Here is a 71,623-nt window from a genome sequence, read left to right as displayed (position 1 = left end):
CTCACCTCTCCCCGGAAAACTTTTTCGTCAGACTGGCAGCAAGAAAAGAGAAACATGAATATGCTAGAAGAGCAAAAGCGACAAAATAATGAGAAAAACCCCTGTTCAGTCAGAAAACTGTACAAAAACAGACCCTGCAAAGGCAGAATTTGTGAACTGAGGGGGATTTGGAGAGATAGAGTTCGAATCTGAGTTCACCCAGTGTTGACTCCGGGCTTGGCACTGTTTTGATTGTGGCTTTTCCAAAACTGATTTTGATAAAGCAAAAAAGTTATCTTTAATTATTATTTGGCTATATCGTTTATAACAGATCGTAGACAGAACCTACGATTTTAGCAAGCTTTCTGGTATGTTTCAAAAATACGTGTAACAGGAGACCTCAAAGGAATACCAAAGATTGTTATCGGCAAGGAAAAAAAACAAAAGAAATTGAAACCAAAAAAATCCAAACCCTGCCTCAGTTTACTGCCAAAACATAGCAAATTTACACCGAGTTCATGAACACAGCACACCTTTTTTTTAAAAAAAAAGTGCAAATATACTCACGAAAAGACATTCCCAATGTAGGCATAATATGAACAGCAGTAGGGAGTAGTCCCAACACAGCAGTAAGCTTTGCAGTCATTATCACATGGAGCCAAACAATCTTCTGCTGAATAAAAATAAAACTCATGAGGTCAAACATCAAAATCTTGTTCAGCACTGCTTGGAAGAAAATGCAGACTAACAGTTTCACACAATCACAAGACTGCCCTTGATGTGTGACCTGACTCTGTAATCCTGATGGCATTCCCACTCGTTCTGCATTTCAGACTTAGGTGCTTTCTGTATGGGTATTCTATAGCTGGCCATATCAGTTCCTCCTTATACTTAATCCTTTAAAGTGAAAAACAACATTTTGAAATGTCCAGACACCACAGACCAACTTCTTCCATACCAGCACGGAGTCCAGAAGAAACCTGAGTCTTGTTGATCTGGAGGGTGAAACTGTGAAACAGCACTGAGAAAGCCCTTCACAACTAAGAAACATGGAAGAGCATATATCTTTTTATTCCTGTGAGAAGCTATTTTAACAGTATCAACCTCTTGTGCTGTCATGATATACAGTGTTTTTAAAGTCTTAAGTCAGGTTCCCCCAAGAAGATAACACTGTATGGTAAAAACATTCCTGGGGATCACTGTCTCCACAGTCAAGACTTCAGCTACAGCTTGGATAAATCCAGAGACTCTGTGTCCCACACACCATCACCCTTGGTGACCTATTTGGTCACATCCTGCAGTGGCAGAGACTTGAAACCAAAGATGGCAAACCATGCTTCTGCACTCCTGACACACTGCTCGTTTCCTGGGCTGCAACTCACCTGAGAGGTTCTGTTCTAATCCTCTCACTAGACCTTTCATCTGTGCTGACCCTTTGGTTGGTGTGCTGGCATCTAGGCAACCCCACCTCATATCGGTTTTTGCCAGGCTCCCATTCCTGCCTCAGGTGGGGGAAAGTCCTCACCTCGCACTGAGACTCCTTTGCTCACTGACTTACCTGCTGACTCATCTCACAGCCTCATTGTTCACAGATTTTAGCTCCCTGAACCTGCTTACACGTGGTCTCGACTTGAAAACAAGCATCAGGTGAGGGCTGGAGAGGGCTGTGCAAGGCAGCACATGGGTCAGCCCAGGCAGAGGCACCTTAACCCTGTGAGATGACTCCTGGTTTAAAAAAAACACATGAGAAAACAGAACAATCAACCCATCATTCTGCCAACAAGTGAATCAGGGCAGCCAGCTGGACACCCATCTCCAGAAGGAGCATGGCAGCCCATGAGCAGTGCAAGCACTTCTACAGGGAGCAGCAATGCAGGATGACTGCCACACAGGACATCCCACACCAAGGCTTTGGTGGGCTGCCATCCCAGGACATCCCACACCAGGGCTTTGGTGGGCTGCCATCCCAGGACATCCCACACCAAGGCTTTGGTGGGCTGCCATCCCAGGACATCCCACACCAAGGCTTTGGTGGGCTGCCATCCCAGGACATCCCACACCAAGGCTTTGGCACAGCCCTGTGCCAGCAGCTCCAGGCTTTTGCAATGTCACCTCTTTGCTGCCACGAGTGCTCATGGCTCCAGCTGTGCCTGGCCTGTACACCTCCCAACTCTGCCCTTGAGAGCACCAAGGTGCCTTCACCCTGCACATCACAGGTCTGTCCCCCGTGGGTGGGTTCACAGAATCACAGAACAGGTCAGGTGGGATGGACCACAGGGAATCATCTGGATCAACCTAACTGCCTAAGCTGAATCCTAGAGCACATGTGAAATCATTTTGTCCAGATGGTTCCTCAGTATCTCTATTCAGGGAGAGTCCACGATCACTCTGGGCCATCTATTCCAGTGTGTGGATATCCTCATAGTAAAGTTCTTCCTCACGATCAGGTGTAATTCCCTGTGCATCAATTTCTGCAATTGACCCCTGCTCCACTGCTCACCACCATCGAGTCTCTGCTCCACCCTCTCGGCACACCCCCTTCAGATATTTACACACGTTAAGGAGGTCCTCTCTCAGCCCTGTCTTCTCGATTTACTCTTATTGAAGAGTAATTCATTTATAATTTACTCTTATTACTGTTATTAAACATTTACTCTCCCTGCAGCCTGCGAGGGGCTCCCTCACAGCTCACCCCAGCCGGGAGCGCTCTGCTGGGACACCCCGAGGAACGCTTTTCCAATTCCTTATGCCAATTCAGACGAGGAAAAAGCTCCCGAGTGTGAGGCAAAAAGGAAAATCTCCCGTGTGTGAGGCGAAAAGGAAAATCTCCGGCGTGTGAGGCAAAAAGGAAAATCTCCCGTGTGTGAGGCAAAAAGGAAAATCTCCCGAGTGTGAGGCAAAAAGGAAAATCTCCTGTGTGTGAGGCAAAAAGGAAAATCTCCCGAGTGTGAGGCAAAAAGGAAAATCTCCCGCGTGTGAGGCAAAAAGGAAAATCTCCCGAGTGTGAGGCAAAAAGGAAAAGCTCCCGAGTGTGAGGCAAAAAGGAAAATCTCCCGTGTGTGAGGCGAAAAGGAAAATCTCCCGTGTGTGAGGCGAAAAGGAAAATCTCCCGAGTGTGAGGCAAAAAGGAAAAGCTCCCGTGTGTGAGGCAAAAAGGAAAATCTCCCGAGTGTGAGGCAAAAAGGAAAATCTCCCGAGTGTGAGGCAAAAAGGAAAATCTCCCGTGTGTGAGGCAAAAGGAAAATCTCCCGAGTGTGAGGCAAAAAGGAAAATCTCCCGAGTGTGAGGCAAAAAGGAAAAGCTCCCGTGTGTGAGGCAAAAAGGAAAATCTCCCGTGTGTGAGGCGAAAAGGAAAATCTCCCGTGTGTGAGGCGAAAAGGAAAATCTCCCGAGTGTGAGGCAAAAAGGAAAATCTCCCGAGTGTGAGGCAAAAAGGAAAATCTCCCGTGTGTGAGGCAAAAAGGAAAATCTCCCGAGTGTGAGGCAAAAAGGAAAAGCTCCCGTGTGTGAGGCAAAAAGGAAAAGCTCCCGAGTGTGAGGCAAAAAGGAAAATCTCCCGTGTGTGAGGCAAAAAGGAAAAGCTCCCGTGTGTGAGGCGAAAAGGAAAATCTCCCGTGAGTTAGGCAAAAAGGAAAAGCTCCCGAGTGTGAGGAAAAAAAGGAAAAGCTCCTGCGTGTGAAGCAAAAAGAAAAATCTCCGGCGTGTGAGGCAAAAAGGAAAATCTCGTGTGTGAGGCAAAAAGGAAAAACTCCCGCGTGTGAGGCGAAAAGGAAAATCTCCCGTGTGTGAGGCGAAAAGGAAAATCTCCGGCGTGTGAGGCAAAAAGGAAAATCTCCCGTGAGTTAGGCAAAAAGGAAAATCTCCCGTGTGTGAGGCAAAAAGGAAAATCTCCCGTGAGTTAGGCAAAAAGGAAAAGCTCCCGCGTGTGAGGCAAAAAAGGAAAAGCTCCCGCGTGTGAAGCAAAAAGAAAAATCTCCGGCGTGTGAGGCAAGAAGGAAAATCTCCCGTGTGTGAGGCAAAAAGGAAAATCTCCCGTGTGTGAGGCAAACCCGGCGGCCCCGCTGACCTGCCAGGAGGAGGAGGAGGATGAGGATGAGGATGAGGATGAGGATGAGGAGGATGAGGAGGAGGATGAGGATGAGGAGGATGAGGATGAGGAGGAGGATGAGGATGAGGATGAGGAGGAGGAGGAGGAGGATGAGGATGAGGATGAGGATGAGGAGGATGAGGATGATGAGGATGAGGATGAGGATGAGGAGGATGAGGATGATGAGGAGGGGAGCAGCGATCCCCCAGGCTGGGTACGCCGCCGGCTCCGTGCCGGCTGCAGGCGGAGACACCCTCAGGCTGAGGCGGAGGGGAACCCCGCTGTCCCCAGGGCCAGCCCCTCTCTGCTCCCGCCTTTGTCCTGCCCTGAGGAGAGCCCAGGGCCGTGAGAGGGTCCTTTGTCTTCGACGGGGCTCCTACCGTGGTTAAACGCGAGATTGTCTTTAAAGTGAGATTGAAACTGAGGTAGTTTGTAAAGTGAGATGGGAGCCGTGGTCTGTCTGTAAAAGCAGTTGTTGGTGAGGGGCTGGGAGCGCTCGGCCGCTGTGGGGCCGTGTTCCCAAACCTCACACGGCCTTGTAATAAACATGGTCCGTGACCAGGCCGGAACAAGGCTCCAAAGTGTTCTGCAAGAGCGATTTTTGGTAACTGTGAAAAACCAGATTAATTTTTTGGTAGATTTTATGAAATAGGTTTTAATAAAAAGATAAGACAGTTAGGAGATAAAGAAAAAAAAGCAAAGTGCGGTCGGTCGGGTGACTTGGCATTTAGCCAAGTCCACAAATTGCTATTTCACAGACTTTCTTTAGATACCCTTTCTGTTGTATCAGTCTGTGGAATATTCATATTTTTCCATAAACTATTTCCATATTCCAGGGACTGTTTTGCATGGCCCCTCCTTGGGTCAGCCTTTTTAGAGCTGTGTGTTTCTTGGCTTCATTATCACCTCCAGCTTGGGCCTTGGTCCGTGCTTTCTTCAGATGGGAGATGCTGATAGTTGGTGTATCAATAGCAGAGTCTTCTTTACGTGTTCACTGGATGTTATCCCAGCCAGACAAACAGTTTAAGCAATTACTATATCACTACTATCACTGTGCCTAATTTTCTTTACTAACAGCAGAAATAAAAACTTACATCCTTACCACAAAGCTATTAATCATATAGCACACATCTTGTGAAAAGCCAACTTTATAATAGGCATTTATAACAATAACTATTTAAATGCTGCTATAACTCACCCCAGTGTAAAAATTTCCAGAGATGGGGCCCAGAGGCCAAATGACTTGCCTTGTGGTCTCACGAAGCAGAAGGGTTAGCTCTGACTTGCAGGAAGAGCTGCAGGTCGAAGAATGTGCTTTGTAAGGCTGAAATACACACACAAGAAATGATGTTTCTGCTCATAAAAGGTTTCCTGCTGTTTGGCAGCTCCGAGGGGAAGGCTGACACAGAAACATAGAATGAATTACTTTTTTCAGGATTCAGCTATTCTACAACGATGACAACAAAACCAAACCAGCACATGAAATCACTTGAAAGCTGGTGTTTATATTTATCAACACACAATTGGTTTTTCTTCAAATGTATGCCAGATCCTGTCAACAAAGAATGAACAACTTGACATGTTTTTAACTACCCTGCAGCATGTATCTCTTAGTTTATACAACAGCCCAAATGAAACCTATAAAAGGAAATTTCAGTTGTATGTAGCTGCTCAGAATAAAACTTACACCAGGTAGGTAACTTAATTTCAAAGGATTTGCATCTGCTTTCTCTGTCTTACTCCAGTCACAGGCCACAGCTGTGTCTAAAAAAAGGCTTGAGAAAATAATAGTTTTACCAATAGGTAGTATTGGTAGTAAAGGAACAAAAAGTAGCAGATAAAGGAGACCAAGATCTAGAGACAACTCCCAGAAATTCACAAATCTCCAGCCTTTTGATTTTAATCATGTTTGATCACCATGCCAACCTGTCTCTAGAAAAGCCTTTTGTTGATATATGTGTTCTCCAGGTTTGGTTGTTGATTCCTTCCCTTGCAATCCCCTCTCCTTCCCATATGCCTTGACAAGTCACATTTCAGTATTTCCCAAAAATCTGAGTAAAATTTCCCCAGAGTTTTAAGCCAGCATGCTTGAATTCCATACTGATTTGTACTTAACAACTTTATAGGCCTTCTGTAGGTGTTTTGTGGGTGGTTTTTTGAGGTTTTTTTTTGTTTGTTTTGGGTTTTTGTTGTTGTTGTTGTTTGGTTTTGGTTTTTGGGAGTGGGGTGTGGTTTTTTTGGGGTTTTTTTGGGTTTTTGTTGTTGTTGTTTTTGGGTTTTTTTTCCCTGTTTGCAGGGAACAAGTTGATTGAAGCTTTCTAACACTCCTCAATCACTGAATTTATCCTCTGGCATTCGGTTATCAGCCTTTAACTCGCTCCCGTGGGTAAGCAGCAGTAAGAGAACCTGTTTCAGGCTGCTCACAGGCTTCTCTTACCCCGTGCCCGGTAAAAGGACATGCAGAAGCTTGAACAGAGAGGAAGATGAGTGATGAAGACCATTTGCCCCCAGGGAGAGAAGAAGACCTCTGTTCCCATAGAATCACAACGTTGGAAGAGACCTCCAAGATCATTGAGTCCAAGCCAAAAATGGGATTGGCAGGGGTCTCCTGTTTGAATCTAACCTATTCTTGCCTCACCCAGACTTGTTCACCTCTATTCTTTAACAAACTAGGCTAGCTGAACTGAATTTCTTGTTATGGCCAAATTTATCTGTCCAGCTTCAGTCCAGCTGTAGCTGTGACAGCAGAGGAGGCTGAGAAGGAAAACACAGAGTGCAGAAGCGTGTTTGGTGTGGCTGACATGCTGCAGACCTGAGCTGGCTTTTTTTTCTTGGGCTTTTTTTAAGGCAGCAGTGGCTGGATGCCTGCAGGGGAGCTGAGAGTGAGACCTGTGAGGGCACATATCTGTGAGAAGGAAGGCACAGAGCTGCCGTGTGCTAGGTGCAGTTTAACAGCTGCCAAGGGAAATGGGTAGTTTAGAGATGCCTTCTGTTTTGACACTTGCTTCTCTGCAGAGATAGAGCTGCTTGTGCTCTGCAACACTGCTGGTGTGCAAAAGTGCACATCCCCAGTTTGTGTGAGGGAGTTCAACAGCTGCAAGTTCCATGGCACACCGGGAGGAGCATTCTGAGGTGATACTGCTTGCAAAAGAACTTTCATCTGGACTTTGCAATTCCATCCCTGGGCTTCAAATTCAAATTCCATCCCTGAGATGTACTAAGAGCTGAGAAGGAATGAGCGTAGACTGATGCTGAGGCATGTAGCTGAAAAGCTGCAAGGAGAAGGGCTTATCCAGCAACTCTTGCTTTTTTCCTGGCATGGGAATTCTTCTGGCACCGGGACTGTGGTGCTAATTAAGGTTTTGAAATGGAAAGGGGAAATGTCTTGTGAATGGTGTGTTGAATCTCACTTGCCCAAAGATCCTCAGGATCCACTGCCTTAAACAAAATGTTTTAGAAGAAAAAAATGCAGTGATAGTCAATCACTTTTCTTATGCTGCTTTGCTGCACAACCCACGTTTGTATTATGCTTCTTGATTTCAGCTGCATGTGCTGTTAAGTTTTTGCTCCCTCCCTGACTCCAACTCCGATTTTAATCTGGAAACAATAGACCATGTCCCACAGGTTTTTTTTTCAGCCTAGCAGCTGCACAGCCAACAATGAAACAGTTCGTCTTCCTTCCCAGCGCTGTGTGTGGTCAAGTTCGTTTGGTCTCGAAGAGCCGGGATCCACAAAGGACATCTTACCCTTAACTGCTACACAGTGCCAGGATGGAAAAGCGCTTGGCTTTCTCCTGGGCGCCGCGAACGCTCATAAAAACAACCACACGATGACGCTGTCGACTAGGGGGAAAAAAAAAAAAAGGAAAGGAAAAAAAAAAAAAGAAAAAAAAAAAAAAGAGAGAGAGAAAGGAAAGAAAAAAGAAAAAAAGAAAGATAAAAGAAAAAAGGAAAACCAAACCAAACCAAAAACCACAACAACAACAACAAAAAAACAAACAACTAAGACGTGCACCTCTCCAAGCTCTAATCCACGCCAAATGCACATCCAACTTGAAAATGTCACTGCTCTTGTGAGGACAGAAAAAGTTTCGCTGATCTTCCCCTTCTAAGCGCAGATTCGTATTTGCACCGCACACAAATGGCAACACAAACTTGTTTGTGCTAATAAATTTCTTTACTCTGCCAGAGTCCGCTACAAACTTGAACACATCACACAAACACAGCTCACAAAAGTGGCAGCTGAGAAAGCTCTTGCCACCTACAACTTCAACCAAACCCATCCAACTGTACCCATTAAAGAGAGGAACTTCTCAAAGCCTTTCTCAAAAGAAACGGTATCCCCTCCTCCTGAACAGTCAAATTCCAGGGACTAATCCCTTACAAAGGTGCCAGAACAGTTTCCCACCGTTCCCTGCCCTTGAACCTGTATCAGCTGCACACCAAGACTGAGCATGGAGAGTGCTTACCTTGTCCAAAGTAAAGGCCCTACCTGAATTTCAGAAGACCGCCTCTGAGGAGTAGAATGCACATTCCAAATTCAATCTTTCAAGAGATCTTCCCCCATCTCGACCTTCCCAGCCCTTTCTTCCCTGGCTTTGCCTTGCCTGAGCCTCCTTAGGTTTATCTAGATTTGTTTACCCCAGCCCTGCATTCCCTTACTAAACCTCAGTGTCTTTCCTGTACTCTTCATTGCACTCCACTGGTTTGCTCACCCATGCCCCACCTTGGCTGGCCCACCACTTTTTTCCTCCCCTCCATGTGCATTGCTTCTTCTTCTTAGGACGCTCACTGACATGCCTATCTAGCACTTCCCTCACCTTGCACTGCCTATCATTCCCTCAACTGGCTTCCTCACCCGTCCCCCACCTTGACTTCCCTACCTCTTTTTGCCTGGCTCTGCCTTTCCTTGTTTGCTCCTCCTTTGACCTTACTGATTCAAATTCAAATTTTGAGCCCCAATTTTGAATTGCCTTACTGACATTCAGGCATCCTTTCCTCACCTCTCCTACCACTCCTCTGCCTTGCACTGCCTTGCTCACTTATGCCCTACCTGTACTTTCTTGCTCTTTTTATTCTCTCCTTGCTTTGCCCTGCAGACTTCTCATTTGATTTGCTTTCCTTGACTTCTTCAGCCTTGTCTTACCTCACACACACTTTTCCTTGCCTTCCATTCCTTTCCCTTTGTCAAAGTAGAATGCTAAACTTCTCTTTTGTCAAATAAACCTGGGTTTTTTTGGGGGTAAAAATCTATGTTATTGGAAATTGCCTGCCTGGCTGGGTTAGGAGCACACAAATAGCTTCCTCAGGGCACAGGTGAAATCTGGCTGTGCAGATCAAAGATTGGTCCCATCTCTCACTTGGAGGAGGTCAGGAATTTCTCTGTGAGAAGGAAAAAGTGGGGAAAAGAATTTGACTTCAGCTCATCACAATACAACTCAGATGGGATACTGAGGCACAAAGCCTCAGAATGAAAACATTTTCTTTAGTTCTCCAAAATCTTAAAGAGCTCCAAGATCCACTTACCTGAGCATCTTAATATGCCACACAAAAGCTGACAGCCTCTACTTGGTCCTAGATATGTTTGTGCACTGGACAGGGAGTTGTGGAATCTAGCTGGCTCCTAAGAACACCTCATGAAAACCCCAGACAGACTCCAAAGTGTAACCTTATGGATTTAACCTCTGCTTGGGTCACCCTGAGCCTCAGTCCAGTTTGTTCCCTGATCTGGAAAATCACCTTTGAATGCTGACATTGCCATGCATGTAAAATTCAACCCTGGACTTACATATTACGGCTGCTCCTGCTGGAAGTATTATAGTCACTTAGTGATTTTGTTTAAAAGGGACCTAAAGACCTTGTTCCACCCCCCTGCCATGGGCAGGGACACCTTCCACTGGACCAGGTTTGCCCAAATATTGTTCCTCTTGATGTTTTTTAATGGTTCTTTCTTTTTTTTTTTTTTTTTTTATTTTTTTTTTTTATTCCTAAATTATGCACCATCAGTTACTTGTTCTCTCCTTGCTTATAGCCTTTCTGAAGCAAGAATCCACATTTTGTGCTGGAGGGTGACCCTCTACCCCCTTTGGACAGTATAAAGACCATTGTCCATGCCTAGGTCTTTTAAAATGTTCTGTTGATAATACAATAATCACTACAAAACCACCACGGACATCTCTAAAGGTGGGAGGGAGGGATAGGCAATCCCAGACCAGCCATAGGCTGAAGTTACACCTGCATTCACTTTTTTTTTTATATATATATTTTAATGATCCATTTAAATTTTAATGATCCAGTTAAATCCAGTTAAATATTTTAATGATCCAATTAAATCCAGTTAAAATGGCAATTTGCACACTTAAGATTATTCCTGGTCTGGTGGCCAGAACACCTCGGGTACAGTCTTGCTCACACTTGAGAGACCAATTGCACTTCATCTAAATTCAGTTGGCTAGGCCAGAGAGGAAAAGGGAGATTTTCCTGAGCTAGATTTACTCCCCTGAGAGACCTCTCTCCCCTATCCTCACCCCCCTTTGCCATCTGCTCATGACAAGTGCTCCCAGCTCTCCTCTCATCCACCCTCGCCCAGCTCCATCAGCACAGCTGAGCACAACACATGAGATCTTTTGTGCTCTGTAGCCCACATAATTCTGATTTCCTAACCGTGGAAAAAAACAAAGATAAAGGGCTGGAGGGTAGGGATTGGGAAGGTAAATTTTCCTGATATCTGTTTCTGTCTGTAGGGCTTGCTACAGAGCAGGCTGGGAATCAGGAGAAAACTGGAGTGCTTTTTTTTTTTTTTTTAATTTGCTTCACTTCCATGACTTTTGAGGCTTTGGGAGAGGATTTGTTTGAATTAGACTCTTGCACCCCAAATGAGATTCCTGGTGCAAATATATGATCCAAATTAGGGTTTGTACATTGGTTGAAGGGTGGGGTGATGTGGGGTCACAAGTGAGCTGAATCCCACTGGAGTGAAGAGTAAGTGATGACAAGGGGTATGCAGGGATTTTGGATAGAGGGCAGTAGTAGTTGCTACCAGAGACTGAAAATGCCTCAAACACTGATATAGTTTCGTTCATTATAGCAAAAACTGTATAAAAAAGATAAAACCACAGAAATGTCCTCGGAGAACTATGGACTGTAAGTCAAACTGCTGAGATTAGATAAAGAGAAACCCATTCTTCAGTCACCTCAAGCCCGGGAAGAAACAAACAAGTAAACTTGGAAAAGAATGTGAGCCAAACCCAGCTTTTCCCTTGAGGTGGGAATGAGGTGGAGGGAGGAAGTTTCAGAGTGTCTCAGGGGCAGTGAATCCATCCTCCCTTACACAAACTGGTTATGGGACCCCCAACACCACAGGCTACATCCACGGGACAGTCACATGAGAGGCACCTGGGGTGGGAGGGGCAGTGCCTTAATCCACCAAAGACACCCCCAAAGAGCCCTCTCCTCAGTTAATTCCTGGAGCCTTGCACCACAGAACTGCATGTGATGCAAAAAGCCCAGAGTCTGCTGTAAGCCAGTTATGGGCTGGGGGATGACAAAATGCCTGTCCATTTCCCATCTGACACTCGTCTCCCCTCTGACACACGCACTGAATTACAAATTCACCATGCAATCTCGTCCAGAAGAGCCATGACAAATGAGGACAATTCCATAGTTAAGTCAGCAGAAATGACCAAATGCTTAAGTGGCTGAGACAATCTGAATAGATTTGTATTAGGGGACAGGGATGGAAAGGCCACATGGTCCACAACCAAACCAGAGGGCTTGTTACATGAATTTCCACTCTGAATAAACAGGGTTAGTCATGGCTGTCTCTGTAAAATGACAAATCTTGTAAATACAGGCTCTTTGGGGAAATGTTTAGACAGCACAATCCAGTTTTACCCTGACTTTCCAACCACTAGGCATGTGTTGGCATTCCCTTCCCATTTGCTCACGGTCTGATATTGACAAGATGTTGGATGCACAGGTCACCAGCAGCTCCCAGTCTGGGGTCAGGTTCACTTTTGGGAAAATTCTGCCCTGCTTTGTCAGGTAATAAATATGTTTCCTCTGGGAAAATTTAGGTTTTCAATCACTGGTTTTCCCTAAGCTTCTGCTGGATCAATGCTTCCCCTCTGCCTTCTCTTGTGATAGAAGCAACTCAGACTCTCCTTCAAAGGGAGGGGGAAACTCTATAAAACCAATGATCATTTCAGTCATTAAAGCTGTGAGTGATCAACTTGGAAAAGCATTGTAAAGGTGTCAGTTGTGCTTAATAGTATTTGGATGGCTTTATCACTCTGTTCTCACACCCCATCAATGAAATTACCCTCGAAATAAGCAGATGTGAGCAGAATTGTCTCATGTGGTAAAGCACAGATTCTGCTGCACTGATCCAGTGTTAACCTGTGGTTAGGAGACCACTAATGAGCTCTAAAACCATGAGAAGATGTTTCACAGAAACTGCATGTGTTGTGTATTAATACATTGCTGAAGTCTGGAGACATCATCAAGGGCTGGTGCTGACTATCATCAGTATCCCAAAGCTAATGTAGAATTGTACCAATTATCCTTATTTAATTAATTTTTTGTAGTCATCACTGTATAATTGCGCTTCTCTAGAACAATAAACTTATTTTTCACCAAGGGAGAATATTCTGTTTATTCTCCCCAAATTCATCCAGACTATCTCTTTGACTGCCAAACAGCAGATACTAAATACAGTGAATCTGTAAATTGATTAGATGCTCTTAAGGTTGAAAAGCATCTGGGAAATCTTTAATGCTCTTACAGGACATTTTGAATGAAGCACCTTCTTCCACCCAGCCTGAGTGTCATGGTCAGGACTTAAAAGAGGGATCAATAGGTAGAGAAGTCTGTGGCATGAAGTCCCCAAGCAATTTAGTTCCAGAGGAAATGAGCCATGCATGTGGGATTCACATTGAGAGCAGGACATGCCCATGGCACATACCCCATCTCTGGAAGTGTTCAAGACAGGGCCTGGAGCAACCTGATCTAATGGAAGGTGTTCCTGTCCATGGCAGGGATTGGAATGAGATGAACTGTCATGTCCCTTCTCATGCAAACATTCTATGATTCCATGGTTCCTTCTAAGATGGCATCTTGGAATGATTTAGGAGCCAGCTTTCCCCACTGAGTGATGCAGTATCTGATAAAAATCTCATGGGTTTGCCCCAAGAATTTGCCAGTGTCATGCAAATTCAGATAGCTTTTCCCTGTGAAGACCAGTGATTGTAGTTGCAAGATTTTAGTACTGAAATTAGAGCTGCACATTGAAATATTGGTGTGCAAGGAAGAGAGAGGAAACCAGCTCAGGAGACAGTGGTTGAGGTGGAAGGCAATAAAACAAGGTGTTTTCCTTACCTCTTCGTGGGGAATAGGTTAAACATTGGGTTGAAACTCACAGCAAAAATAAAGACAATTAAAGGTCCTGGAAATCTCAGCTAGGGATTTAAATGTAATAAATAAATAGTGCCTTTGGAGTGGAGTAACAGAAAGTCCTTGCTGCACAGGATTTGGCTGGGTGCACGAGAACCCTGAGGAGTCAGGGAGGGCCAAATTTTGTGTATGTAAAGTTCTAAACAGCCCAGAGTTTTCATTCAAGGTTCTCCCTAAGCAAAGAAGAAGAAAAATCTCATAGTTGCAGAGAGTCTTGCTAATAGAAATAGTCAATAACCATAATTTGAGCTTGGCTTTCTCATAAATTCAAAGCAATTTCCCCATAATATCAGGGAAATTTATGGCCTTCCTTAAGGCAGCAGAAGCACCAAATAAATCAAATTTTTAATTGACTGGAAAACATGCCAGCATTTCAGATTTAATTTGTCTGATGAGATGGAGTCATATTGAAAACAGTGATGCAAGGAAGCAAGAAGAAAATCATAAGACAAAACCAAGCAGATATTAGACCATGAATACACATTAGTGAATCATAAAAACAAAAAGGAAAAGAGTCACAACCCTAATGCCCTACCCAGAACACAGCTTTACCAGAATCTTCAAGGACCAAATCTTTGACTTTGGTGATTTTTCCCCAAAAATGTACATTTTAATAAATGGGTAGAATATGACTACCTCTGAGCTTGTTGTTGTAAATGGGTTGAGAAATGCACAGAAGGCAGGTTTGTGGTCACACAACATCCTTTCCATCTCAGGGCTGGGCCAAAGCACTTCTTGAGAGTCCTGGGAAAGGGTTTTTCCTGACTGTGCCAGTTGGGAATGTTTCTGAGAGAGAGTGCTCTTCAAAAACCCCTTTTCATACATGGGGAAACCAAGGCAGGCACTAAGATAACTTCCCCAAAATCACATTACAAACTAAATCAACCCCTTTGCAGACTTATAAAATTGCAGTTGAATGATGCTGGCAGTCTCAGTATTTGCTGATGATCGCCAGTAGCACCACTGGAGTAGAAAGTGCTTTTTTTTTTTTTTTTTTTTTTTAATGGAAGCCACAAAGATCAAGCCAAAACTGAGCACCCAGCAATCAGCAGATCTATGACAGCTTGTGCTGAACACCTTAAGCCATAGAATCACTGGTTTGGGTTGGAAGGGACCTTAAAAAACATCATCTTCCACCCCTCTGTCATGAGCAGGGAGACCTTTCACTATCGTAGATTACTTCAAGCCCCATCCAGTTTGGCCTGGAACACCACCAAAGATGGGCAGTCACAGCTTCTGTGGGAAATCTGTGCCAGGGCCTCACCACCACCATAGCCAGGAATTTCTTCCCAATATCCCATCTAACCCTGCCTTCTGTCAGTGTGGAGCCATTACCCCTTGACTTGTCACTCCACACCCTTGTCCAAAGTGCTCCTCCAGGTCTCTTGGAGCCCCTTTAGGCACTGGAAGGGGCTCTAAGGTGTCCCCAGAGCCTTCTCTTCTCCAGGCTGAACAATTCCAGTTCTCTCAGCCCATCTCCGGAGCAGAGAGGCTCCAGTCCTCTTCATACTGTGCATTAGGATGGCTCCTCTTCACACCCTATAGCAAACCCTTCAGCATAAGCAGTTTTGGGAATCTCCATGGGACTGTGGCACTGCTAGAGCTGGGATTTGGCCTCAGCACCTTCCCTCCCCACCCCACTGGCATCCCACAGGACAGTGCATTCATTAGGAGAGGCACTGACCAAGCAATTCAGCCCAGGAAGGTTAAGGCTGATGGTTCCTGAGTGGCAGCTCATGCTGGGAGACACATGATGCTGTCAGATCCACTGGTGGAGAGACTGAAAAAATGGGAATAAATTACTCTTCCCAGAGCCTGTTTTTATTCCCTGCTGCTTCCTGTTGCTGGACAACTTGCTGTTGCTGCATTTCAATTTAAAAGCCTTTTTTAAAAAATAACTGAAAGGGGCTAAGTTGACTGGCTTTGCTTTGCTTTCAACAGAAGAGCTGAGATTTATTTTTAATTGACCTGTGTCTCTGCAATTATTGCTCTCCAGCTCTGTTGCTAATGAGTAGCAGGATCATCATTTTACTAATGGAGAAACTGAGGCATGGGCAGTGGCTCTGACATTCCCCAGGACAAGGGTAGGGATTATTCCTGGGGTCTGAAATCTCTTTATCTGGTTCCTGTGCTGCAGCCCCAAGCCAGTCACATGGAAATTGCACTTCATAGATACAGTCTTAGTGACTGCTTTTGCACATTTCTCTGTATATGATTTTTCTTACAGGTAATTATAATGAAAAAAAAAACAATTGCAGAAGCAGGGAAGAGAGGTAATGGTCCCATGTGGCAAATGAGCATGAGCAGCAGACCTCCAGATTAACTGGTAAAGCAGAAAACCAGCATGTTTTAGATTGGTTCAGTAAGGACCCAGGCTAAAAAATCCAACCAACATTTATGTATGAGGAAAGAGGAGGGTTTTCAGAAAAAATAATTATAAAATCCATTTCCACATGTTAGAAACTGGAATCAGGGCTGGAATCAGACAAACACAGTCCCGGGGTGGAATGAGTAGGAGTCAGGCAGTTTTCTCCAAAACAAACTCCACACTGCTTCTTTTTCCCCCTTTGCTCTCAGGACTAGTCTTACAGGTACAGAGCCCAACACACAGCACAAACAGAACAGACAACTGGGGATACAATCACCAAAGAGTCACCCCAGGACATTGGGCTAGGAAGATAAGGTCAGGCTGGGAAGGTCTTCTCCACACAGCCACCCCATCCTTGGAGGATCCTAGGAATCAGGGAGCACAAGCACATGTGAGGAGAATTGTTTCACTTCTTGAGTGAAATTTGTTAGAGTAGGTGATGCTCAGGGTAAGGTGGGTGGATGTGTGAACATGCCAAAGAGAAGCGAGGTTTTTCTCTTTCAATAAAGAAAAGGAATCTGGAAATTACAGAGCAACACGTTTCTTTTAAGAGATACTGCTTTAGGTTGCAAATGCCTTTGCCTGAAATCTAGAAAAATGCTAAGTTGAGATTTAAGAGCTTATGCAACTATGGTTCTGCCAGTGTTGTGTGTTTGTCCAGCCCCACACTTCAGTCACATCACATTCCCCACAATGCTTCTTTCTCATTTAATGACCAGAAATTATTGGGGGGACAACCCAAACCCCAGGATAATCCCACAGGCTGATCATCCCAGCATCTCCATGCTTGGCTGCAATGTAAGAATGTTGACTTGGCACCAAGCTTTCACTAACAAAACCAGAGAGCCAGCCAGTGACAGCAAGAGGCAGCAGCACATGGTGCAAGGTGCTGCAGTGGTCCATTATCATTGTCCACAGGCAGCAATGCTCTGAACAACACTGATATATTTAAACATAATGTTGAGTAGAAAAACACAACCAGATGTTGCTGGCTATTGGGTGACAGGATACCTGATAGCCATTCCCAGTGCTCCAAGGACTGACATTTACCTTGTGACACCACCACATCTCCACCCCTGGGGCTTTTCAGAACAGACCATGCTCTCCACAGCATGTTTATTAACCACCTCTGCACTTTCTGCTCCAGCTGCCCCAGGGATGATGCTGCCTCTTGGAAATTGGACCCACACTGGCAGGCATGGCAAACACAGGGTCTGGGGGAGGCATGGCAAACACAGGGTCTGGGGGAGGCATGGCAAACAAAGGGTATGGGGAAGACAAATCACCACTTGACCAAAAGAAACAGACTCTGAACTCCCAACAAAAGTTCAAACCAGAGTGGTTTGGGGTAATCAGTGACTTATGAGGAGTAAAAGGCCTTTAAGAGCCCCCTGCAGTTGCCCATCTGAGGCTCTGTTTCATTTTGCTCAAAAGAGAGTGTAGGTATGCTGTGGCATTTCCTCTTCAAGGCCAGGTTGCACTGGGCTTGGGGCAACCTGGTCTAGTGGAAGGTGTGCCATGAGAGGGGCTTGGAACAAGATGAACTTTCAGGTCCCTTCCAACCCAAACCATCCCAAGATTCTATGATTCTGTTCCTCATCTTCTCTTCCCTATCTCTTCTACATCCTTTCCACAGCAGCCCTCTGCTTAATCTGTTTAGGAGCAGGAAGATATTCATAATCAGATCTTCTCACAGACTGAGAATGAGAGAAACCTCCCAGAGCTCTGGCAGTTGGATTTGCAGTGGGCAGGCTGGAACCCAAACAAGCTCCTAGGCATGACAGCTCTTTGTTGCACTCACAGCAAACCAGCTCAGCAATACTATTTGCCGAATATTTTATATTTTGGTAGAAATTTAAAGAAATAAGATTCATCTGCCAGCTCTATCCCCACCAAGAATAAAGGGGAAAACATCACAGAATTGTTTAGGTTGGAAAAGCCCTCTGAGATCACAGAGTCAAACAAACTGTTTACCCAGCACTGTCAAGCCCACCATTAACCTTGGTCTCCAAGTACCACAGCAACAAAGCTTCTCAATCCCTCCAGGAATGGGGACTCCACCACTGTCCAGGGCAGCCAGTGTCAGGGTTGTGTGACCCTTCTGAGGAAGCCATTTTCCCTTATATCCAACTTAAACCTCCCCTGGCACAACTTGCCATTTGCTTTAGGTCAGAAATCTCACCAACTGGTCAGTCAGGCCTGTGAACTGTGAGCCAAGGCTGCAGAGCTAGACAGGAAAAACAGGTGGGCAAAGCAAATTCCACCATATAAAAAGCACTGATGTGACTTGGAATGGGTATTCCAAAGATCAGGAAACTTCTATTTGCAATAAATTGCAGGATATGGTGAAATCATGGAGCACTGCTTTTACCCTTGAGGCAAACAACCTTCCCAACTTGTACATTCGTGTATAAATGACTACAATGAGGCAGCATTACTGTGAACACCTGTGCATTTATGCACAGAGAAGATGCAGAGCTGTTGTGATCATGGACACACAGATCCATTTTAAACAGACACCCTGCTATATAAAGGGTGGTCCAATAGTTCCCTTTGCCAGATGAAAGGAGGAAATATTCACTGTCAAGCAACACCTGAGCAACTCACGAGGCAGAAATGGCTCCAGGTACTTTTTATTACAGTTTTAAAGGATTTGTCAGTGCTGCCATGTGTCTAGGGTGAGAGGAGATGATGATATGGGGTGGTATGTGGTGGGATACACACAGTCTGTGATGGCCCTAACTTAAAGTATGACAATTTATAAGCAAATGAAAAAGAATTCCTTTCCCTGCAATGTGACTTGAATTCATTAATTAATCTTTAGCCTAAACAGGCCAAGTCCTACAGGCTCCAGGGCATTTCTCCTCCAAGGGGTATTTGTCTGAGATTAAATCTGTGGTCTTTGCAGCAGATAGACACCAGTGGGAGTCAGATGTCACAGGGTGAAAACATTTAGGGTTGACAAAGATCACCAAATTCTGTGGTCATATCCCAGAGAGCAAGTCAGAGCACAGGTAATGTCACCATCTCTCACCTCAGCAAGGCAGACAGCCAGCATCACAGCAGCAGTACAGCACAGACCATGGCTGCAGTGAGGGGCTCCTCACCTGGCACTCATTGTCCCCTGCTTCCTCATGTCACCAGAGTGCACCATGCTCTTTTCACATAGGAAAGGAATTATGAGAGAAGGAGTGTATCAGGGAAAATCATTGGGACACTAGTTTTCATGGAACAATCATGTCTCCACCCAGGAAGACACTGCTGGTAATATTAGGAGAAGCACAAGCTCTTGGTGGGAGCAGGTCTTGGTGAAAGGGTTTCAAAGAATTTTGCAGATGGTTGAGTTTACTCTTGGTGCCAAAAGGCACCAAGGAAGATGAGCCTTCAGCCAGCATGGACAGAGGAGACTGGGAATTCATTCCCAGGTGCCACTCCCTCCTCAATCCAGGTTCCTGAGGACTGCTGTAACACCTTCCCCTGTGCTTTGCTGCAGGGTCATTGTTCTCTCCTCTCGCCATCGCTGTGATCACTCTGGGACTGCAGTGGCCACAAGAAGCTGCCACCTTCCCGGCCATTCCCCTTTCCAGCCTGTTTGCCAACGCTGTGCTGAGGGCTCAGCACCTTCACCTCCTGGCTGCTGAGACGTACAAGGAGTTTGTAAGTGGTGTGGCCTCTGGTCATCTCCTCCATTTTAGCTTGATGGCTTCAAGACTGTGTAACAGACACCTTTCAGCTAATTGTGTGTCTTCTGTCCTCTTTAGATGAGGAGAGAGGGTGTTAATAGGATAGTACAGGTTATGTCCCATCAGACTAGACCCTGTTTCCTCCTCTCAGCCCTCTGTCCCCCTCCTTGGATCCTGCACATCCCTCTGCTCAGGATTATGGCTGCACAGGATCAGCCGGGACATGGCACAGATATGTGACAAGACTTTCCTCTATGGGTCACCTCTGGCCCTGGGAGAGTCTGAGTGCTTAAAGCTATCTAGTTTCTTCTGCTGACAAGAGCTGGCATGAGCTGTCACTTTGGCAACAGCTGTCCTTTGGGGTCCTTTACTCCTTGGGAGAACCTTGCTGAGATGTGGTTTGTGTTCACCTCAGCACCTTGGCTTAGGAAGACCTTTAGGCTCAGTAGCCATTGTGCCAACATGATATTCCTGCTCCCTACCTGCCAACCTTGTCCAAAGCCACCTCACGTCTCACACTTATTTCTTACAAAGAGTAAGAGCAGCTTGGGAAGTGTCTGAGGTCTTCTCCAGAATGTGGTCAGTAGGTCTGAGTGTGTTTGGGATGTCTCCACAGGAACGCACCTATATTCCAGAGGACCAAAGACACACAAACAAGAACACTCAGGTGGCGTTTTGTTACTCGGAAACCATCCCTGCTCCCATGAAGAAGGATGATGCCCAGCAGAAATCAGTAAGTTTAAGTTTTTTTCACCCTTAGGGCAAGCACACACCTGCCTGAAGAGCCCAGCTGTGCTTCAGGAACAGAGGGTTTTCACCTGTGAACACTTGGGTGCTTTATCCCTCTCCTTCCCTTTTTGATTAATTAAACCCTGCATAAGGAAAGAAATATGCTATAAATCACATTCCTACCCCAGGCACAATAAAAACTATTGTCTGCATAGGCTGCAGGTCTGGGAGGTGCTCCCCAGCCTGAAAACTTTGTTCCTGCTGAAGCTGCAGGAGTGGTGGCACATCTCCAGGCGTTCCAGAGGGAGCAGGACATGCTATCAAATACCCTGCTCAGCTTTGACCCTTTCTTGTCTTAATTTCAGGACATTGAGCTGCTTCAGTTTTCCCTGGTTCTCATCCAGTCCTGGCTGACCCCGGTGCAGTACCTAAGCAAGATGTTCACAAACAATCTGGTTTTTGGCACTTCAGACAGAGTCTATGAAAAGCTAAAGGACCTGGAAGAAGGGATCCAAGCTCTGATGAGGGTAAGTTACAGCATGTAGCATGATGTAGAATTGCAGAGATCTCCCACACAGAGGACACTCAGCCCTCAGAGATCCAAAGACCATGAGAAATCTCACCACCTTCCTCTCTGAAGACCAGTGGCATCCTTAGGACTTTGCTTACCTTTAGATAATGAGATCATGATACTGTACATTGGATTTCATCACTAGGGAGGATAAGAAAACACAGAACAGATGTTAATACCCATCACAAAGCACTATTGATCAGGAATCACAACAATTCCTAAAACACCCAAAGTCTTCCCAAACCCACTGACAAAAAAATATTCAGTTGTACTAAGAGCAAAATAATGTTTGCTATGTTTCCATGGAAAATACTTTGAAATGTGGCAAATTTTGTGATGATTCACATTTTATAAAACCACCTGTGTACAGACAGAAACCTGTACTCTGGTGTTTCCCTCAAACATTTATACAGCATCCAGAGAGGTGAGGGGTGATCCCCTTCAAGAAAGAACTAATCACAGATTCACACAATGGTCTGGGTTGGAAGGGACCTTAATGCTTATCTCATTCCAGCCCCATGCCATGGGCAGGGACACCTTCCACTACACCAAGTTGCTCCAAGCCCTGTCCAACCTGGCTTTGAACACTTCCAGGGATGGAGGAGCCACAGGTTCTCTGGTTCTCTAGGGCCTCACTATCCTCATAGGGAAGAATTTCTTCCTAACACCTAATCTAAATCTATCCTCTTTTAGTAAAAACCATTCCCCCTTGTGCTGTCTTTATCTCTCCATGTAAAAAGTCACTCTCTTTCTTTGCTCCAAGTCCTCTTTATAATTTGCTTTATTTTTGTTTTGTTGTTTTAAATGAAGTTGTGTATTATCTGCCAGGACACCTTTTCAGTTATGTTCGTTCTGTAATTAAGTTTATCTGCCAGTTCACCCTGTAGCTAGAGCTCTGAGACCTGGAGCTGTGAGAAATGACTCTGGAATATTGTTTACATCTTCCAGCATTAAAATGACTGTGAAAGTCAGGCTCAGAGAGTCAACAGAGACCTTCTGTCCTGGCACTTCAGCAGGAGAAAGTAGGGATAGGTATCAGTACCACTTCCAGATTTTTGTGTGGGTGAGAAATTCTCTACCATGAGGGTGGTGTGAGACCCTTCTCTGTGGCTGCCCATCCCTGAAAATGTTCAAGGCCAGGTTAGATGAAGATTGGAGCAACCTGGTCTAGTGAAAGGTGTCCTGTCCCATGGCAGGGGGACTTCAAACGAGATGGTCTTTAAGGGTCCCTTCCAACCAGTCTGTGACTTCACAATTCTGATTTTGGTCCCTGTTTGGTATGTGCTTGGGAATTAGGAAATGATACACAAACCAGCCAAACAATCCTATTTCACCCATTTGTGGCCCCTTTCCCTTAACCAAAACTTTCCTGTTTGTGGCAGCAGGTGACCACAGCAGGGCAGGAGGAGTGCAGTTCTCAGCTCCAGATGTGCATGGCTTGGGTCTGGGTTAGGGCTTTGTTTGCCAGCAAAGTGGGAGAAAAGAGATAATTACTTGCCAGGTTCCCTGTCTCCTTGGCTGGAGGAGGTACAGAGAGACCCTACAATTTTCCCTTTATTTTAAGACCCCAAAGACACTCCTCTGCCTGCAGCCTTGTGCCCAGTTCCCTTCTCACTGTAGCATCACCCCTGCATGACTGCTCTTCCTGCAAACACACACACTCAAAAATATGTCTGAAATATGCTTTAAGACTGGAGAGAGAAACCCCTGACCTCATTTAAAATTCAGTGGGAACTGTGACACTGGGCCTGTGGAATATCATAGCATCATGGAGGTTGGAAAAGACCTCCAAGATCACCAAAACTGACCACTGCTTTGTCAACCAGACCAGAGGACTGAGTGCTGTGTCCAGCCATTCCCTGAACACCTCCAGGGACAATGACTTAACCACCTCCCTGGGTAGTCCCTTCCAATGTTTAACAATCCTTTATGTGAAAAAATTCTTCCTGATGTCCAACCTGAATCACCTCTGGCACAGCTTGAGGTTGTGTCCTGTTTTCCTGTCACTTGCTCCCTGGGAATAGACCCTCACCCCCACCTGGCTCCTATCAGGGAGGGAGAAGATACACCCAGAGCCTTCTTTTCTCTAATCTGAGCCCCTCCAGTGACTTCAGCTGCTCCTGGTACTCCAGACCCTTCCCCAGCTCCATTCCCTTCTCTGGACATGCTCAAGCACCTCAATGTCTCTCTCTTGCCAGGAGGGGCCCATCCCGGTCCCCAGGGCTGGAGGTACTCCAGCAGTGCCCAGGACAGGAGAGCTGTCACTGCCCTAGTCTTGCTGCAAACCCCATGGCTAATTCCAGCCAGGTGCCATTGGCTTGTTGCCCTCCTGGGCACACAGAGGCTGATGTTCAGCCACTGTCAGCAGTATTCTCTGGGTCATTCACAGCCATTCTGCCCCAGCCTGGAGCACTGCATGATGTTATTGTGACCCTTCCCAGGCCCCCAGCACCTCTCAATCCTTTTGCAGCACCTGCAGGACCAAAGCCCATGGGGTCCCCAGATCCTCAAAGCCACTTACGAGAAATTTGACATCCACCTGCGCAGCGAGGATGCGCTACTGCAGAACTATGGGCTGCTCTCCTGCTTCAAGAAGGACCTGCACAAGGTGGAGACCTACCTGAAGGTGATGAAGTGCCGGCGCTACGGAGAGGGGAACTGCACCATTTGACACCAGGGATAGCTCCGTTCCCACTCCAGCCTCTTACTGACCATGTCTGCCCTACTCTGAAAGAAAACTGGACAATAAACCTGCTACTGCCAGCGTGTCTGCTTTTTGGGGTGGGACAAGCTGCTGGGAAGGGCTGGGAGGGAGAAGCAGCCAATGGGACAGGGAGGATTTGGGGCTTGGGATGTGGATTTGGGATTAAGGAAGCATATTTTGGGGGGACAGGGGAAGCAGATTTAGGGCTAGATTTGTACTGGGGAGTAGTTTGGGACTGTGGGTAGATTTGGAGCTGGGGAGCAATTTGGGAGTAGATTTGGAGCTGAAGTGTGGGTTTGAGTCTGAGAAGGGTGGATTTGGAACCAGGGGGTGCAGATTTTGAGCTGGGGTGTGAACTTGGTGCTGAGGGTAGATTTGAGACTAGGGCTTGGATTTTAGGTTGCAAGGGATAAAGTTAGACCAAAACATGTGGAGCTGGGACTGATGGTTAGATTTAAGGAACATGGTGCAATAAAGTGCAAGAGAAGGTAGATTGGGCTTGTATCCCCAAAGGAGACTTTCCAGAGACATCTCTTTGGAAAAGGTTCTGGGAAAAGGTCCTGCTGTGGTTTTTATTTTTCAATATGAAGCTGGTAAAGACCTGGTAAAAGCACTCAGAGAAGCTGTGATTACCCCATCCCTGGAAGTGTCCACAGCTGGGTTGGACAGGGCTTGGAGCTACCTGGAATGGAATGTGTTCCTTCCCAAGGCAGGGGGGTGGAACTGGGCAATTCTTCTAAGCCAATCCATTGTAGGATTCTATGCTGTGGTTCTGTGAGTGTGACATAGTGTCTTGGTGATGGACATTCCAACCCCAGAGCCCTGGTCCTGCTCCAAGCTGTGACATGAGCACTGCCACAGCAATGCCCCAGCTCTGCCTCCTCTGTTCCCAGGTAACTCCAGGCAGTCATGGTTCATGTTAGCCAGGAAGACACATAATCAGGGAGATTATGTGGGTGCTTTATTGATAAGAGCTCTGGGAGCCGGGGTACAAACCCAAATCCAACTCCCACGAGGGCCCAAGAGGGCCTCAATATTATACCCCTCCATTACACAACTCTATGTTAATCATTAACCTCCATTGTTCTTTCTATTGTATATACCCAAGCATGATTTTTGGTAAATATCTTCCCTTGTGAGTCTCACGATTCTGGTTTAAGGTAATAATCACGTTCAGCTACCAACAATCATTACAATTATATAATCTATCTTATGATGATTAGTACAGTTTCACCTGATCTAGTAGAGGATAGCTTTATTTCTAAAATACATAGCAAATCCTTCCTCCCCACCTCGATTCCCCAGGCAAAGTCATACTTGATTTGGTTGGAACAATGAAAGCAACATCCTGGTTGCAGTGAAGCTGAGGTTCTATTCCCCAGCTTTGTGGCCACAGAAATTCCTAACCCTATCTTAACATTCAGACCTGCTCACACAGCCCAGGTGTCTTCTGCTCCTGCTGGCCTTGCTACTGGCAGTGGCCTGAGGCACTGAGGGAAGCCCTTCTGGCACCCTGCATCTCCCCACAGCACCAGCTCCTGGGCTGCTCTCATGCTGACCTGGCCACTGTGCCCCCAGACACCAGTGGATGAGATCTCACCAACCTGTCAGCACCTGCTGACCCACAGAGCCCCTTCAAATTCCTCTCCTCAGCCTGTTCTTGGTGGTAACCCCTCCTGGGACAGCTGGGAGAACTTGGCAGAAGACTTGGTAGCTCTGGGAGGTTTGTGCTGTACCACAAGGGTGAAACCATGCCGTGGCATTTCCAGACAAAGCCTGCTCCTACCTCAGCAGCAGAATTTGCAGGGAAAACAGTTTTCCTGAGGAGTGACAGCATCAATCATTCCTTGTAGAGATTTCACTGATGGCAGAGACTGAAACGGTTCATGCCTCAAACTTCAGCACGCATCAGCAGGGGCCCTGAAATGCAAATGTTGTAGAATAACAAATGCTCCCTGTTCTTCCTCCCTCCCTTAGCTTTTGTATCTGAACTGACAGCATATGGCGTGGAATATCCCTTCAGTTAATTTGATCAGCTGACCTGGTTCTGTCCCCTTCCAGGATCCTGCCCACTCCCAGCCCCTTGATGGGGAAGGGGAATGTTAGAGAGACAGCACTACTCAGAAGCAGCCCAAACACTTGTGTGTTATCAACACCTTTCTAGCTACCAATGTAAAACACAGCACTGTGAAGGCTGCTATTGGAAAATCAACTCTATCACAGACACATCAAACACACCCTTCCAATAAACGATAAAACAGCTACCAACCTTGCTTCACAGGTATCCCTAGATGGCCAGGACTGCAGCAGCTCTCCCATCAGTATGAATTCGTGAGGGTCATAAGCCTCATTTACGTCTTGTGATCCATTTTGGACCAGCTTGGGGAAATATGCAGCTCAGGAAAGGTGATGGAATTCCGAGTGGTTTTGAAATCCTGAGATGTGTGAATAAGATTTTATGGCAAAGATGTTTTGGGTCTTTCTCTTTAAAGTAGTTCATCTCTGTGCTGCTTGGCTCTGAGACAAAAGCAATCAGTGAAAGTATTTCAGTGGTTCACATCTGTCCTGGTTTTGGCTGGGATAGGGATAATTTTGCTCTTAGGCTTTTGATGTTCTCCACTATGATGTTCTTTGCCTTAGCAAAGTTAAGGTGGGTCCATTCCTTTCTCTTCTAATCCAAACCCCAAACATTAGCATCTTCTCAGCTCTTCCAGCCTTCTCTTTCCCCTGAATCTTGTGGCTTATTTTGCATCAAACTACTATCTGGGGGTAATACCTTCCAGCCCATCTCTGCTTCATTACCTCAACACGGAAAAGCCATTTCAGGATGGTGATTTCATTATACATCTTTGATGTGGGATAAATTATTAAAGCAGATTCATACAAAATTAAAGACATTTTGCACAGGCAAGAAGTCCTGACCGTGACCTAGATATGCCACAAAAACTGACTCCACCTGCAGGAAAACCTGCCCCTTGCCAGAGCAAAGTGGGTTAAATTATGAAAGACGTGTAAGGGTAGAAGAAGAAATGAAGTGATTGGAATGACAAAGCAGAAAATAAACACATCAAGGTAAAGGAAACAAAAGATAAGTCAGTGGAGGAAAGGGGGAGTGAACAGGGGTAAAATAATTCAGATTAGGATTCATAAGAGTCTTGAGGAAATAAGGGAGAATAAGTCATCTAGGAGTCACTGGTGGAGGGGAGGGAACCAACATAAATATTCATGGCATTAAAAAAGAGTTGTTGGCTATTTTGTGCCATTGAAATTGAATTGCCCCAAACCAGACCAAGAGACATTTCTGGGACCAAGCCCAAGAAGTGGGTATTTGCTTTATTCAGCTCACCAGGTGCACAGGGGATATCTCCTCCTAACACCCACACACTGGTATACAGCAGATTGTAATAGATGGTTGCATTTCAGGCATATTCCTTGTTTTCCTTAGAAAAGGTGTGGTTATGCAAACTATTTCTTAGTCCTCATTACTGTGATTAGCATATCAGAGGCACCCTGAGGGTCACACTGAGGAAGGCTCTGCATCTTCCTCCGTGGTCCTTCGATGAAGGCTGGACATCTCCTTTCCACCTTTCTCCTCAAGGCAGTCACTTGTTAGCTGTTTCAGTGATTTCCTCACTGGTTTTAGCAATCTTTGTCCTTCTTTTTTTTTTTCAAGTTTTGTTCCCTATTTCTGGCCAAATTTCATCTAGCTTCAATATTGGTTATGATGTATCTTATTCTTGCCCAAGAATGCCTAGGCACAATAGTTTTAACCCTTTCAAAATAAGGAATTTTGTTTTATATAAGTAAAATAAAAAATAAATATGTAAGTAATGTGCTTTTGCAGACAATCCATTCTTCTGTCAATTCTTCTGAATCACCAAGGAGTTAATCTTGTTCTGGGTATTTATACCTTTAATTTCTATTTTGGCCTCACCATTTTCTGGATTTTACGTTATAAAAATAACATTAAAATTCATTAGGTTTTTATACTAAATAAAATGGGCTGACATTTTATTTATTATAAAATAAATTTTCTGGCACTGGGTGGAAAATTCCTACATGGGCTGGGCCCTAACATGTGGCACGTGTAGAAGGTCTTTGTTACAACACATTTTATCTCCTTTTGTGTTGAATATTCTGATTTACATGGACCAACCAGTGCGAGGTACAAAACCTACAGACTTTGCATGCAGCCTGTGAGAACTGCTCTATTACCATATAATTCTGCATTCTAAACTCTAAAGACCACTGTTCTTATCTACCTTTTCTCAGATACCTTTGGGGGCTACTCCTTCGAGCTCCTTTGTTTAATACCACCCAATCCCATCACCAGCTGTCTTCCTGCCATGCCTACCCATAAATCAGAACAGATTGAACAATCTCAAGTTTTGGTCACTTTACACCACAGATGCTGTTGGCCTCAAATCCTAATTGAATCTTCCCTCACTTGTGCCCTGGTCTTTGATGGATCTGTCTGGGAGCTCTCCTTAGCCACCCAACAACTTCAGTCACTGCCTCATCAAACAGAAATAGCCCATAAATAAGGAGCTTTGCAACATTAATCCCTGCTCATGCTGCCAGTGCTGCTGGTAAGTGAAGCATCTCCAGTGTGAACTTTACACATCTCCTTATCCCTGGGCAGTGCAGTTCCCTGAAAAATCAGCAAATGCCCTCAAAGCTGTGAGGCCTGGAGCCTAAAAAGGGTGAAATCCAGTCCAAAATACTCTCCCAAGTGCTTTCTTCTCCTTCGTTTTTCAGCACTGCTGCTTCTCTAGTGGATAAGTAGTCTCTGGACCACTATTACTACCAAGCTCCTGGATGAACAGAGAACTTTGCCCCCTTGCTTCTGTCTGCCTCCATTGCAATAATGTCTGAGTTTGAAAAACTACTTTTCTTTCATTGCTCTAATTTCTGGTCTCCTGTGTTGCTCTTCTTTCAGCCTTGGCTTTTTTTTTTTTTTTTCTTGGGGGATTTCCTCTTCAGCCTTACACATTCACACCACAAACCACAGCCAGGGTGGGAAGAATGTGCCACATACACCACAGATAAAAGCAGCCATGCCAAATTCAGAGGCATTGAATGGAGCTTGCTGGTGGGAGGGTAATTCCTACTATCACATGTATTACAGGTATACCTCAGGATAAGATCAAGGGAACAGGTCACAAAATTATGAGAACTCCCATCTGCAAGGACTTTGCAATCTAAAAGGAAAACCAAGGCAGGGAATAATCTATAATACATGGGATGAGCAGTGCACTTAGTAACTTGACTATTTTTGAGAGTAGGATGAACCTGAGGAAAAAATAATACATAGGGAAAGAAAAGATAATGGAACAAAAAGTGGAAGGAAGCAGGTGTCTGAGGATAGCAGCTGACACCAAGAGGGAGGGGCAAGAAATACTAGGAATGGAGAAATTAGTAATTTTTTCTTAATAACCTGTAAATATTCCAGCTTGTGGCTAAATGAAAATTTTAATGTGATAAGGAGGTGATGCTGGCCTGTATCAGCACAGAGGAGGGGGAAGACTTTGCCCCATTCAAGAGCTCCCCACCTGCAGTGCTACCTCCAGCTCTGGGGTCTAACATTAGAAGGACATGGAGCTGCTGGAGAGAGTCCAGAGGAGGCCGTGGAAATGCTCCAAGGAAGAGAGCACCTCTGCTATGGAGACAGGCCGAGAGAACTGGGGGCATTCAGAAGGTTCTAGGGAGACCTTAGAGCCCCTCCCAGTGTCTAAAGGGACAGAGAGAGCCAGAGAGGAACGTTGGACAAAGGACTGGAGTGACAGGACGAAGGTGAATGGCTTCCCACTGCCACAGGGCAGGGTTAGAAGGAATATTGGGAAGAAATTCTTGGCTGTGAGGGTGGTGAGACCCTGGCACACATTGCGCAGAGAAGCTGTGGCTGCCTCATTCCTGTAATTCTTCAAGGCCAGGTTGGATGGGGCTTGGAGCAACCCAGTCTAGCTGAATATGTCCCTCCCCATGGCAGGGCAGTAGAACTGGATGGTCTGTGTTCCCTTCCAACCCAAACCACTCTATTATTTGCCATAAGTGATACCCAAATTGTCAAACAGTTGAATATTAGCAGCCTCAGAAGAAGGTCTGAAATATTTGTGGCTGTAGCACAGCGGCAAGAGAATCTGCTGGATGTTGCACAAGGTGTGCCTCACCTGGCAACATCCAAACACAAGTTCCTGACAGTGGTTAAGAATTTATAGTGCATTAAACCTTCCAAGGATCTTTGAAGAGAGTTGTTGTTTCTATCAACTAGCATTCTGGCATAATTTCTGAAATCCAGTGTGACACTTCCACAAGTTATGGATACGAATCTATCTCTATTGTCCATGTAAAACAGAAAGACCTTTAAAACCAGTGCTGCTTCCCACCTCTGAATAAAGGGAGAATTGGAGCCACTTTTTTCCCTGTAACTTTACTATACATAAATCAAGGCACAGACATGCTAACTGCACCACACAATAACTTTAAAGTGCTTGAGAGACAACAGAAGTAGTCATTCAGCTCTCATAATCAGCTTTATTTTATGTCAGCCAGACAATACACATTTCATGCAGACTATACATTGTCTCCAGCTGCTGCTCAGATGAAAGTTCCTGACTTCATTTGAGCTCCTCCTGCACTAAGGTACTTGGTTCCTGGTCTGTAGCACCAGTGTTTTTTTCAGGGGTCCTGGAAGCAGAGAAAGATCATCATTGCAAAGCTATCAGAGCAAATCAGCTGGCCCATGACAACAAAATGCCACCCCTGAGCTGGACTTTGCCCCGTGACCAATGGTTCTGCAGAGTGTTCCCCAAGCAACCACACATTTGGTATGTCTTCAGGGGAGTGGTCCTGCTCCCTGCAAGAAACTGGTCCAAAACCCATGGATGTCCACAAAATCTGTGAGGGCTTGGCCTGGACTTTTTGACCAGCCTTTGGTTTAGCTGTGACCAGGATCATGTCCACCATCACCAGCTATAAAAAATGCTTTCCAACTGATTACAACCTGCATCGAACCAACACCTTGCTGTAAAATTGTCTCACAAAGAAGCAGTTTGTTTCCCTCATGATGGGTGGTAAAAGCCCTGTCACAGTGGAGCTGAGCTCTTGTGCCTCTCAGGAAGCAACTGGAACCTGGAAAGTAAGCCCAGCTAACATACACTAGCCCAAATCTGAGAGCACCCTTTTTCTCCTGGATACCCCCAGGAGACACCAGGAGGTGATGATGGCACCAATGGATGGTGGTTCTGGATCCTGGCAGGGTCACCTTGTACCTGGATATTCTTGGATGGCAGCACTAAAGAACAAGGGCACCCTGGAGTTAGGGTAGGTGCTGCCAGTAGAAGCTCTGGACACGTGTTGGAAGGAAGGCTGGGTCTTGAGAAAGCACAGAGGGAGGGATGGGAAAGGAAAGACCTGTAGGGAACAAGGGAATCAGTGCTCATTAGGAAAGAGGAGGAGGATCTCTGGGGATGAGGAGAGACATGGATGGATGGGAGAGGGTCTGTGAGAGCGCAGAAAGGCAGAAAGCAGTTGATGATGCATGAGAAACCAGCTAAGATTTAAAATGGACAGCTTTACATGGTGGTTCTATCAAGGGACTGTGGAGATCCCCATTTATTCCCCAGTCCTGCATCATTTTTGTGCAGGGAATAGTTCCTGGTGAGAGGAGGGAAGGAGGGCCTAACACCATGGAGAGGCTGGTTACCATTTTCTTGGTCTGTGAAATCAGCCCAACACACAAAAGAAAAAACATTTCTGTGTAAGAGGCTCATGGGGCAGGGCCGTGTGAAGAGCCCTGGCAGGACAGCTTTCTCTCTTATACTCACCCTCCTCACCTTGCCCTTTTTGCTTACTACCAAGAGACATTTGCTGCCAGAAGCTGTTGGCAGAGGTCAGTAGGAAATCTGCTGAGTTCTTTCAGCCCAGTAGTTCCCATGGGAATGAGGTGATTCCCAACCCCATAAATCAAAGGATTAGGGGGGAAATGCAGAGCAACTTCTCTCTGGAAAGATGTCCCACTGTCAGTGTAGACCAGCTCCACATTGCTGATGCACAGGCATCTGCCAGGACAGGACCCATTGCCTGGTCTCTGGAGAAGGCTGGAGATGCCTGCACATCTTTGACAGTGGAAATAGTGCCCAAGGACATGTACACGTGCAGTTTGAAGGCCATCAGCAGCTACTCCAGATACCAAGCACATCTTCACACCTCATCTAGTGAGGGAGGATGCAGGAACTATGGGGCATGATCCCAGGTTGTCCTGTGCCAGTGTGTACATGATGATCCAGGTGGGTCAACACTAGAGCCATCCCACTTCTTACTTGGGATCCAATCCTGCTCTTGCTGCTACCCTGCATTTCAGCAGAGAGCTTTGAAAGCAAAAAAATCTATCTCTCCCTGAAGCACATGAACTGTTTTCAATCCACCATCATTCTCCTGAGCCCTTGCTAGAATTGCCAGGGGAATTCCTCCATCTCAGAATCACCAGGGGAATTCTTGCACCTCAACAGGGTGGTGCCTCCCTGTTGAGGCAGTCAAAAAGCTGGTGCCTGCAGTGTATGCTCTTCCTTTTAATCTATGGCTCTTTTCCCACCACTGTGTGCATCCTTCAGCCATGGATTTCAGGCCTGAGGAGGAGAAAGACTGTATCCCATCTCATCCCCTGGCTTCCTCTTTGTTGTGTGATTGTTCATCCAAACCTGTTTTAAACTGGAAGGAATACGAGCGGTAGGTAATGACATTATTTCCCCCTGGAGTTGGTGTTCAGAAACAAGAGAGAACAACCACGGCTGTTCTCTGCAGGGCTGCACAGCGAGGTCTAGCCCTAGGTACCAGACTTGGGAAGAGTGAGCTGGCAGTGTGCAAACTGGAGACATGAAAGGAAAGCCTGACCCTGAAACATAACAAGCCCCAACCATATAAATGATCTTTGTTTCAGCCGAGCGAGGAAAGAGTTTGGAGATCTTTGTCCTCATGAGGGCTGCTGATGGCAGATTGTAGGGTTAATTTTGTGAGAAGGTGAGAATGTAGAAGACATGAATTGGAGGTGATAGATTTCTCTTCCTGTTATGTCTGAGAGAGGTGCAGAAAGAGTATGAAATTCATCAGAGGTTCGTTTCCCAGAGGCAGCACAAGGTGTCTGGAAATAACCAGGGGTGTTCATGAACACACAGAGCACCATCTTCTCTTTGCTGGTTCTGGTACAATCACATGGAGCTGAGATTTTGTGACTTGGGGTCTAAACTTGCCTGACAGCTCCAGCAATATTATCCTGTTCCTCAGAGGTGTGAAGGACCTGCTCACATTTCATCCCTGTTCCTCTAGGAATTCACATCTTGATGTTTTGGTGGCCTCATATCAAAATGAGCTAATGACTCGTATTCTCTTCTGCAAAATTACTTTAATTTAAAGCAGTTTAGCTATTTGGGAGCTGTTATGAGTCTGTGTAGGCACACAGAAAATTAAAAGTTGCCTTTAGGAGAACTAGAAGCAGCAGGAATCCTCTACCAGTGGCTCAGAAGCAGCAAGCAGCCTCAGGCACAGAACTTTGGTGCTGAAGGAACATTTTAAAGAAAAAAAACATGAGAAGTCTGTCCTTTCTCTTCCAGAGAATTCAGGTGAGGAGACAGCTCTTGCCTGTGGATGAACCACCTTCAGGTTAGTGCCCTTATCCAGGAGGACATTGGCAGGTTCATGTTCCTCAGAAGACAGAAACTCATTGATTTTTGGGCAAATGCAATTCCCAGTTAGATTATGAGCAGGTTATGACAAGTTACTTCTGTCTTCTGAATGCTATGTTGCCCTTTGTGCACTGAAGCTTGTTTTCTTTACAAAACAGCAACAAAAATACAATCAATTTTTGTCCTGAAAATGGTCTTAACGTGGTACTTTATAATCAGTCTCAGTTGCATTCTTTGGAAAAGGCACATCAGCAGTAGAGAGATAACTGTGAATTGTATCAGGGAAGTGCAGAATCTCAGCCTTGCTCTATACCTCAGCAAGCAGAGGGGTTGTCCTTGAAAAGGTGTGAGATCTGGAAACGTGCACCAGCTTGGGGCCAGCAAGGTCTGAAGAAGAAAGTGCCTGGTTGTGATATCTGGCCTGATGTAGGTATGGGATAAGCAACAGGGAACTCAGCCCTTTGGAGTTCAAACCAAAACAGCAGATAGGCAGCTCTTACAGAGCTCTGTTAGCACAAATCTAGATGTTAGAAGACATCTTTAAGTCAGATGAGGACCTGAGCAGCATGGAAGAATCATGTCTTAAATACTAACCAGCCCATAAAACTGCAGCTGAGATTTTTTTTCAGGGCTTTTTCAGTGCTTGGAGGAGGAGGCTGCAGCACTGTGGAAGTAAGTCATGGTGGCACACAGGAAAGGATGCAGGATATCACCTACATCAAAGGATTGATCCTCTTTCCCAATCCCTCTTTTCAACACCTACAACAAAATTCCTGCAGCCTAGAGATGTCAGCTGCAGTCTTGCTTGTCCTAGATGGCATTTCCAGGCTCCTCATTGAGGATTTGAGCTCTCCATCCATTTCTTCTCTTCTGTCTACTCTTACAGGCAGGACAGGACAGGAAGAGGCACTGAAGGAAACCCAGGGGACTGAGCACTGCTTGATCCCTCTCCCATCCATGTCCACCAAACTGGTTCAGTTTTGCCTCTTGTTAGGTCCTCAGATCTAACTCTTGCAGATGGACCATGAAACCAGACTGGTGGCCATGCTCTGAGCTCACTCAGCATGACCAGGAGTCTCCTTTGCTTTCTGCGTCACACCACAGGCAGCGAGGGTCACTGTAAGGGTAGAGGAACTGAGCTGCTCCTGCAACTTTCCACATTTGTAAAGAGCACCTGGGAAGAAGCATCATCTCCATATGCACCAACAGCTCCAGCCAGCACTGACCAAACCAGCATTTTGAGGCAATAAATTAGGACAAGGAGGCAGCAAGGAGCCATCTGAGACTTGAGTCACCACTGGGTCCTTGATGTACTCCCACGTTGAAGGGACCAGGGAGAGGTCTAGTCCTTGCCTGGGATGAAGGAAGCAGATGTCCAGGACACCTCCTGAGCCACAAGAAGCCTCCTGGGCATCCATCTCTGAAACATGCTAAGCCAGCTTTTGCTGATTCCACTGAGAGATATATCTGCATGGATTTCCACTGACACATCTCTGCCCACTCCTTCCTGTTACAGGGGAATGTTGTTCCTTGACCATCAGCTGCTTCTGCTCTGGGCTACGAGATTTCTCCTTCATTCTCCCTGGCTGCTGCCTTTGTTGAGCCACCTGGCAGCACAGGACATCTCTGCAGGAAGCTGGAGAAAGGCCAACCTCTTTATCAGATACACCAGAAAGGCAAGGGACAGAAGATCCTGTAGCTTTGAATGTGCCAGGCTCCTACACTTGACAACAAAGCTTGTCCCTGTGGCTGTAAAAAAAAAAAAAAAAAAAGAAACAAAGGTACCGGAGGACAAAAGCATGAGCAGTATCATCCTAAAAGACAGATCTGTAAAAGCAAGACCAACTGCTTGACTGACCATCAAGACAGACACACAAGGCACTTGCAGACACATCTAGTGAAGTCACACCAAGAAATGAGAGAGAGAGAAGGGGCAGTTGGTGGGTGTGGTATCATTTATTCAAGCAGTGAGTGATATCACACAGTACAGGCGAAGAAAAAGACTTACAGTCCAAGAGAGACAGGACAAGAGACAGTAACTAAGGGAGGATGGGAAGGAGAAGGTCCTTGGTGGAGCTTGGAATTTGGGGTGATTTGGAGAGGGAGAGGAGGGAGAAAGCAAAGGATTGGAGAAGCAGCTGTGGGACAGACACAGAAAAGCTGGCAGAGAGGATAGAGGGAAAATTATTCTGAAGGCAAGAAGGAATGGTGGTGTGGTGTGGCAGGCAAATGGGGTCAGATGGGGAGGTGAGGGCATTGCAGACTGCAAGGGAGGAGCCAGTGGGGAATGATCTCTGCGGAGAGGGGACAGAGCAGGGGCAAGGGAAGCAAAGACATTCACTGGGCTGCAGCTCCAAAGCACTGTTTCACTAAATTCAGGGTACACTGCAGGGTTGTATCCCTGCTGATAAACCACAGGACCACAGAATTATTTTGGGGGGGAAGATTTCCAAGATCCTCTTGTTCCAACCCCTCTGCCATGGACAGGGACACCTTCCACTGGACCAGCTCCAGCTCCACAACAACCTTGCCTTGAACACATGCAGGGATGAGGCAGCCACAGCTTCTCTGGGCAAATCTCTTGGGTCCAAGTAAGGTGGCCACAACTGAACTTGTCTTCAGTTGGGAACTAAATCCTGAACCAGGCCAAGGATCAGTCCAATGCCCAGGGGCTACTCTCAGGATTTCCTGACCTTGACCATCTGGTACTGGAACTATCAAGTGAGAAGAACAGAGAACAGACCCATCTGCCACCCATCATGTGGTGAGATTCCCTCCACCATGTGCCATGCAGGGTGCTCCTCACTCTGCTGTTACCCAGTTCTCCAGACCTCTTTCAGGGCTAAACAGGACACTGATCTCTCCAAGAAGATACGGGAACATCCAGCTTTGTTTGGGGGCTTGGGGTTGCTGCATGCCACAGACTAGGTTGGGGAGGGCAGAGGACAAGAAGGAGGGTTCAGAAATGCTTTCCCCTTCCCATCTCTCACACCACTGAACACACTGAAAGCAGTCAGGGCTCTCACATATCACTAAGAATCTGCCACTACCATCCATCATTTTTCTGGTGGCTGGTCCTTATCCTTGGCTTCCATGGAGTAGACTGCCTGAAGGGCAAGCTGACATTTTAGAAAGCATTAAGATGCCTTCAATCCATTAGTAGGATTTTCTTTTATTCTTGCCTCACATGTTCTCCGCATGACAGTCGGGATTCAGGAGTTGTTCCCAAAGCACCCTGCAACAGAAATTAAGAGTGTTTAAATCAATTCAGAGTTCATGACAGACCACCAGTCCTGAAGTACTCAGAGCTATGTTACCCCTCATCACACACCCCTGAGCTTGGAAGAAGACCCAATGGCATTAGTGGAATTGCTCCTGACCCAGAAAAGTGAATAAGGGCAAATGGAAGTGAGGTGCCAATTTCCCAACTGAATCAAACTTACCATGACACTGCTGGAACAAGGCAGAGCAGAAGCCTGTGTCTGAACATCACAATATTTTCCAGATGTGGAAAAGATACTGTTCTTAGAGCTGAGCACATTGGTATCATCAAGTTTATACTAGAGAATTTCTCCTTCCTGTATGGCTCTACTTCTTGATCTGATGTCACTGTTGGGGATGGTTGGTATTCCTTGGATGTTAGGAGGCACAAGCTATGTCAGAAGCATCTTCTTTACAAGTCTCTCTCTCTCTCCTGCATTGGCACATTTCTAAATGAACCATAAATCAAAAGACTACAATAACACAAGAGGTTGCATTTATATAATGGCTGATAAGTCAGCTGATGAAACATCCTTTTACCAGTCGAGGATGTAAAAATTGTAACTGAAGTTTCAAAGGTAGCTCAGCTCTGTGTCCAAGTTGGAGTGGAAGGATGGAGTGTGTCAAGGAGAAACTTCTTCATCCACTCGTGCACAAGTATCCTAAATGAGTGGACACAATGTATTTAAAAGCAGATCAGTAAAACTGGAAGCAGGGAGGCAACTCCTCAGGAGACTGCTCATGGCAGTCAAAGCGACATCTGTGCAAGGCCACTCTCAGATCACAGGATTTTTTAGGGTGGAGAAGACCTCTAAGATGCTCTGTTATTAAGTATTTGAGAAGGAGACTCGACTTACAAAATTCCATTAATTGTCTCCTCTCCTCGTTCACCCAGACACCAACAAGGACAAATAAAGATTATTTCTCCTCCAGCCAGTGCCTCCACACCTCCACAATAAATGCTCTTGTAGGACAAAGCACTTCATTTTCAGTGAAGCTCTCCAGCACAGCCCTTGGAACGAGGTGAAGCATGATTCAGTCACTAGTGCTTTGGTGAAGATTAAGGAGTCAGTCAGCACCAGTGGGTTCAGATAGTGATGGTTAAAGACCAGGGAGTCCAATGAGTCCAATTGGTTCTACTGTTCCCTTGAAAGGCATCCTGCCCCTTTCTACGCTTGGGCTTTGCAAGGCTGAGTGAATTCAGAGATCAACCAGGCAGTGAAAGCATGTTTTCCAGCATCCCCTTTGGGCAGCTGCATTTTCCAGCATTCACTTTGGGAGCAGATGTATTACCTATCCACATAGCAGCATGGAAAAAACCTGTACCTTTGTGCCATGGGAGAAGCACTTTGTGGCCCATCATGGATTGTCACAGACAAGCTCCAATAATAAACAATCTTTTAGAAATGAGCATTTTCTCCACTACCAGCTGTAGAGAGTGAAATGATAAATCCTGCAACCTACAACCCAGCTGAAACACTCCAAAGATCACGTAGGTAGTTGTGATTGATGAATGGATGGAACTGGTGGGGAAGGGAGAGGGAAGGCAGGGTGATACAGAGGACATCAGGAAGCAGCACTGTCACTAGCATGTGATCACAAATGGAATAAATTCAGAAAGTGATTTGTAAACCAGGCAGAGATGAGAAATAGCACCCTTGGCAACAGGAAGGCAGAAAAGGTTTGGTGGCCCATGGATGTCAAGGGAGAGAAGGACGAGGTGGAGAAGAAGTTTCAAAATCATAGAATCATGGAATGGTTTGGATTGGAAGGGACCTTAAAGATTATCTAGTTCCAAATCCCCTACCACGGAAAGAGATACCTCCCACTAAACAAAGTTGCCCGAAACTACAGTAATTTTCTTCAGGTTGATAGGGATATCCATTAAAGGAGAAAAGATTATTAAAAATTGGAACTGCAGGCTAATGAAAAGAAAAAAGAGATTAAGCTAAGATTAAGGTTCACAATTTAAAAAAAAATATTGCCCTCAGTCCTGCTTTCTTCTCAAGTGCCATTTTCTCCAGATAGCCAATGCTTTCATTAATATAAAGTCACTGCTTTACAATTCTACAGACTCTGCCAAGCACTTGCTCAACAGTGGCTGGGTTTGCAATGCACTGAAAGTGCTCAACCCAAGAACTTGCCACTTCCTTTCAAAGAGGATTTATAGCCCCTTCAACCCTCTCATTCAGGTGTTTTTCACAAAACAATATAAAGGTTTGGGCTGCAAGGGACATTAAAGCTCAATTAGTTCCAATTCCCTGCCATGGGCAGGGACACCTTCCAGCAGATCAGGTTTTTCAGGTTTGATTTATGGAGAAAACAAAAGCTATAGGCAGTTGAAAAAAAGTGTAATTAACATTGGTAAATACATATCATCTACCCTTCCTCCAACTCTTGATGGGATCTGGTCTCTGCTCCCTGAGCCAGGACAACGTGGACATGAGCAAGGCACTGCATGGACCCTCTACTCAAAGATATTTTATAGAGAAAATAAAAGAAAACTTGTGCCATCCACATGATTTTACTGTCCATCTTTGCATTTGAAAACACTTATAGCTCATGTCAGACTGGTCAGACTGGGAGTCAGACTGTGCCAGTGCCAGCCCAGCAGTTTCTACAGCAGGCATTAAAGTGGGAACTCTCAGCAACACAAGCCTCATTTCAGTTGTTTCTGAACATTTTCTTTCAGAAAGAAAGGTGTTTCTTTCATTTAACCGTGCTTCTGATTGAGAAAACAAGATCAAGGAGGTGGTATTCGTCTTCCAGCATTTATTTATCATTGGAAAAAGAACCCTCTGAGCAAGCAAAGATCACAAACACGTCACAATCAATTGGCAGTACATTAATATGTGTGTGTGTGTGTGTGTGTGTGTGAGAGAGACTTTCATCAGAATATCAACAGTGAAAAAGCACCACGAGGAGGTGTGCTTAACATGTTCACAAGAGACAATTCGTGATATGCAACCAAACCCAGGCCACAAAATATTAATTAGACACTTCCTATCTGCCTCCAAGAGGCAAGAATTTGTGGAATGCATGGGTGTCAGGTTTTGGCACCGGCTGTGCTGCAAATGAAGAAGCAGGTGATTGGTGTGCAAAGCAGTCAGAAAACAGGAGCTCAGTCAGCAATTAGCACCATTTTGCAGAAAGGAGTAACAGTACAGTGAAAATGCAAAAGCAAGCAATAGCACAGGAACTCTCACAGGGTAAAAAGCAAAACATTTCTTTTTTTTTTTTTTTTTTTTTCCTTTTTACAAGAAAAGTGAAACATATTACAGATCAGCAGTGGAACATAACCAGCATGGTGGCAGCTGGAAACACAGAAATGCAGAGCACTGTTTCCCAGTGGGATTGGCAAATTCAGAGCCCAAAGAGAATTTGAAATGGCAGAGATTTGGTGTCCTTTCTGATAAACCTGAGTGGGTTGGCTGGGCAATGATCCTGTGGAAGGTAGAGCAATGCAGGATTTCACCCTGAGGCTTGCCTCTGCTGTAGTTCCTGGTATTCAATGCAGGGCCAGCCTGTGCTTGGGTATGTGTGTGTGCTTGAATGCATGCTGCAGATGTGGTGCACATGGAGCACAAGCCAGGATTTCTATCCCTATTTAGCTGATGTGAGAGGAAGGTATCCAGGCCTTACCAGTCTCCCAGGCTCTTTCTGCAAAGAAAACCTTTCAAGGACCATTGACCCCACCCAAAGACAAGTGTCAAAAACAGGCAGCTCAATGGCCTTTGGAAAGCTCCTTCACTAAGAGAGGGAATTAAAACTACTGGCTAACACTTCATACCTAGCTTTGGAGGGAGCTCATGGAATGGCCTCAGTTTGAAGGGACCTTAATGATCTTCTAGTTCCAAGCCCCCTGCCACCAAAAAACTTCATGTATTTTGGAAATGTAAAGCTATATTCTGACCACTCACTGTGTATGTTTTAAACACTGTGATGGATGTTCTTCATTAAGAAGAAACCATCCCAAGCTGGATAATGAGCAGTTCATCCAGAGCCATGGAGATGCTTGGATTAGGTGGTCTGAGCATCTTAATGATGTTCCTTGGACAAAATTTATTTCACCTTGAAGTCAGGCTAAATTCTCATCGTATTCCAGGTGAAATGGTGGCAAGTGTGGTGGTGTGTCTTCACATACGAAACTTAGGGCTGAAAAATAATAAGGAAGAATTGTTTTGCATGGTCTGTCCTTATGTAAGATTGGTGTGTGGAGCTATTTGAACTGTCTAGTGCCTTCCTGATGTGTTCTGCCTGCTGTGACATACCATCCTCAAAGCTTATGCTGCATCCTGTAGGAGAGGATGTTACTGGGCAGTGTGAAGATGTATGAAGCATCTTAAAAGCCAAGGAATCACACCAAGCCGTGGGAGCTCATCTTCTCTGGCCAGTTGTCCCTTATGTGACAGGTAGGAAGAGCTGTGAGCAGCACGCCTCTCTGCCAGCTCAACACAAGCCTTTTGCTGAGCTGCTCTGGAGACAGAGCTGAGCAGGGCTTCTGAGCACTCAGAAAAGCAATGATCAATATGAACAGGTCAGCATCTCCATGAGGCATGCACATTAAAAAAAAAAAAGAAAACAAAACCAAAAACTAAAAACAAAACAAAAAAAAAAGTGCCCCAAAACACTACATTCACAAAGATTTCCACAGTTTTACTTCCTGGAGGATTTTCCCTGGTTTCCTCCTAAACAGCGGAGGTTTAAATATATATATATTTCTATATATGAATATATATTTTCCACATACACAACCTGACTAGCACACAGTTCTAACACAGCTAAGCTTGGAATTACACCACTGAATTCAGAACACTACATTTACTGATACTCAAAGGTTTAGGCTGTTAGCGCAAGGCAAACAGGACACGTCACATGATACACTGAACTTGGCATTTACTCATTACTAAGGCCAACAAATGTCACTATCTGTATATCACAGAGCTTTCCCCCTCACTGGAAACTTTCACTCAACCTTGTAGCCCACAACTCAATTCATGTTTCCAAAAGACCTGATTCTAATGGGATGAAACCCCAAAAGCAGGACTGCTCATCCTCCCAACCCACCCGTTTTTCTGCTAGATAGCTTCACATCTCTAAAATACCCCTAGTAATAAGACTTTCCTTATTCCACCACCTCTACAGCAACACTCCACCTCCCTACTCTACTTCCCATCTCTGTCTTTATGCTTCCCAATTGTCCAGTGGAAGTTTCAAGCTGGACTTCACATTAAGAGAGAAAATTTGAAACTTCAAAAATAAGTAACAAGAACCCTGCATCTTAAACCTGAAGCTACTCTGCTGTGGGAGAGTTTAACAGCTCACTTTGGTGGAATAAAGGTTAATCCTCATGTATTTAGGACCCAAGCCAGAAGTTAGGCACGTAAATTTGGATTGGGACCACAACTCTCCCACTGATCCAGTGACCCAGATTCTGTGGCATTTAATGTCAGTCTGTTGGGCCAGTTCATACTTGATGACAAATGGTCCTGCTGTGTTTAGGGCTTCCAAACTGGTCGTGGGGATTCCTAGAGTAAGAGCACAGTAAATACAATTGAAACCCTGAGATCTTGTCTGGAGGGAGTCTAGGGATCCCAGCAACTTTTTTTATGGCCCTCTTGAGATGCTCATGGGCCAACGTGAACATAAACAGCTGGAAGAATAAACACAATGGGGGCTGACAGTTCTAGCCAACCTTGGTGACACATTTCTTTCTACCCCTTGGAAGGTCACGCCTGCAAAATAAACCCCTTTTTGAAGCCTAGCTCTGCATATTGGCATCCCAGAAGAGAAAAAAGCAGACCAAGATTCAAAACAAAACAGGAATAATTAACAAGATCCATAACTCAGGGGAAAACGACAGGGAAGAACAACCTGCTGATCACCTAGTCTTAACCTGCCATGTGCTTGGAAAGTGCTCACTGCACCTTCCCTCACCAATTTCTTTTTTTAAAATCAAGGACTTCAAGTGGGGTTGATGAGTGAAGTGGCCTTGATGCAGCTAGATGTACTCCCAGCTACCCTTGGGGAGGATTTGGCCCTTTATTTCCTTGGGATCTCCTTTCCTGTTGCTTCTTAGAGCAGAATTCCCATCAGTGTCACCAGGGGACATCGTTCTTGACCACCCCATTGATTTTGGTGGATTTGCAGCATATCCATGGCACCATGAATGAACCTGCTCCTCTTTGCCTCCAAGCCCCTTTACCTGCTGACACCAGTGGGAGATGACACAACCAATGGCCAACCCAAAAGGGCCTCATGGGATGAGAGCACAACCCCTTCATGGCTCAAGGGGCACTTCCATGCTGTCAAAGCACTGAAGAACCAAGCCCGAGGAAAGGGACAAGCTGTTAGATGTAATCACTTGTGGATCCATCACCTTCATCTCTCAGAACCCTGCTTCTGCATTCTCACATCCTTCACTCTGTGCAGAGCCATGTTGTGCAAAGCAGAACAACCTGACCTCAGAAACAAGGATTTCCTAATCCTCCTTGGAATTAAAACAGAAAAGCTTCTAATACAATCAGAACAAAAAGCAGATTAGAAGCCTCTAATTAATTCTGTGGCCTTTATTTAATCAAAGGAGAGGAAAAAAAAAAAAAGGAAGGAAGGAATTAAGAAAGAAAAGGGAAAAAATGAGAAAGAAAGGAAAGTGCAGTGACATTTACTCTTTTGCCTCAGCCAGTTTATTGTTCATCTCTTTACTTTTCTCCTTATCCTCTGGCTTTGCAGTGTTGGAGGTCTCAGCGCTCTTTTTCTTGGCAGCCCGGCCAGATGCAATCTGCTTGTCTTTGGCCTTTTTCAGGGGTTTATGGCTTGTTGTGGTCTTTTTTGGTTTGGAAGGCTTTATGCTAGGCTTTTCCACCTGCATGGAGGGTGACAGGCAAAACAACAACACAGAGATAGAGAAAGAGAAAGAGAAAGAGAGAGAGGGAGAGAAGGAGAGACACAAGGACAAGTAGAAAACAGCATTTAGATCTGAAAGAGCACAAATGTTACTTATCTGCTCATTTCTGCCCTGCCACAAAGGCAGGGGAGCAGCTGAGTTTATGCTGAGTTGCAAATAGCCAGCTCCTTTCAGGTAGCCCTGAAGTCAATGTCCCTGGAACCAGCAGAGCCCATTGTATCCAGATCAGGATAGAGCAGGGTGAATAGGACAGGGAATATTATCAGTCACTTTATCAATTTCTACATATTTCTCTGACTTCAGGAGGGTTTTTGCAAACCCACAGAGGATTATCTCTCTGGATTGGGAGCAGAGAAATGATGCTCATGACAAAAAGTCTCCACCTTTCTTGCAGGAGGAGAACTCCTCTGTTTATCTTTAACAGATTCCCAAAATGGAGGAAAATTACTTTGGGATACCTGAGGTGAGGAACACTAATTGGCACATGAGAAAATTCCACAACTATGTCTTGTTTCTACACCCCCAAAATAGGAAGGTTACAAAAATTAAGGGAGAACAGAAGCTTCCATCTCCTACATGCTCACCCTGCAATCCCTCTCAGTCATCACAGATCTAAGCACTCATCAACTTAGGGAACAACTTATGGTCCTCCATTTAAAACTTCACAGACTGACTCCTTTTATATGCAGATCCTCTGCTGGTCCTAAAAAACAAGGCTGGAAGACATTTCAGCTCAGGTCCTCCTCAACACATGTTCTTGATCTGATCAAAGCCAGAAGTGCATACTGTCAAAATCCGTGGAATGCTCTGAATTAACAGCAGATATCTGGCTTCTGGTATAAAATGTAATGTAGGGCTCCTAAAGTTTTGGAGAAAGGAAAAAAAAGCTGCCTGAACAATCACACGGGAAATGACAACAGAAAAACCTCTTCATCTCTGCCCTACCCTCATTTCTTTACAATTTGATGTAGGGCACTATTGTCTCTGAAGTGCTTCAAGCTGTCCTAGAGCTCATAGAATTGTAGAACAGTTTGGGCTGGAAGAGTCCTTAAAGAACATCTCATTCCCTACCCCCTGCATGGGCTGGGACATCTTCTACTAGATGTGGTTGCTCCAAGCTCCCTCACACCCAGCACTGGACATTCCAGGCATGGGCAGCCACAGGGCCTCGCCACCCTCACAGCCAAGAATTTTTCCCAGTATCTCCTCTAACCTTGCCCTCTGGCAATGTAAAGCCATTCTGCATTGTCTTGTCCCTCCAGGCTCTTCTCCAAAGTCCCTCTCCAGCTCTCCTGGAACTCTGTTAGACACTGACAGGGGCTCTGAAGTCTCACCAGAGCTTTCTCCAGGCTAAATATCCTCAGCCCTCCCAGCCTGTCTCTATAGCAGAGGTGCTCTGTCTCTTGGAGCATCTACATGGCCTCTTCTGGACTCAGTTCAACAGATCCATGTCTTTCCTATGCTGAGGACCCCAGAGCTGGAGGTAGCACTGCAAATGGGGGTCTTACAGAGCAGAGGGGCAGAATGGAACAGGGGAGTAGAATCCCCTCCCTGACTTCCCTGTCCACACTGTGGGATCAACCCAGGAGCTTGTTGGCTTTCTGGGCTGGCAGCACACGTGGCCAGGACATGTTTAATTTTTTAATCATCCCCATCTCCAAGGTGGATCCCTGTTGGTTGGAATGAGGATACCACACAAGGGGAGTGACAGCAAGCAGTGTTCAGCCCAGCCCTGACTGTGTTGGATGTGTCCCACCAGGAGCAGTGATGGCCCTGGGTCCCTCCTGCTGTGTTTCTCACCTTTGGTGGTTCTTTGTAGGGTTCACTGTAGAGAGTGCGTATCCTTCTGCGTTCCAGGTATTTGTTATCAGCTGGAGAAGGTTTACTGGTTTCCCCCTTGAACTGAGCACTGTAACTGGTTTCATGGGTCATTTTCTCCTCCGGCGGCTTGTACTGGGGCTTTGCTTTTATCGCTTTCACGGGCTTGACATCTATCCAGGGTCTGAACTCGTTTCTGGAGATCAAAAAGGAAAAGGGTTCAGGAATTAAACCAACAGGACAGCAGTGATAAAACCTGAATGGAGTTCTGCATTGCTTAACCAAGTCTGTGTGGAAAGGATTTTGCCTCCATCCAATCAGGTTTACATAGAAACTATCTCCCAAGAATTCATTTTTTACCTCATCCAAAACCTATTGACACATGATGAGACATTCAAATGAAACGTGGTCTGTTAAAATCAGCCAGTCCTGGACACCTCTTAGCCATGCCTGTAAGTGGAGATGGGTATGATTCCACCCATAGTGCACCTATTAGAACAGTTTTATTAATTTCATACTAACAGATAAATAATTAGGACTAACAGATAACTAATTAACACAATACCAAATAAGATGTAAACACAAGCAGAGCAGGGAATGCATTTTATCAGGTATATCCTGAGCTATGGCTTCCCTTTATTAACTGATAGTGGATTCCTGAATTACAGGGAAAAAATAATACCATCTTTCATTTCTTTTGGGGGTTGATGTTCAGACATAGACCAAGACAGTGTTTAGATCCCTAAAACTCCAATGCAAGCCAGGATCTATCCTACCATTGCTGATACAAATCCTCTGCAAAAGGGTAAACTTTCCTTGGAAATCACAGAATTGAAGAATGGTTTGAGTTGGCCAGGACCTTAAAGCTCATCTCATTCCAACCCCTTTCCATGGGCAGAGATACCTTCTACTAGAGAAGGTTGCTCCAAGCTCTTGTCCTAATTTCAGGACTTCCAAGGCATTAACCCTCAAGTTACAGACCCTGCCTCTCCTCCCTGTTCCACTTAACCACTTTAGGGTTGTATTATTCATTTTCAACCTGGATTATTAGGTGTCTTGGTTTAAAAGTGTCTGCCAAAAAGGTGGGAACCTTCCTGGAATGGAAAATATGATCCCCTCCTTACTATAATAACTTTGGAATTAAAGGGCTTTCAGGCAAAAAAAGGGGAAAATGAATAATAGTTCTTCCCTAAAGATCAGGGAATAGGCACATGGGTGTGAAAAAAACCAGAAATAAAGCTTCAAAATTTTTAAAAAGTTTAAAAGGTGAAATAAATGATCAGCCAATTTTATCGATAGAAAAATTTATTGAAAAAATTGGATATGAAATCTGAAAAAGCCACAGAGAAAGATCAGCACTGAGCCTGAGGTCGGTGCTGGGTGAACTTGCACCAAATCCTCCTCCAACAACAAGGAACCCAGTGCTGACCTGAAATGGAACTTGAAATAAAACTCAGTGAAAAAGAGCGTATCAGGCATCAGGTGACCTTTTGCAAGCCATGTTCAACAGGAAAATTTCCCAGTGAAGTTAAAGAGAATTTATTTATCTACAAACCTGACGAGAACATAAAGCTGCTTTTTTGTAAGGGCAGATGCCTTACAGATGCATAGGCAGCAGATGTTATCAGGTGACAGTCACCTGGTTAGGTGGTGGCTTGATCCATATAAATTAAAGCCAAACCTGGTCTCCACATGGATCAGTGAACACCACACTGCTCTGGCGTGAGGCTTTGTCCACCCTGGTTGTTTTAATTGCATTTTCCCTTCGGCTGAGGGTTGCTGAAGGTGGTGGCAAGATGAAGGTGACCTGAATGCCCTCTTTCAGCCCAGCCAGGGCACACTGGGGTTGGAATGAGTTCCCAGTTGTCTCTGGAAATGCTTGCCAAGTCCTGTGTAGGCACAGATTGCCTTTATCTACTGATGCCAAAGGAAAGCAAAAAGAAGGAAGGACAGAACAGGGCAAAGTTTAACCACTTCAAGCTTCCACTTTCTTTGAACAGATTTTAAAGAGGGGCTATCATTTTCTCAGCAACAGCACAGGGTGTTCAGTGTATTCTGCTGACAGCAGCTCTGATGGCACTGAGCCAGGCCAATTCCCTCTTCCTGATGTGCACATACAAAACAGTGAATAATGCAGAAAAATGAGATGAGAGACTTCACGGTGGAGTCCTGCACAGGAGGGATATTTCTAGCTTCATCGGGAAAAGTACATGAAAAAAGAAAAATATCCAGATTTTTCACTGAAAAAAAAGAAAACTTTACAAAATGTTAGGCCTGAAACATTTAATGAATTCTAAAATTAATCTTTAATTTTCTTTTTCAGTTTCTTTACTTCTTTCCCATCCCATTTTTCCCCCTTATTCTACTCAGGACAACACCACAGACTATGAATCCTCTTATGAAGCAAAACATCAAAGTTCTTCTCAAGGAATATTTCAGAACATCAGATTTCTCTTTAACATTTCTCTAAGCAATGAAAAAAAAGATACATTTGAGCCAAACTAAGCAGAAAATATGTCTGGGATTTTCAAATTATTTTGCCTTTCTGGAATACAGTGTCACTCTTAAGTATTCTCCTGCTCTTCAAACAGGAAAAGAGATGTTTGGTGAAATGAAATAGCAGGAAACCCAAAATCCATAATAATGGCTGGCTGAACTCAATGCCAAAGGAGGACACTGAACTTCAGCATATAATGAGATTTAATTAAGTCATGGCTCTATAGATGGATATCAAGAGTATTCAGAGTTGTCTTCAGCATTTAACTGCTACCAAAAAACCATGAGCCAAAGCAGGAGTTATTCCATGATGTAGGAATCTCCTCCAACCCCTCTCTGGTTTTCTGGTTCTGGCTGTGGTTGGCTGAAGATACTGCACTACATGGCTTCCAGGGAAATTCTGCCCAGAAAGGATTGCTCAGATCAGGAGCAGGTTTGTGTTTTGATCCTAAAATTGTTCTCTTTTCTAATGTGAAGAGAAAGAAATACATTTGGACTCAGCATAAACAGGTGCAAACATAACTGATTTTAAAGACAAGCCTGATCAATGGTTACTGCTCTGCAAGAGCCAAAACCTGCCTCCTGACTCATTTCCATCAGCAAAGGAATGCTGGCCCATGCTGAGGTCCCTCCTGCAAGAGTAAACAGTGCAATGTGCTCTTGCCCCGCAGGGAAATAAACCTAAAATTCTGGGCCACAGTGATTTCTGTGATTCTGCCATTTAATTCCATTTTCCATCCCAGCCTCTTTTAGTTAAAAGGTCCTTTCCAACCAACTCCTGTTTTCAATGGTCTCATCAACATAGAAATTTGCCACTGCAAGTGTAAGAACAGCCTTGTCACTGCCTGCTGCATCCAGTGCTCCATCTCTAACTCCTACATGGAGGCTTAATGACAGATTTATCCTTTAATGCCTGTGCTATTATCTTGTACACAATAATTTACTGTAAAGCTTCAGCGAGACTGTGAATGGTACAAAGAGGCTCCTGGTGGCCAAGATTATTTTTTCCCCAAACATTAATAATCACCCTCTAAGACACACACATATGCACCCCCCTCCCCATATGTACAGACAGTAAGTCTGTTTGGATAAGCCAATTGTGTACAAAGACTTAACAATGTGAAATACATTAATTAATTAATTTGAAACTTGGGGACAGTGGAGTGAATGTGAGCAGGATGGGAAGGGACTAATATCTCTAAACATCTGTGGATAGGGTCCATCAAGCACAGCACTGGCACAAAAGAGGAGAAAAGCAATGAGCCTTCAAGGTGACTTTTTACCATTGGCTAAAGGAGGCTGTGAGCAAGGCAATCAATGGACTGGAAATGATGAAACCAAGTCATTTGGCAGAGCAGAACCATGTTGCCATCCATTTATAAAACCTCTTTGAATCAGCAGCCCCCAAATCACGGTTATTGCATTGCCTGAGAACCATGGAATGCTCTTAATCATCTTAAATTTTCACCATCTTTCAAGGAGGGCTTTCAAGCAGGAAGAATTATTGTGGAGACTATTATGATTACAACATCACAAAACCAGGACTGAAGGTGACAGTGAACACTGTAGAGGGCCAAAGAGCTGATCAGATACACAGTTGTCGGTGAATAACAAAGAGTAACATCCCAGCCAGTGTGGAGAGGTGCAAAAGGGTGAGATAAATCCTCATGATCAGACTAAGTGGCACATCTAGACAGCTTTGTCACACAACATCAACTTTGCAGACCTCAGGGTAAGCACCCCCAGGATTGTTTCCTTCTTTCCACTGCTGTCATCACCTTAGATCTGCTCTCCAGCTTCCAGCCTCAGTTCCCTGTGATCCCCAGCCACAGAGAGAACATAGTCTGAGCCTGATGAAGGATATTCACCAGCATCTGCCACCGCCCAGGAGCCCAACACCATCCCTACCTCCTGGCAGCTAAACACCTGCCAAGGGAACAGCACAGACTCTGGGGAGCCTAACACTGGGAGATCCCACAGCAGAAACCCCAGAAACCAGGGAAAGGTGTATCTGGAGAGCTGGAGAGAGGTTAAACCAAACAATACTGGCACCTCCTGGTGTTAATCACAACCCAGTGGAAATCTGCCAGTTTATCCCACTCTGAATTTCCCTCTGTGTTATAAACTTATGGGTCCTGCTCAGGAAGGGATACGTGTTGGCCATTCCATATAGTAATTTTCATGTTGTCTCCATACAGGCTCAAGCCTGTACAGATTATGAACTTGATGTTGGTGTCATCAAGGAAGCCAGCCCATGCAGCCTGCTGGAAAAGCTCCCAGGGTGATCACAGCCTGAGCTTGCTTGCAGCAATAATCCGTCTGTAAATGTCAAGTTCACTCCTGGAAAATGGGTCAGGATTTGGTCAAAGTTTCGCCAACATCCCCTTCTGCCTGTACATCTATTCTCCAGTGCATTGGTCCAGGAGCAGGAGCTCAGCCCCCTTGTCCTCCAAAAGGACTGTAAATTCTGCCACACAGTTAAACACACAAAGCAGCTCACAGCATGGATGCTTTGACAAAACAGTATCTTTATGGACAGAATGCTGCAGGATTGGGAAAAGTGTTGCCACAGGCAGATCTGGATAGGCTGCAGGAACTAGAACAGTGTGAGAAGGGCCTGCAGCAGGACTTCTGCCCCTGCCACCAGAAAGCTTCTCTGTTCTTTGTTAGCTGGTGCAGTAACTCAGGGCATCTTGCTCTGAGTTAAGCACCACATAAGCTTTAGTGAAAGACAGTTTTGCCTTATAGTGAGTTATTTTGGTGCCACAGGATTGATGCTTTCAGCTGAGAGTAAATATCTTACTGTGGAAGCTGATGTGGGAAAATAAGCTGGAATTTCTGAATGACAGACATTCCACTTTCCAAACTATAAGAGCTACACCGTATTTTCACAAGGCAGAAATCTTCTGCACATTTCCTCAGAATGTGTGGAGTCTTCTCCCCAAAGTTAGGAGGCTGACTTTCATGGTAACTCCCCTGGGGGCTGAGTGACAGGACTTTGTGCACCCCATCATCAATTGGGGGTAAATTACATTGACTCCTAATCTATACTGTACCTTTGCTAGCTGTAATATCAGTACATTTATATCGTGCACTGTTTTATGTAATCTAGTTTGTTTTAACCTATGTGATAAGTAACTCTGCTTAAGGCCTTTTTTCTGTTATCTCCTGTCTATTCAATAAATAACTAATTTTATAATAGGCCTGATTGGCCATTCTTAAGAACTTGCAAGCCACAGTGATTTAGTGGGTCACCTGAGTAAAGCTGCTCCCAAAAATCTGAACCTAAGGCAGGAGGACTTGTCTAATGCTCTCATCACAGAGCCAAAGTGCTCTTTTGAGAGTTTGCTGGGCCAAAGAGCATCCCATATCTGACTCTCTGTTCAAGACAACACATGTGAATCACAGACATGTGAATCAAGTATCCCCATCTATTATGGTCCGAGGCATAAAAACTCTTGAGAAAAAAAACCTTCACGTTAGGAAAAGTGGAAGAAATTGCAAAGACAACACAGCATTGAAAATTCTTCTCTACATGCAAAGGGCTTTTTTTTAGTGCAATTCATGGTGAATGCAATGAAGTAATTCAAATATCCAATGGGATGCAGAGAAACTGCTGTGTGAAGCTCCTGTTTTTTTTTATCTTGAGAGAGAAGCCAGCACCGTTTTGTATATTTTGTGTGCTGTGAGTGGGTATTTTCCCTGGCATTTTGGGGTTTTGTTCCGGTGTGTGTGGGTGGGTAAGGTCTGACACCTTAATATTTAGCAGTTATTTTTTTTTCCCCCTCTTGCCTTGTGGGCATTCTGTTTGTCAATAAACTGTTGAGTTTGAGTTTGTTTTTTTTTCCACTTTCATCCATTAATATTCATTTCCTATTGGTGGAATGGGATTGTTGGAACCCTTTCAGAGGAGACGTCACATCAGAAGTGTGTCCTCTCCTAAATTTGTCTCAAAACTGAGACATCACAATCTGCATTTCAGTTAATAATGAAAGCAATTCCAGTGTGGGCTTGCACAGAACTAATCACCTGGTTTCAAACAGTTTACATGTCCAAGGTGGGAACAAGGCAAATGCTAGGGAAAGGGAGGTTATGAATTGGGATCCCTGTGAACATTCATGGAGGAGACACTGAGGAACAGGAACCTTGACCACTAAGTAAAGAAGCAGTAAACCAAGTCCCATGGCAAAATTAATATCCAGAATATCACAAAATTGCAGAAATGGTTTGGGTTTGAAGGGACATTAAAGATCATCTTGTTCCAGCCCCCTGCCATGGGCAGAGATACTTCCACTAGACCAGGTTGCTCCAAGCCCCATTCAACTTGGCCTTGAACACTTCCAGGCAGGGGCCAGCCACAGCTTCTCTGGGAACCTGTGCCAGGGTCTCATCACCCTGACAAGGAGGAATTTCTTCCCAATATCCCACCTAACCCTGCTTTCTGTCACTGTAAAGCAATTCCCCCTCATCCTGTCACTCCTTGTCTAAAGTCCCTCTCCATCTCTCTCAGAGCCCTTTTTAAGTACCCGAAGAGGTTCTAATGTCTCCCCAGAACCTTGACTCTGTGGTAATTAAGTTTTTCCTTGCCCTGGGCTGAGCAGTGACACCCAGATGAAAGTCCAATGCAAAATGTTTTGAATACTGCTTACTCCTTCTGTCTGTACTGCTCATGGCAGGTAAATTTACCATCTAACTCTGCAGTAGCCTGGCATTATGCCTGCATCCACCTTGAGTGACCCTGCAGAGCTCAGGGAGATAATAATGTGAGGTCACAGCTCTTAACTGCTCTCACAGCAATGGAAGGCTACAGGACAGACAAACCTGCAGCTCAGCTCAGGGGCCAAGCAGCCAGGATGACCTTTTCTTTTGGTTTTGGTTTTCTGTTCCATCACTGAACCTGGGCTTTTAACAACCAGGTGCCATCTAAGTGATCTTACGTTTTACCATCTCAGAACCTCCAAGGCAAAAGTACCTCCTGTGAAAACAAACCACATACACATGCTTCGAGTCCAAAGACACCCAATTTTATTCCATTTTAGTGTATAAAGTCAAATACAGACATATGATCCAAACTTCTTGTATTTATATATATGTTCTGGGTGCATAATATCATATTCTTGGTAAGGGAAGGAGAATTCAAATCCACGATGCTTTATCCATCCTCCATCCCCATATCTTCTAGTGGCACTCTGATTGTGCAGAGGTTTAAAATCATAGAATCATGGAATAATTTTGGGTTGGAAGCAAAAGATCATTTAGTCCACCTCCCCTGAAATGAGCAGGGACATTTTCAACTAGATCAGCTTACCCAGATGAGGTAATGGTTTATACATTTTTATACAAATAAAATAATAATTTTAAAACTGTAATGCTAACAAAATACATACATTTTTATATAGACTATATAAATATTTACATAAACTATATAAAATGCACAGTAATAAAAATATTGTTGAAGCTACTTTTTGCAAGAACTACTCTGGCAGAAAACCCTTGAATCCATTCACTGGGGTACGAGGTCAAACACAATGTCTATTCCACAGCAAACATTTCTGCAGCTTGGTGAGCTCCATTTCCCCATTTCCAACCATGTCCCAAGTGTGTAACACAAGTCAGGGACAGTGAGACATGCCACACTCAACACAGGCAGTGTGACAACAACACAGCCTTGAATAATGCAATACAGATGTGGATGAATGTAGATTAACCTACATTTGCTCCAATCACCCACCTCTACCATGCATATGTGAGTGTATTTGAAGTTGTCCTATTTCTTTACAAAATTTTTTATTTATAATGAATCTAAAGTATTTTTTAACATTCAGAAGAGGCAAGCCAGTCACTGGCTTTGATAGAATTCTGCCTGTCAATTGTCAAAATCCCTTTCCTGTGCAATGCTGCCATTGAACGTTCCTGCAGTTGAAATTAGGAGGCTGTAATTCTTTTTAACTGGAAAAACCCTAACAGATCTGGGTGTGGACTAAGTAGATGAAAGAAGAGAGCTGAGGCTTGAGCAAAGATCTTAAGACAAAGGATTACTGAGCTAAGAGACAGGCTGAGTTGGATTTCCCCTCCCATCTTTACCCTTAAATACTGTGTTATTGCAAAGGCTGCAAAATCCAGTTATAAAATCGGTTTGTGCTGTACACATTAAGGTGCAGAGTTTATATAACATAGGTGGAATTACTGGAGAGGAAATATGGATTATTCCATTGAAATTGTCCTGGGTGCTGTGAGGAAGGTTGTTCTAAAAAGCACCACGAAAATCTAGGACAAGGCAGAAGGGGTTTAAACTGAAAGAAGGGTGATTTAGATTAGATATTAGGAAGAAATTCCTCGCTGTGAGGGTGGTAACACCCTGGCACAGGCTGCCCAGAGCAGCTGTGGCTGCCCCATCCCTGAAGTGTCCAAGGCCAAGCTGGATGGGGCTTGGAATAACCTGGTCTAGTGGAAGGTGTCCCTGTCCATGGAAGTGGGTGGTCTTTTCAGGTTCCTTCCAACCCAAATCCTTCTGTGACTCTGTGATTAAATTGGGATGAACAGACAGTTTCAGGGTGTGAGAGAACTGGGAGCTGGGAAAGCTTCTTTATCTGGGAAGAGACAAAGCTTAGGATGCCCAAGTCAAAAAAACCATCCCTATGGTTTTTTAGGAAACCATACAACCACACCATCACAAGTCACTGGGACTGTGTTGGTGTAATGGAGAGCAGAATAAGGGCCATTAAAGTTTATCACTTTTAACAGTGTAATACTCAATTCATTCCACTTCCAGTTAACTTATCTTTCTTTAGGAGCTATCCCTACCAGAGGGAGACACAAAAGTTAGATGAATTGCAGAAAATGAGAAAATGCTCTTCATTTTTCAACCCCAAGCTTGGGAAACTGCCAGGACTACTTAACCATCACTAATGTAATGGGGAAGATTCACTGACTCCAGCTCTGTAACAACTTGATTAGTCCCATGGTACCAAATCTGTAAATACTGGGACCACCAAAGCTGCCTTGGGGACCACCAAAGCTTTTATGGGGAAGAGACAGCAGAAGGCATTGGAACAGATGGCTCTGTTGTGAAATCTCCTCCTAATTACCTAAAAACGACTGATATGAGTGAACAAAGCAGCCAGTAGTCTTTGCAAGTACCACACTGTCCACACCAAAGCCATCACAGTGTAATGAAAAGGATTAAGGATGACTGTAGGAAAGCTTTATATGGAAAATGGTGAGAAAGTGTGTTGTGGAAGAGGATTGTTTTATAATTGATTGGTTATTTTCAAGGGCTCCTTCAGTGTTTGCACCGAGTGTGTAAAATATGAAAGCAAAGCTTAGGCCAAATGGGTTGTATCTATATCAAAGGTGCTCATGTCCAGGGAGCCTCATTGTGCTCCATCAAAAGCCTTATGCTGAGCAAACCAAAAATATCAGGGAGACACACACATGAGAAAGAAAATCCCAGGCTATGTGCACAGCTACCTGTGCCAGCAAAGGTGCTCTAGAAATACTGTGTGCAGCAGTCAAAGCCTGGAGAGCTGCACAGGCTGGAAGAAAACCACAGAAGCACTCAAGAGACTCAGAGACTATCCCCATTTTGGGGAGCATCTTGCATTGTCATGATTTGGGAAGCTGATGGGATGCTACCACACAAGGGTCTGATGTCCTGGGGTCTTTTGGCATCTCCAGGCCCAGCCAAAACATCTGGAGGAGGTTGCAGATGGGCCACTTGCTTAGAGAGAGTGCTGCACTGATGCTCACGTGGCCAGAGATACCTGGTCTAGAGGATGGTGTCATCATAATGTGGATGTAAACAACCTTAAAAATATATCTGAATCAGGGAAACCCACTTCCCAAAAAAGGTACCATTAACATAGAATTGAATAAAAATATTCCTCCACTACACAGTCTCTGCATGCATCACCCATGCCAGAACTACCTGCCAAACCCACCACAAAAGTGTGCCCAGCAATCCCTTTCTTAAAGAGAAAAAAGCTCCCAGGCAGTAAATTTGGGAACTTAAAAACGGAAGTACCACTTTTAAAAGTCTTCTTTGAAGATCTAGGATTTGTTGTTACAACGCACTTTTGTGCACGCAGCAAATGTTTGCAGCCTCTCCAAGCCATTTTTATCCTGCTGGGTAAATAATTTGTCTCATTTGAAAATGAGGTGATCTACAAATACTTCTTCCTTTGGAGTCGTTCCAAACTCAATCGAAAAATAAAACATGCTAAGGACAAATGTATTAAGCAGGTATTTAATTGAGAGAAGAGATGATGGAAAAAGGCAGAGTTCTTGTCTCCCAAGAAGAGCATGCAAGCTTTAAACACACTCTTAATTGCAACTGACAGAGCAGAAAGGCTCAGAAAAAGCACTCCTTCCGTTCCCATAAATAATTCACCTCCTCTAGCAGTTCATAAAATGTTCATATTGAGTAATAATTCAATTTTGCATTGCAAAAAAACCCAAATATGCTAGCCAAGAGAAAATCAACCCAAAGGAGGGTGGGGAAATGATTGCTTGGAAGCTGTCATTACTAAAGCAGTTCAAAGGGGTCATTTTTGCCTGTACTCTGCTCTGTTCAGTCCAATCCCAATCCTGGCCTGAATGAGGTGTTTTCCATTGATCTCTGCAACAGCTACATGAATTCTGCCCCTGAGTCACAGAATCATAGAATCATTTCTATTGAAAACACTTCTATGATCACCAAGTCCAACCATTAACCCAACACTGCCAAACCCACTATTAACCCATGACTCCAAGCACCACATCCACACACTTTGTGAACACCATGAAGTATTTTCCAGCCAGGCAGGGCACATTCAATGGTCCCACATAAAGCTCTGCTGTCAAGAAATGATGCTTTTGATTTCAAGTCACCACGAATGTGAGAAGGCCATGAGCCCACTTGTAGGCGAATCCACAGGCAGCAGGGACAAGGAATTCTGCTGACCTGTATATTCCAGAAAATGTGGGTTTATTGCAGGGTCATGGATAAAAGGGCCTTGCCTTCAGCCACCAGCCTGGGCTGGAGGGAATCCCAAAGAGAGAGGGAGAGAGAACAGCAGGGGGAGAGCTGAGAGAGAAGGGAGAGAGAGAGCAAAGGGCAGGGGAGAGAGCAGGAGAGAGCGAGAGTAGGGGGAAGAGGAAGGGTAAGAGAGGAGTTCAGAGGAGAGGTAAGAGAGTTAAGAGCTAAGAGGTAAGAGAGTTAAGAGCTAAGAGGTAAGAGAGGTCCTTGTTACAATCCATTATATCTCCTTTTGTGAGGAAAATTCTAATTTACAGTGACCAACCAACACAAGACACAAAATCCTACAGAATCTACACACAGCCTGTAAGAACTACTACATTACCATACTGTGTTATATTTTAAACTCTAAAAACTACTCTTTAGACTTCTGTTTTGCTGCATTGACCTTTGGATCCCTCAGCCAGCAGAAAGGTATTGTTCAATCAAAAGGGATTCTCCTTCAGCTAGACCATTGTTTTCAGGTTCTATAGGAACTAAGACTCAGTATCCTACAACTCAAAGTCAGCTTTCATTTCTATTTCGATTATAGGTTTCATATTTTCAGAATCTTTTGCTAAGCAATCATGTTTATAAGGTTTCCCTGATTTATCTTCCCCAACACCCTCTAACAGGCTGTTTGGTGTTGGCTGCAAAGATACACAAGGTCCAACAAGGTGTAAGACTCCAACAGACCCCAACCTGGGATGGAGAACTGAGAGCCTGGCAGGGAGGAGAGAGGGTAGTGAGACAATGATTGATGATCAGCAGAAGCCATTAAAATAATAGAAATCAAATATCACCACACATAGACCCAGGCAGCTTTTATTAAAATTCTAATTGCCTCATCTAACCTGTGTCCTGGGGAGCGTAAAGAAAAGCTAGCAGCACCAAGGTCACTGCAGACAAAAAGAAAAAAATCAATGCAGAGAATGAGTGATGATGACTTTTTTTTTTCTCCTAGATTCACAGAAAGGAACTGTGGAGATATCCTCCTGGCATCTCCAGAGATGCACAATATCCCTTGGACTTTGTCCAGCAATGCACTTAATACATTTTTAACTTTTGACCTCCAAGTTTTGCTCCTCTTGACTGTGACAACAGCAGGTTTGAGCATCCTAACTCACTGTTAGATTTCGTAGATGCAGAGATAATAATCAATTTCTGTCTTCCAAAAACCATTCCAGACCATGTCTGTCCAGCACGTTCCATGTCCAGCTTCCTGCAATGACCATGTCTGCTGCACTCCTGGCCTCTAATGGGTGTTCTCAGAACCTTCTCTGGTCCATGACTTTGTTGCTAATTTATTGTTTTTTAAAATGAAGTAACAATTACTGATGTGATTTGTGATTCCCTGCAGAATTTTGCTCCATCAGCTGTTTCCATCCTGCACTGGCACTGCTGAAGATTCCTACCTCTTGGTCATTCCCTGATCTCACCTCTCCTAAACTGCTGCTTTTTTTGTTTCAAGCTATTTCTTAAACATGTCAAGATCTCTTTGAATTCCAACTCATGCAAAATGATTTAGCCAAACAGAAGTGAAGGACTCAGCATGAGATCCCATGAACGAAATATGGCTCTGGACAGGATCTCAGGTGGGAGGGTCCTAATGCCACATTCTGCCCTTATAAATCCCTTCCCTGAAAAACAGTATAAATTAGAACTACAGCAGGAACATAGTGCTGCAAATGTGAATTGCCTGTGGGATATTTAAAGCATCCTACACCTAAAGAGGCAGCAAGAGAGCTGGAGAGTGACTTTGGACAAGTGTCTGGAGGAACAGGACAAGGGGGAATGGCTTTTGACTGCTAGAGGATAGGGTTAGATGGAATATGGGAGGAAGAAATTCTTCCTTGTATGGTCCTGGCCACAGGTTGCCCAGAGCAGCTGTGGCTGTCCCATCCCTGGACATGTTCAGTGTCAGAGAGTCCTACTGATGAGCAATTCAAGGATGGATCTGAGATAAATAACGCCTAAGTGACATGAAAGACCTGTGCAAAACTGAGTTTGTAGTCATCAGCTGAGAAAAACCCAAGGAACGACACAAGAATTTGAAAGCTGATGTCCCTCAGGCTGTTCACCAGTGATCCTTGTCAGATCACCTGAACATGGACATGTCTCTACCTGCAGGGTCGGTATAAATGAATGAAATCAACGGAAAAAAAAAAGAGAAATCTAAGTTTTTATATATTTTGTCAATAAGTGTCTTCTCCTTCCACAATATCTTACACTGAACATTATACAGCAATTTCCTGTAATATTTCCTAAGTAGAAGATCCTTGATCATTTGTTCCTGTGGAAGCTTGAACATATTTCCAGCACCTGTGCAACTTCCCCAGGGATGTCTCCACACAGCATAGAGGTATAGAGTGTGCACAGCAATTGAGGTCACGGTGATTCCCCTCATTTCCCCTTCTGCACAGCACATGCATGCAGCTTCTATGTCAAGGGCATAGCCTTGAACCTGGACACTGCCAGACTCTAGCACCCAGTAATACTCCTGTGGGCTGGAATGTAGTGTCTGCTGAAATCCAGACTGGGGACCAGGTTAAATCGGAACTGTTTGCAAGTGTTTTGAGACCTTAAAACAAAATACAGCCTCTATTGCAGTGCTTACAGCTCCCCTCATTGGAGCAACATGGGTATAAAAGTGGGGTACAGCAGTGCACCACCTTCACATCTTCACTTGTGCCAAGCCATAATTACAAGAGAAGCCTCTGTTTCCTCCTATTTTGCATCATGTCCTAAGTCTGACATAAAAAGCCCAATTTTACACACTCATCCAGTTTGACTTCCCACCCAATTTCTGTATCAAACATCAGTGTGGTATAGTCCAAAACCTGGTTACTAGATCCTTGGAGCATCCTTACTGCCCAAGAGGGGGTGAGAAAGATGATGGTATGTATGTCACCACTGATGGACTGCTGGACATCAAGACCCACTGGAAGAGCAAAGATTGAGACAGGAAGGGCTGGACAGACACATCTGGCTGCAACTCACAACCACAGGGTGCTGAGTTTAAAGAAACATCTTTCAGTTATTCACTGCCAGCTTTGGACATCACACCATCCTGCAAGATCTTTGTTCTAGAAGAAGCTGAGGGCTTCCCCAAACCATGTAACTCCAAGAGCTGGGCTTTGCAAACACCAAAAATACTGCCAAGACTTCAGTGACTAGAGTCTCCAGTAGAAATCCAACCAGAAAACCATTCTCTAAGGCAACAGATGTGCTTGTGTTTTCTGAGGGTTTCCAAATCTCAGAGCAGCCAGGGAGACAAACTGCAACTGGTCATAAAAGAGAAACCTCTCTTGGGAGGATGAAAATCCTCCATGTACAGGGATCAGCGTGCCATGTTACTATGCAGTCCTGGAACAAGCATGAAGGAGAATCTTGGGAAATGGGGCAGGGGAGAATCTCAAGAACACATTCAATTCATCCCATGCTCTGGGTTCCAAAGATGCCATATGAATACATATATAAAAATACACTCAGAGCAAAGAAGAGTGAGACTGATGCAAGACTGAGTGCTGAAATACTTGTTTAGCTGGTAGGAGACAGAAAAAGGAAAGGTCATGCTCAAAATGCGAGAAGAGACAGATTTATAACAGCTCTTGGTGATTTATTTGAAAAAGAAATGATGGGTAATCTAAATTAGTTGATCTCTCTCCTCTGTATTTACTCTTTGTGTTACAGTGGTGGCTTGAAGGCACCATGTAAAGGTGGGATGTGCCCTACAGCATCAGATCCTGCATCCCAAAGAAGCTGGTGGTGTCACCAGACAAAGAAGTGTGTGGAAGGGGAGGAGGAGAGATGCTTGACATGTCCTTTGACACAATAACTGACTTAATAGACAAAAGAAATGTGAAAAACTATTTGATTCCAGCAAAGCATTTTATCATTTTATCCAGGGCCATGTGAGAAATGATTAATTAAGCCAGTGAACACGAATATCAGCAGAATGGGAAACCAGGCAAGGGAAATGAAAATGATGAGTGTTGGACGACTGAGCTGCAGCCTGGAAGGAGGTTAGCAGTGTTTAACATTTTTAAGGTTGACTTTGGCACTAAAAAAGTAGGGCAACATTGATGACACCTCCTAATGACACATAACTGGGAGCACCAATGTGTAGGAGAATCACAAAATAAGAGGAAGGAGGGGTCTGACCTTGACTTCCATGTTCAAAATGGAATGAAAATCAGTAGTTAATTCTAGGCTTGGTAGTGATCACCAGATTTTTTTTTTGCTATGGGATGTAACTGTGTGAGAAGAAGGATGGATAACAGTACGGACATCTCTGTTATCAAAGAATAAATGAGAGATTCATAATGAATCCATGAAGCTCACAAACATGACTCGTGAGTCTTCAGTAGAAATGGGGACCCCATCTCCAAAGGGCAATAGTCTCTATTTCTGTTTAAGAAAGAGAGATTTCATCTAGGAAGAGCTAGAAAGACAAGGAAGTAAATTTTTTTAATTCCTAGCTACTTGGAAACATTGAGCAGTGATAGTTGGACAGAAGTAAGTCACTGAGTATGTCAATAAAACAGAAAAAAAAATATAAGGGGGAAATATACCAAATAAAACAGCAAACTACAACTTATCCATTGACCCAGACTGGAAACGAGCTGCAAATCATCAGAGATGGAGGACTTGGCACAACCTTCCTGCTGGCATAATGTAACTAAAAATCCTGCATTTCTGAGACAGAGCCTTGGGTGTTACTCCTAAAGACTAAATAACAAACCAGATAATTGGACTTCAAGGTTCATAGGGTCCCATCCAGCTCCATGTGCCTAAAGGTCTCTCTGAGGTGACCCAGCTGAGCCTGAGCAGAGGAATAGTTGCTCAAACATGTTGACTCCAGCACCTGAGTGCCACCTCCAGCTCTTCCTCCTGCTCTACCATATCCTAAGGCCTGCACAGACCAGCTCCAGTTTGCACACAGTCAAAGCAGCAATATTCAGTCTTACCCGTTGGCTTTTGGGTTGGATGTTGTCCACCTTAAACTGACTGCAGAGAATATGTTGCCACATGCTCCAACCTGGAGCTACCTGTTTGCAAATCCCCTGGATCCTGGAGACACCACTAGCCTTTCTCACCTGATGGACTACATCCAGAGATGTAGTCTTTCCACCTGCATGTTGTGGGGTTTGACACTGGCCAAATGCCAGGCACCCACAACAGATGCTCACTCACCCTCCCCTGCTACAACTGGGCAGAGGAGAGAAAAAGAATTAAACAAAGGGCTCAGGAGTTGAGATAAGGACTGGGAGAAAACACTCCAAGGCCAAAACAGGCTCAACTTAGAAGTACAAAGTGAATTTATTTACTAACAAAGTCAAAGGATAGTGAGAAGCAAATTAAGCCCTTAAAAACACCTTTTCTTCCCCCCAGGCCCTTCCTCCTTCCTGCTGCCAGCGCAGGGGACACAGAGCATGGGGGTTTTGGTCAGTTCATCAGCTGAGGTTTTCTTCCACTGCTCAGGGAGAGAAATCCTTCCCCTGCTATGCCATGGGGTCCCTTCCCACAGGAGACAGTTCTCTGTGAACCTCTCCAGCGTGGTTCCAACCTCACAAACAGCAGTCCTCCCAAAACTGCTGCAACACAAGTTCCCCCTATGGGCAAACAATGCTCCCAAAACTGCTGCAGCATGGGTCACTCTTCCACAGGGTGCAGTCCTCCAGTGACAGGCTGCTCCAGCCTGGAAGCAAGGCCCTCTCTCCTGGGTCTCCCACTGGATCACAGCCTCCTCCAGGCATCCACCCACACCATGGGCACCTACCCCAAGGGCTGTGGGTGGATCTCTGCATCCCCCTGGATCCCTATGGGCTGCAGGGACACAGCTGCTTCACCATGGGGATCACCATGGTCAAAATCACCATGGCCTGCAGAGGAACCTTGGCTCTGGCACCTGGAGCACCTCCTCCTTCCCCACTGACCTTGGTGTCTCCATGTTGTGTCCTCTCACATGTTCTCACCTCTTCTTCTCTGGCTAGAAGGAAAAACTGTGTGCTTCCCCTTGTTTTGATTGTCCTCTTAAATATGTTATCACAGAGATGTTACCAACATCTGTAACTGGCCCAGGCTTGGCCAGTGGGATGTCCATCCTCAGAGCCATCAGGGCTTGGCTCTGCCAGACACGGTGGCTAGCAGCTTCTCACAGAAGCCACCTCTGTGGGCCCCTCCACTACCAAAAACCAGGGCATGCAAAACCAACAAAGCCTGCATCATCTATCACCATGCCCTGTGTCTTGGTGAACACCAGGGCCATCAGTCTTTAGTTATTCATACAACCTGTCCCTGTGCTACCAGCAAACATTGTGCATCCTCCTGCCACTAAAGGTATGCATCAAGTGACCCCTGAGACAGAGCTCAGCCTCTGCCAAAGCTGCCAAACACCTCCCTGAACAGCTTTCCTAGATGGAAGAAAATATTCTGCCCCTCCCTTTCACCTGAGAAAATTGGATCCATCTGCCTACATGGTTACTTTAATAAACTCTCATGGCTGAAACAACAAGGATTTGGAGAATGGTATCTGCCCAGGAATGCTCTCTGGCAGTGGAGTCTGAGATAGCTCTCATTCATGCTATTAAACCTATTTAACCTCTAAAACCAAGGTGGTTGCATCCAAACTGACTGTAGGGATAATTTCTTGCCTTGGAAGTGGGTGCTACCAGACTCAGTCTGAGAAGAGGGCTAGGGACAATTCCAAGAACTGGAGTGTACATGATGTTTCCACACCCAGGAACATGTCCTGGGACTCTTTAATTTAGCAATACAAACATAGATCTGATCAGAAATTTCAGAAGGCAATGGAAAATTTCCCATCTTACAGCATAAGCAGTGTAATTAGCATTCTCACCAAGACAGATGTCCTCCACTGGAGATTTTCAAGAAGAGGTTAGATAAAATCACAGAAACACAGAGTGGCTTGGGTTGGAAGGGACCTTAAAGCCCATCTTGTTCTACTCCTCTGCCATTGTGGGGACACCCTTCCACTAGAGCAGGCTGCTCCAAGCCCTGTCCAACCTGGCCTTGAAGACTTCCAGGGATGAGGCAACCACAGCTTCTCTGGGTAACCTACACCAGGGCCACAGCACCCACACACAGCCAAGAATTCCTCCCTGATATCCCTTCTAACCCTGCCCTCTGACAGTGGGAAGCCATTCCCCCCTTGCTCCAAGTCCCTCTCTGGCTCTTGGAGCCCCTTTAGGTGCTGGCAGGGGCTCTAAGGTCTCTCCAGAACCTTCTCTTGTCCAGTCTGAACTCTCCCAGCTCTCCCAGCCTGTCTTCAGAACAAGGAGGAGTAAAAATTTCCTGTCCTTTTGTGTCTTGGTCCAGCCTTCCTGTGTGGACATCCCTCCCTAAATTCTCTCTGCTGTATCTCTGAAAACCAGGCAGCAATCTCCAGTGCTGACTCATTCATCTCTGTAGCTACTACAAATTCTCATTTGCTCCACATCTTTAGTACCTCCAGGATTTGAGATGAATGACAGAACATTAGCAACAGGCAATTCATTAATACTAGTGGTGGTCCAAAATCTTCCACTGAAGCCTTGTCTTGCTTCCTCTGCTGGGAAAGAAAGTTGGTGGGAGAGGAAAAAAAATTGGTTTGCTAAAACAAATTTAAGATCTGGTTTTACAATATTACTTCTCAGGGAGAAATTAATTTTCTTAGTACTCATTTTGATACCTTACAAAGGGGCTAAATGGTTCCTTTCCCTTTTGTATCTTTCTTTTCTTCAGGGAATTAAAGTAACAAAAAAATCAGAACGCAAGACAAAGAAGAAGGGGGAAAAAACACCCAAGAAACACCTAAGTCTGTAATTTTCCCATAATTTCCAAATAAAAACGGAAAGCATTCATACATTCCTTCTTTTATTTTTGTCAAATGTGCTTTCAATTGTTTCACATCCACCAGCAAACGCCACTGTGTGCACATTTTATTGCTTGTTCTCTCTGGTCCCAAGCCCTCAGGGTCAAGTCCAGCCCACTCCATCCTTTGGTGCAGCAGGGAGAAATGCTCACTCAATACAGATAAAACCCTCACAGAATTGAACATGAAACAGCTCCATCCACCACCAGCAGCTTTCCAAGAGGCTGGTCACTGACCTGACTGAAGGATTCCCTGCTCCTTCATTCCTCAGGGTCCACAGGCCACCCTGAGAAGCCAGACCAAAGAGAAGAGGGGTGGGGTGAAGGAGATGGAACCTGCCTTGGTTACCTGTAAATTTGGGCAGCTCACAGGCTGGGGAAGGAAACTGAGGCAAGAAGCCCCTCAATACTGTAACCTTGCTTGACCACAGCACACTGAGTGAGAGCAGTGGGAATAAGCACATAAATAAATCCCATGTACAACAGTTAATAAATCATCATTAATAAATATATAAATATAAATAATGCAAATACCATTAATAGGATAAAGAACTACTAGAAATATTGGAAATAAATCCTATTTATTCTGTCAGATCCCTGGGCACAGGCAGTCTCCAGCAGATATCCATGGTCCTGGATGTCTCTGGCCTCACCAAAGGCTTCTGGCTCAAATGTTAATACAAACAAATCACTCATCCCTCAGGCAGGGAGGAACCTCCATCTTCCTTGGATATCACTGCCAGGCACCACCTCTGCTCTGTACCACTGGGTGGACCTGGGAGGAGGTCACAGGCACATGGTCTCTGTGATATTCATCTCTCTAGGTACACAGAGGTTAAAAAAGAGAATTCTTCCCTTTAGTGTGGGCTTCTTCCATGACCTTGGGCTAATTGCTGACTCTATCCCATGGTCTCAGGTATTCCTCACATGGCAACAATACCCAGTGGGACAGAGAGAGCTTAAAAATTCCTGCTGGTCTGCTCTTTGGTTTCATCAAGGAATTGTTTCCCAGCCTTGGAAACACTGATCTGCAGCAGTGACAGAGGTCTGTAAGGAAATCTCTCCCCCACTCTCTGCTGATGGGGAGCCCTCATCCATGCACAAGGAAGAAAAGCCCCACTGAGCCATCCTTGCTCCTCTCTAGCAAGAGGTCATGAGGAGGTGATTTTGGGCTGCTGGGGGGCCCATAAGGTTGCCTCAATAGTCTGTGAGTCCCCATCCTTGGAGATGTTCAATACTCACCCAGCGTGTCAGCAGCCAGGTTCTTGGCAGTAATTAGGATCTGGAGAATTTGGTTTTTAAAAAGAATCCAAACAATAAAAAAAACACTTAGAAGATGCCTAATTTGAACAGAAAAGGAGAGAAATTAGCCAAAACATCACTTAGACATTAATGAAGAGGTGTTTATGTTCTACAGCTAAGTGTCAGAGCAAACACTCCTGCAGTATGCGGCAAGGAAGAAAAACATGAAAGTGGGAGAATACTTCCCCAAGTGGAAAGAGAAGCCCTAAGAGTATTGTGAAAGCCAAAGAGCAACACAAAGAAAGCTGAATCTTTCTAGTTCTTCTTAGATTTAACATCCCTGCTGATCCAACCCCGTTCCTTGGAGAGGAATCCTAGCCCAGCACCTTAGGAATTTGTTAGAGCAGACTGGAGGGAGAGGAAGGTGAGCAATCTGCATTTAAACAGGAAAATAAGTCTAATTATCCTTTGTAGTAGTGGAAGAGAAGCAGCACATCGTCTCTCCAGTTCCAGGAGAGCTCTCTGCTTTAGCCCTGCTACCTCCAGCATGAGCCCAGACCTTGCAAGATGAGCAGACAAAAAGCTGACTCTCAGTTCATAGCCAGTTTAAGGGCTGTGGCACTCCCAGAGACTCCTTTCCCAAGACGCTCCACCCCTGCAAAACAGACTCCTCAAAAATCCTTGGCCATTTTCTTGTGTCTCAGCCAAGCACCACCATCACATCTGGGTGCACCTGAGCCTCCAGCATTACCCAGTGAGAGTCAGAGCTGATGCCAAATGACAGCAGAAATCAATATCTCACTGTTTGAACTGTTTCCCACTTAGGGAGGGTGGGGGGAAGCAGATGACTGTCAGCTTTGCTGTGCCACCAGAGGGACAGAGGAGTCAAGTCCCAGCTTCATCTTATATCTGCATGAATGTACTACCTGTCTGACGGCCAGGTGTCACCTCTAATCCCCCCAAGAAGGAAAATAAATCATTCAAAGGCATAAACCCTTCAGCATTCACGCAGCTACAGGGAAAAGCAAAAAGGCTGCAATCACATTTTTGTCACAACAGCCCCTAGCTTTGCTCTATGCCACTTCCACCCTGCTCTCAGCAGTGGTGGGCTCTGCCAAAGAAAGCCCTGGAAAACAGCAAACCCTCCCCGCAAAGGAACACGCAGGGCAAGCACTGAGGTGAAATAAGGGCATCCATTTGTAGCTGGCTGGGGAAGTGGTGGGGGGAGACAGAAGGATGTGTCATGCCCTGCCGTGCTGCATTAAAACATGGCAGCATCCGAAGGCTGCCCCACCCAAGCGGCCTAGGATGCACGTCCCTCATCCCGGCTCATCCCCGGGATGCTTTGTCTCGAGCGTGGGCCAGCCTGGGATGTTTCCTGGGACACTCCTGCCTGTGTGTGGGGCATCCCGTTCGTGCACGGGCCCCCTGGGATGCGGTCAGGTCCTTTGGGGTGGCTGCAGCACGACATCCAACAGGGATGCGCTTGGAAAGGACCAGAGGTGACTCGCACAACCCACGGAGGTGACCCCAAACATCACCCTTACGGAAATCCAAGGTGGTGGGTGTCTCTGGATTTTGGAATGCAGTAAAAGGGCGGGGGGGACACAAAGACACTCAAACCTGCTGCCAAACTCGCCGACGAAAAGGGTCCATGTATTCACCATCTGCTCAATACCTTCTGCCCCACCATCGATCCCCAGACAGACGGGGAATTTAAGGACACCCCCGGGCAGGAACTCTGCAATACCCCTGGGACGTTTCACAGCCTCACTCCCAGGGCGGGATGCTCCTCCGGGGAAGGGCACAGGGAGACTGGATAAGAGACGGCGAGGGGTGGGGCAGGCTGGGGACCGAGATGGATGGAAGGGGACGAGGATATATGTCTTCTCACCTGTAGGACGAGCTGACCCCCGCCGCCACCTCCTCTTTGATCTGCCTGTTGACAGCGTCGGCGGCCGCCCGGCCTCTGCTGGGCTCCGCCGGCTGCCCGCCCGCCGCCTCCGCCTTCTTGCGACCCTTCTCTCTGCCATCCCCGGCCCGCACCGTTTGGACATGCTCGTCCTCCACCTCGGGCTGTTCCTCCTTCTTCTCGGCAGCGATGTGTACCTTCCGCCGCTTCTCCTGAGCCGGTTTCTCCGCGGCAGCGCGGTCCAGGGCCAGCACGGGGGAAGGTCCCGGTTTGGGGATCCAGGGATGGTCGCCGCGCTTGGGGATAGGCCAGGCACGGAAATCCTTCTGGTACTGCGTCTCCTTCTCGAAGGGAGTGTCCGAGGGCTGGTACTCGCTCTTGGGCTTGCAGCTGGGCTCCGGCCGCTGCACCTTCCAAGGTTTGTAGTCGTGCCGCATCACGGAGTCTGCCGGCGGAGAGGCGTGAGGGGCCGGGCCGGGCCGGGCGGGACCGGGGCCCGCCTCAGCCGCCTCAGCGCCCGGCTGGGTGTCGATGGGCGCCGCGGGGCGCGGCGGGGCCGCGGCGGGATACTCGGTGGCCTCCGAGTATTTGGTGAAGACCAGAGGGACGGCGATGTCCGCCTTGTCCAGCTGGTTCCAGAAACGGGCGATGCAGCAGGCGCGGGTGATGCAGGGCCACGCCATGGCGGCCCTGCGCCGGGAGCGACCGCTCCGCGCTGCGACCCCGCACCGCTCCCGGCTCCCCGCTCCCGGCTCTCCGCTCCCCGCTCTCCGCTCCGGGACCGCGCTCCGCCTCGGGACCGCGCTCCGCCCCGCACCGCACCGCACCGCCCCGCACCGCACCGCCGGGCGGGGCCTGCGCGCACACGCCGGGCGCGCACACGGGTGAGGAGCGCACACGGGTAAGGCGCGCACACGGGTGAGGAGCGCACACGGCGGGGCGCGCACACGCGCGACACACCTCACATCCACGCCCCTACGCGCACGGGTGATACGTGTGCACACACCTGCGACATGGCCATGTGTGTGCACACACCTGCACAGACAACACACACACATGTGTGAGACATGGCCATGTGTGTGCACACACGTGAGACATGGCCATGTATGTGCACACACCTGCACAGTCACACACACACACACACGTGAGACATGGCCGTGTGTGTGCACACACCTGCACAGACACACACACACACACTTGAGACATGGCCATGTATGTGCACACACCTGCACAGACACACACACACATGTGAGACATGGCCGTGTGTGTGCACACACCTGCACAGACACACACACACACGTGAGACATGGCCATGTGTGTGCACAGTCCCACACAGACACACACACACACGTGAGACATGGCCATGTGTGTGCACAGTCCCACACAGACACACACACACACGTGAGACATGGCCATGTGTGTGCACAGTCCCACACAGACACACACACACACGTGAGACATGGCCATGTGTGTGCACACACCTGCACAGTCACACACACACATGTGAGACATGGCCATGTGTGTGTGCATGTAACTGGACATACACCAAAGCACAAACAGTGCAAGAAATGCCCATACATGTGTGCACACACACAAATGCTTGGTCACATACCTGCACACGTATGTGCAAGGAGCCCATGTATTCATGCACATGCATGCATGGTCACTCACGCCTGCACACACACATGCACAGGAATGCAAACACACATGCAAGACACACTTGTGTGCACACAGCTGCACAGGCATATGTGTACATGAACACATGTCAACCCACACACAAACACACACATATGCACACAGACACATGGGCACACAAAACCACACAGATCACATTCACACACAGGTTCTCATGTAAGTGTTTATGCAGCGCACACAGACATTTGTACACACAGATGTGCACACGTGTGTACACACACATGACTGCACATACATGCAAGCACATCCAAACGGATATATATGCATACCTGTACCCATAAACTCACCCCTGTACACACATGCATAAACACGCACATGAACAACTCTGAAAATGCACCCCCATGCACAAAGATATACACACCTGCATTCACATGTGCAAGCACATACATGCACACAGACACGAATATGAACATGCACACACATATGAACACACACACAACTAGACACCTGTCCACTGCCATGTGCATATTTGTATGCACAAGCACACGCCTATGTGCACATGCATGCACATGTGCATGTGTGCACCTACACACAGACACACACGTGTCCAGTCTCAAAGATGTGCACATGTGTAGACATGCATGTGAACACCTGAAGGGATGCACCCATCCACAGACACAGACACAACACATTTATGCCCCCATGTGCATGCACTCAGCCACAGACACTTGCTCACATGTGTACATATCTGGGAGCTGCCCATCTGTGTGCACACGTATGTGCAGATGCACACACTCCCACACTCACACCCATTTTATTCTTCCCTTTTGCCTCTTTTGAAGTTGCGTACCCAAACCGGAACACCCCCCAGCCGTCTCCTGCTGACTGCTTCCTCTGAAATCTGATTCCCGCGGTGCGTTCACAGCCTCAAATCCCACCCTCCTTTCCAGCCCTGCCTCCACCTTCGCCACATCCATCATGCCAGCCCTCCAAGCCTTCTTCCATCCCTCTGTTTCTCCATCCTCCCATCAGTCCGTCCACTCCTCTCTCTCTCCATTTCTCCCTCTGTTTCTCCATCCCTTCATTCCTCCATCCCATTCTCCCTTCATCACTCCTTCGACCCCTCCATTCTTCTCTGCGTCTTTCCCTTTATTCCCTGGTGCCAATAAAGTCCATTTGCACCCAAATCACATCCACACTCGAAGCCCTCCAGTCTTTGTCAGCGCTTGTGGCGCTACCAGCATTTCCACCAGGAGCAGAACTCCAATAAAACCGGAGAAATCCACACGCTCAAATGCTGAATTACAAAGAGAAAAAGCAATTCCCACTCATCAGCGACTGCAGCTGCTGGGAGTGCAGTGAAAGGCAGGATTATCCCTGTGGGGATTGCTTCTCTACTACAATGCTTTGTATCCCCTTATTGATTCTTAGGCCCTGAGGATTTGGGGCTTGGGTTTGGTTTCTTTCTTCTTTTGTCTTTGCCTGGAATGGCTTCATTTCATTCTTACCTGTAGGCAAGTTGTGGAAACTCATTTTATGGATGGTATTGAAGCACTGAGTGCTGGGGTTCAAAGAGAATAAATCAATATCATCTAGAGGTGTCTACACACAGCTTTGTCTTCCAGATTTATATCTTTCCTGTGATTCCATCCAGTGCAATTAAAAGTGAGGATTGCATTTAAAGATCTAGCAAACTCCTCAATATTTCCCACCTTGGGACACAAGCCATGGTGTTCTGGGGCATCAATGCATTTTGTAAGTGTGCAGTGTGCTCCTTGTATCCACCATAGATGTCTTCATCTCTGCTTAAGGCTGGGTTTTGAAACAGAATCACAGAATCATTGAGTTTGGAAAAGTCCCCTGAGATCACCAACTATTCTGTCAGCACTGCCAAGGTCACCACCAAACATGTCCCAAATGCCACATCTACGTGGCTTTTAAATCCCTCCAGGGACAGGGACACCACCACTGCCTTGTGCAGTCTTTGTCATGGCTTGACAACCCTGTCCATGAAGAATATCCCATCTAAATCTCCCCTGGTGCCACTTGGTAGTCTATTTTCTCTTGTTCTGTTGCTTGTTACCTGGGAGCAGAGCCCAGCCTCCACCTGGCTCCAACTTTCACTCAGTTTTCCATGGAATTTGCATCCAAACTCTAAGGAGAAGTCACACACATTTCCAAGGTGTGTGTAGGAGGCTTCTGCCTCTGTGAAAGCTCGTGTAGCTTTTATAG

At 45.6% G+C, this 71,623-nt stretch overlaps 2 protein-coding genes across 2 annotated transcripts; one reads left to right on the top strand and one right to left on the bottom strand.

Moving 5' to 3' along the window:
* Nucleotides 1-18,451: 18,451 nt before the first annotated feature.
* On the top strand, nucleotides 18,452-23,622 carry LOC136373643 (somatotropin-like). Its single transcript, XM_066338584.1, has 5 exons — nucleotides 18,452-18,509; nucleotides 19,377-19,540; nucleotides 20,183-20,299; nucleotides 20,661-20,822; nucleotides 23,337-23,622. Exons 1-5 carry the CDS (start codon nucleotides 18,500-18,502, stop codon nucleotides 23,535-23,537), a joined length of 654 nt encoding a protein of 217 aa, XP_066194681.1. The 5' UTR covers nucleotides 18,452-18,499; the 3' UTR covers nucleotides 23,538-23,622.
* Nucleotides 23,623-30,000: 6,378 nt separating this feature from the next.
* On the bottom strand, nucleotides 30,001-68,471 carry MAP6 (microtubule associated protein 6). The gene is made up of 4 exons (XM_066340650.1): nucleotides 67,739-68,471; nucleotides 45,219-45,432; nucleotides 43,180-43,376; nucleotides 30,001-30,257 (listed from the first exon to the last, which is right to left on the bottom strand). Exons 1-4 carry the CDS (start codon nucleotides 68,437-68,439, stop codon nucleotides 30,188-30,190), a joined length of 1,182 nt encoding a protein of 393 aa, XP_066196747.1. The 5' UTR covers nucleotides 68,440-68,471; the 3' UTR covers nucleotides 30,001-30,187.
* Nucleotides 68,472-71,623: the final 3,152 nt, after the last annotated feature.

The sequence above is a fragment of the Sylvia atricapilla genome, chromosome 2 (genome assembly GCF_009819655.1).
Source record: "Sylvia atricapilla isolate bSylAtr1 chromosome 2, bSylAtr1.pri, whole genome shotgun sequence".
Taxonomy (NCBI): Eukaryota; Metazoa; Chordata; class Aves; order Passeriformes; family Sylviidae; genus Sylvia; species Sylvia atricapilla.
Note: the sequence above shows the minus strand (reverse complement) of the source record. Positions and strands in the feature narration are given on the sequence as shown.

Bases quoted from the DNA above. Each gene is read 5' to 3' on its own strand.
- LOC136373643 (XM_066338584.1), top strand. The intron at 19,541-20,182 runs GTAAGTGGTGTG...ATGTCTCCACAG, and splicing joins CTGAGACGTACAAGGAGTTT to GAACGCACCTATATTCCAGA. The intron at 20,823-23,336 runs GTAAGTTACAGC...ATCCTTTTGCAG, and splicing joins GGATCCAAGCTCTGATGAGG to CACCTGCAGGACCAAAGCCC.
- MAP6 (XM_066340650.1), bottom strand. From the start codon at position 68,439: ATGGCGTGGCCCTGCATCACCCGCGCCTGCTGCATCGCCCGTTTCTGG. The intron at 43,377-45,218 runs GTGAGAAACACA...CCCTCCATGCAG, and splicing joins CCTACAAAGAACCACCAAAG to GTGGAAAAGCCTAGCATAAA. The intron at 30,258-43,179 runs GTAAATGTCACT...CTCTGCTTCCAG, and splicing joins AAACTGGCTGAGGCAAAAGA to GACCCCTGAAAAAAACACTG.